This window comes from Nycticebus coucang, chromosome 11 (genome assembly GCF_027406575.1).
Source record: "Nycticebus coucang isolate mNycCou1 chromosome 11, mNycCou1.pri, whole genome shotgun sequence".
NCBI lineage: Eukaryota > Metazoa > Chordata > Mammalia > Primates > Lorisidae > Nycticebus > Nycticebus coucang.
The window spans coordinates 85524012-85596100 of record NC_069790.1 but is presented as its reverse complement, the minus strand read 5'-3'; positions in this window follow the sequence as shown (position 1 = coordinate 85596100).

The following is a 72089-nucleotide window of genomic DNA, read 5'->3' as shown; positions in this document are numbered from 1 at the left end:
AATGCCATTTATTAATTTTCAGTTAGAACTAGGGAAATGATGTGGTCTTGAATACTTCCTTGGTTTGATGAGCCTATGATCTCTCCGTAGTAAAGCTACTATGGGAGGAGCTAAATCATAATCAGGTAGATAGGATTTGAGAGTAGAATCTGAACAAAAAAGAGTTAAATGAATGAAATATGCAATGGTCTCCTTCACACACACTCCTCACAAAGTAAGAGGGCTGCCAGTGGACATGGAAATTCATGAAGATCATAGGCTATTATCACCTCCATCCACCTCCGTTGGAGGGGTAGAGAGCCTTGCCAGGTGGACCAGGAATGTCTGATGGCTGGAGGCTGAGTCTTTCTCTAGCTGGCAGAATGTTTGAATGGGTGCTAATAATAGTTACCCCAGTGACTGTCTTTTTATGTCTATGCTGACCAATTGGCTTTCAGATGGGCATAGTCCTTTTGAAGTAGTGCGTGTGTGTGTACATGTGTGTGCATGTGTTTATACCTGGATTAGAGTTAAGCCCAACTGTGTGGCCCATGAACTTCCCTATCTATTTCTAGTGATCGTATATCTCTTCCCTGATCCGTTACTAGTTGTTTACACAATTTACTTTTCCATGGCTAAGCTCGTTTTCCTTATGTACAAGTTATTTGAGTACAGGGCCAGGTCTGTGTAGTCTAATGCTTATTGAGAAATGTTTTTATACACTTCCATTCATTGAAAAAAAAAAATAGATACCCAGCCTTGAATCACATTTCTTACAATTAGTAAAACTGTTCTACTTTTTCAAGTAATGAAGCCTTTTTGGTAGAGCTAAACAAATTTTCGTGAATAATTTGAGTTTTCTAAAGAACTGTTGAATGGTTTACAGCATCTGTGCTCCACTCCTATTAACCCTATATTACTTATCATGTGAGCTGACATATGGTATCAAGAGAAATAAATTTGAGATTTGTTCCCATGTTTAGACTTCATATTACCTCCAGTCAGTTCGTGGTATTGGTATTATAACATTATTATGAAAACAAACAAAAAACGCGTCTGTCTTTTTATTTCATGTAAAGAAAAATTAAGGTTTAACCAATGAAAATGAATAGTTTTTTTGCAAACTATGCTGCTAGGATTTGTTTGGAATTATCTGTTGGATAATGCCAAGTACTTCTGTTTGAGGTCTTGAGTAGAGGAGTTTGAATTACCTCATGATGTTTGCTTTAAGAGGAGTATCTCTGCTGTCTAAATTCTATTAAAAATCAATTTAGTTTCTAAAAATAGCACTCTAATTTGAAAATTTCTCAAGACATTAGTCAACTCCTTTGCTAATAACTGATTCATAGGGGTGGTATTAGCACTTTAGAAGCTACATTTTTAAAACCACAGTGCTGGCTGGCAGCAGAATGCTTTCTGGCACAGAGTCCTAGACTAGGAGTTTACAGACCTAAATTATAATCCTGAGTGACTGTGTGATTTCAAACAGGTTAATAATCCTTGGATACTGTCTTCTGTAAAAAGTAGAATTGTGCCCTCCCCCAGTCCCCATGGTCATATGTTAAGGACATGATCTTATTTGGAGAGAGAGGTTTAGCAGAAGTAACTGAGTTGTGATGAGGTCATTAGGATGGACCCCAATCCAATATGATGGTAAACTTAAAAGAAGGGAAAATTTGGGGGCAGAAAGGTATATACAGAAAACACCATGTGAACATAACGATGGTAAGCAATCGTTATGTTTCAGGTCAGAAAAGAGTCCTGAATCAGATACTTCCCTTGCAGGCCTCAGAAGGAACCAGCCTTGCCAATACCTTGACTTAGGGCCTCTAGCTTCCAGAATTTTGAGACAATGGTTTCTGTTGTGTTAAGTCACATTATTCTTCTTATGCCCCCTGCCCAGAAAATTAATGCAGCCTCTTTTTCCAAAAATTCAAGATGAGACCTTCCTGTAATAGCCTCCAGACATTCATTGCTTCTTTTCTGCATTATTGAAGTTCTTCTTCCATTCATCTTCCATGTTGTTATAAGCATATTTATGAAATACAGATCTGATCTTGTCAACATCTTACTTACAGCCCTTCAGTGGAACCTGCAAATGCCTTTGCTAGGCCCTTTCAAGTTCGATTCCAAAGCTACCCTTCCATGTAGGCTCTCTACCCTCCAAACACCATTGTCATCCTTGCTCCCATTTCCCTCCTAGATAGTCCTGCTCTATCCTTCAGTTTGTGAAATCAAGACCAAGGACAAAGGAATGAATGAAATAGAACCCTGAACAGAGTTGGAGAAGGTTGAAAGGAAAAAGAGAAAAGATGAAAAATAGGAAGGAGGAGAACAAAATAGTAAAAACTCTTTAATTCACATAGTTTCTACATAGATATTTGTTAATGTTTTAGTCCAAGCAAAATGAATTTGAAGTTTCTCATGTATATTCAACGTTTTTGTTTTGTCTAGTGTTGACAGAATTTTCCCAGACCTCACGTGGTATAAATGATTGCTTTATAAAACATTCTTAAAGTGACCAATTGTAGATTTTTTTTTTTTGTATTTGGAGGAAGATACATTACTGAAGCCTTTCTAGATAACCAGGCAAGACTACTGAGTTTTGCATGGTGTTGACATAGTACACTGTTTAACCCTCTCTTACAGCATGTATCATACAAGTCAAATATAGTCCCTGACTACAGGAGACTGTCAGCTATTTGTCTGTATCATTTCTTTTAATTCACTATATGCAGTGTAGGAATTGACACTTGGTAGATAACAAATCAAAACAAAACTACCTATATTACATGTCTTTGAGCTCTTTGTAGCTTAGTTTCTTCTGAAAATTACATTTGTATCTCCCAGAAATATTTTGGTCAAAATGTGAAATAATATACAGCTATCAACTTATATGTGTTATTTTGGAAATAGACTGTATATATTAATAATTATATACATAATACATTCTTGTAAAAGTTTAAAGACACAACATGGTTTTTGTCCTATATCAGCTAGACATTCCAGAATTTCTTGGAAGAATCCACAACTGCCAATAAACATTAAAGTGCTTGTTACTGCTCACCTATGGAATTGTCCACAAGAGTAGCTCCCCCATTGCAAATCAACATCTGCCCTTTGGGGCTCATATTTGAAACCACAATTGTTTTCTCTTTCTATACCAGCCATAGGAATTTTGCTTTCACAGGTCACCTGTGGATGGCTGCCCAATCTTCTGGATGTTTATCACCACCATTAGCCAGAGCACTGCAAAACAAATTGCCTTGTATCATCCCAGACACACCTCAAAACACATCCAACCCTTCTCCTGTAATCCAATAACCAATATAGACAGAAGTTTGACTTTAACACATGAATATGATAACCAAAGTTTACTTAGGAAGGGAAATAACTTTTGTTAACAGCCCATCAAGTCCTTTATTTAGTTATTTTGTGACAATGCATTCAGGCTTTTGGGAAATCCAATTAACATGTAATTATTTTAGTACGGAAAAGAATATCCGCAGCAAAAAAGACTTCATGCAGGGGTGCAGAACTTGCAACTAGGACCACATGTGGCCTGTCAGGTCCTTAAGGGTGGCTTTTTTACTGAATCCAGAATCCAAATTTTACAGAACACATCCTTTTATTTTTATTAGTATATTTTTGTTTGTGTTTTATATTGACATTTTATTTTTTAAATGAACATATTTAAAATAACAAAGAATGAAATCAGTTTAGGCAGAATGATCCTCCCAGATTGACTGGCACAATTACAACATTAGAAAGCCATAAGGGCTAAATTGATGGCTGGTCACTCATGATTTAGTTCTAACCTCCCCCCACCCCTGACTTTAGCCACTACTGCATGAGGCTGGTTGGTGAGAGTTTATGGGAGTTGAGTAGCCAGTCTGTTATAAGCTTTTGACAACTTTTGATAACAGTGTACTGTGTTTCTATTTGAAGTGGAATTTGTGAATACTTTCATAACTTGACAGTATTTTTTACTTCTGTCTGCTTAACTGCCCATCATGTCAAAGAAGACGAAGAGAATGCTGAAGGAAGAAAACAGATTTTTCAGTGAGGATTGGGAATTGCAATATTATCTTATTTCTGCTAACGATAAAGTAATTTTCTTGCTTTGCAATACTGCAACATCAACATTAAAAAAATTCAATTCTCATCAGCATGATGACACGCATGAGGACCACAGATATTGTAAATTAGAGGGAAAGGCACAAAAAGTTGTATTGCAGAAATTGATGAAAAGCAAAAGCAAAGACAATTCGTTCAAGCATCAGTAAGACCTAGAAATAATTAATGATACCCAAACAACTATAAAGTAGTTTATATATTCAGGAGAAAAGGGAAGCCGTATGGTGATATAGGAAATATGCATTGTTGAAGTTGCAGGATGCTTACTTCCCGAGAACGTTCCAAAATATAACTGCCTCTGTCATGGAGAAACAGAGCTGATGGGCAGCCCGAATCAGCATTAACTTCCCAGAACAACTTCATACAATACTTCAAAAGAAAAACATAAATTATGAAATCATGATGAATCTACCGATACTACTGACGTGGTGCAGATTTTATACTTCATTTGGGTCATAACAGAAGATTTTCCTTGCTACAAAGAGTTACTCACTTTGAACACTACTGGGAACAGAACACAGGGAATAGATATCTTCACAGCTTTCAAGCAAGTGGAGTAAGGATGGACTGAATTTAGTAAATTTGGTGAGTGAATGAGATGCGATGGATAGACAGTGCACCTTCCACAACAGGAACACACAAAGGGATTATTGCACAGATTTAAAAAGTATTAATTGATCCAGATATTCTCATTTCATTATATCTGGCATCAACAAAATCTCTGTGCTAAAGCTACTATTTTAAGTGACACTGTGCAACAAGTTACAAGTATTATTAACCATGTCCGTGCAAGTGCAAGGTAGGACCAGCATTGTCAGTTTTGTAACATACTAAAATTGAAGGGTGAGGTCCTCAGAGTGGATTTGTCTTCTCATTTTAAAGTGCAGTGACAATTGCAGAAACAGGTGTTAGCCCAAGTTTTATCTCTGTGAGAACAGATAATTTTTTTTTTTTTTTTTTTTTTGGATACAGAATCTCACTATGTCACCCTAGGTAGAGTGCCGAGGTGTCACAGTTCACAGCAACCTCAAACTCTTGGGCTTAAGTGATTCTCTTGCCTCCGCCTCCCAAGTAGCTGGGACTACAGGTGCTCACCACGACACCCGGCTATTTTTTTGTTGCAGTTGTCATTGTTGTTTAACAGGCCCAGGCCGGGTTTGAACCTGCCACCCTTGGTGCATATGGCCGGTACCGTAACTACTGTACTACGGGTGCCAAGTTTCAAAAGAAAATTTAAGAAGAGAATTTGTATGAACATTTTTCCCAGTTAGCAAAAAGTTATTGAGGAGCAGGATGATATGTGCAAATCATTTAAAAAATACAAAGCTGTTACAGACTTATTAATTGGCAAATACAATGAAAAGTTACTGACTTTGAGAATCATGACATTGCATTTAAATTTGCATTTCAGCCTCACCTAGTTGATATCATTAAGGTGTCTAAAGAACTACAGGAATTGATTGATCTCTCAGGAGATGATATTTTAAAGTCATTGTTTCATTCTAAGAAAGATCCAATTGAAACATGGAGAAATGCAATAGAATACCCAGGTCTCTGGCAACAAGCCCCTAAAATACTTTCTAGCTTCTCAACTCCTTATTGGTTTGAATCTTTATTCTCCTACCTAACCCAAAGCAAGATGCCCTTAAGGGCATAAATAACTGATACTCGTGTAGAGGATCAACTGAACGTGCAGGCCTCCATTTTGGAACCAAATATTCAAATGCTTTCCAACAAGAAGCAGACACAACAATGTTATTAAAAGGTTAGTCAAGTTTAAAATTAAAAAAATTGTTTTCATTTTTTTAAATTATTAAGTACATAATAGAATTTTCCAACATAATGTACGATTTTATATTACCTAATTTAAATCTTTTGAATGGGGCCTTATTTGATCACAAGTAAATTAAAGTTCCTTTTTAACATGAAATGGTTCCCCACCCCTGACTTCAGGAATAGGCCAAAGTATAGGTTAGAGGCATATGAAGAAATGAGAAAAGGGTGAAGGATATGACTAGAAAAATGAAAAACAAATCCAGCAAGGTCCTAAGTATATTATTTTTGACTAATCAACTGAAAATTGAATCATGGGGTAGGGGTATTATATTGAAACAAACACCCTCTGAACTTTAGTAGCTTAACTATTGGCTTTTTAAACATACTAAAATGTTTTAAAGTTATTCTCCCAAATTCTAGAATAGAACCAAATAGAGCCATTTTGGTGCTTCTGGACCTTCTTATTATAAGTTTTCACATTTTTTCCTGAACTAAGTGTGGAAGATTAAGGTAAGGTAATTTTGCTCCTAGGTCAGCCTTGGCATTCTTCATCCTACCCAGATGTACACGATTACATTTTCTATTATGCAAGCCTTGGGACATATGGTATTTTCATCAAAAACTGAGGAAAGAAAACATCTTTAGGAAAGCTGAAAATACTGCCTACCTTAAGAAACAAGGCTGGAAATGTTTTTCTGCTTGGCTGCCCAGCAGTCGAAGTATAATATGTTTTTAGAGAGTGTTGAGGGATTGGGTTGGAGTGGAGAGCAAGCACACAAACAAATAAACCAAAAATATGTAACTCATGAGATTGGGTTAAATATTAGATTGTTCGTGGCTTGTACCAAAAGGAAAAAAAAAAAAAAAGAAGAAGAAGAAAGGAAGAAATGATTGATGCATGTAGAAACTGATGTACTTTACATCTGTAAAACTCTGGCAAATGACCTTGCCCCTAAAAAGAGCAAGTACTTGCTCATTAACCCTTGATTACCTGGAAAATGAGTTGAAGCCTGGGTAGCAGTTCTCCCATCTGCATTTTGATTGAACCAAAGTTATTCTTAAATTCCATCCTCTGCTAATGGGTTAGGGAATATAAAATGATAGCAACTAGCAGAGTTCACAGTGAAGTTTGAGCTCCACCTTGCCTACCCCATGAGTGCTTTGTGAGCTGAGCACCCAGAATGTAGACTTTGCTCAGATGAAGAATCACTACATCCTCCTAAATAGAGTATGTTGATTGAAACATCTGTACTCAGACTCTGAGGAACTGCAAAGCAGAGAATGTGGTTAGTCAGAGCACTAGATAGTTCAGTGAATGGGAAGGAGGGCAACATTAAGAATATTTTAACCACAGATTCTTTTCGCAGTCCCTCCACCATCTAGGAATATCTTTTATTTTTTTCCCCTTAAAGTGAATTGCAACTAAAAGTTCTATCAATGGAGTATCCATTTAACAAAATTGTCTGGGACCAAAGAGATGATGATCTCATTTTCTGGGAAATAGTCTTCTTTGATAACACATTTTGGAGGACTGACACTGAAGTTGTTCTCCAAGGCGGAGTTAGTGTTATGACATTAAATAGGAAATTCATCTCAATATGAAAGCATTCATGAAATCCAGAATTTTTCCTTTGAAATCAAATATCATCCTTGAAGGAGGCAGTCATTAAAAGTACAACAGGAATGTGGCTGAAGAACTATTGTTGGCAATTGTAATTATGCTCTTATGTTAGCTATGAACACCAAACACATTATTATTTGCATCTATCTATTAAAATCACCTAATTAAAAAAATCTATTTTCAGTACTTTGATGCACAGGCACTGTTTCTAAATAGAGTGTTTGGGTCTTTTAAATGGAAATGTTGTTCTTGTGTGCAGACCACTCCTGAAAAGGTAATTACAAGTCCAGCCCAATACAAATATTAGAAGGCGCCTCTAAGGAATCACTGACTTCAGACTGATATGTTCTCAGAAATAGTTTCCATTTTTTCCATCAAACACTTTTTCCTTTTCTAAAAAGCAAAATGCTAGAAAATAGATATCTATGGCTAGAAAACATTAATATATACATAATATACCAAGCAATGTAAAAGATTGATAACCTATGGGGGGAAAAAAATGCAGGTTTAGAGATAATAATCAACAATAATAAAAGTAACTATAATAACAATATTAGTAATGATAGATAAAGAAATGATTTTCAAAACAAAAGTCAAGATTAGAATCATAAGGGAATTTAAGGGTAAAAAGTTACACTAAAAAAAGCAGCAATGATCCTCTATGTTCATCTCTTCTTCATTTGTATTTCCCATGTTAAATGTGAGTGACAGTTCCCTCTCGAGGGCTTCACCAACATGCTTACACTCTTGGACTCGGAATATAAATGTTTGAGTTATTTTCTTGTTGAGAGCAAGCACGTCCGTGAACGCAGGTCCCCTGCACAGGAAGAGTGTATCTGTTTTGATCTAAACACAATTTTGGCTCATGATTATTATTATTTTTCTATTAAAATTCCCTTTTTTGTTAGTTATTTCTGATAATGTTCTCAATGCCATTCCTCCTAAATAATCCAAAGCAACAAATATGAAACAGCACAAAATACAAAAGCTTAGAGGAAATCCGCTCTGTATAAGTGGTTTGCTTTAAGGAGAAATAATTAAGAATTTGATCATAACATTAAAGGAATAAATTACAAAGTATAATGATTTTCTCAGCATAAAGTGAAATGGAAATTTGGTATTTTTCTGTTAAATTTTACATATCTAGGCAGAAATAGTTGCAAATCTCACTCCTTAATATGTGTACCCAATATCTGGTTTTAGAATGTGTTTGAAATTGTTCTTTTTATCTCGCTTTACTCACGGGTTAAAATATCATCCTAAAACAATTTCACAAGAAGTGTTTCTGGAATATAAATACTTAGATACAGACTCTTGATGTTTTGACTGAGGAACATTCTGCAAGTCAGATGAAAGGCAAAACATCAGTGACATGTGTATACATAGAAAGTATTTCCAAAGCAAACAGATCATTAAAAAAAACTAAGAGCCATTTGCATCAGCTTATTATATTCACCTCTTTTAGTCTCTGTGACATTCTGGCTTCTGTACCAGCAGCATCACCGTTCTTAGTCATCCATCCCTCTGTGGACACACAGCACACACAACGCAGCTCTTTTTCTCTGACAGGTCTGCTTATCCTGTCTCAATTACGTTGGTAGCTTTTTCCTTTTTCTTTTCCTTTGGCCTGCTTGTGTCCTAATGGTGCAAGTTTTCCCCTCTTTTCTTTTACACACCTCACTCTTCCTTCATAATCTCATCACTCCTATCACCAGCTCTAAACTTCTATCTAGAATAGAAGACAGCAACGTTTCCTGGAAAGGGCTGGAGAGTAGACAATTTAGGCTCTGCAGGCCAAACTATCTCAATCATAACTGCTCAAGATTGCTATTGTGTCGGAAAGAAACCAGAGATAACACCGAAATAAGTGAGCATGGCCATGTTTATATGGATACCAAAATGTGAATTTCATGTAGCTTTCACAGGTGGTGATATATATTATGAACTGAGTTGTGTCCCCTCCAAAATTCATATGTTGTAGTCTTAACTGTCAGTACCTCAGAAGTTAACTATATCTGGAAATAAAGTCTTTAAAGAGATAATTACATTACAATGAAGTTATCATTGTGGGCCTTGATCTAATATAACATTGATGTCCTTATAAGAAGGACATTTTCCTCTTCTTCTTTATAAGAAGAGTAAATTAGGACCCAGAGGACTACAAGAAGAAAACCATCTGAGGTCAGGAGGTCAAGATGGCCGTGTATGAGCCAGGGACGGAGGGTTTCAGAAAAAATCAGCCCTTCCAACACCTGGAGCTTCGAGCCCTCAGAACTGTGACAAAATAAACACCTGTTGTTTAAGCCACATGGTCAGTGGTCCTTTGTATGGCAGCCCTCGCCAATAATACCACATATTATTATTCTTTTTTTTTTTTTTTTCCAGTCCTTTAAATGTGATAAGACTGTTCTCAGCTGACAGGCTGTACAAACACAGGCAATGGGCCAGATCGGGTCAGCTAGACCTACTCTGCCGACCCATGATCTGCTGATCATTTACAAGCTGCATTTTAGAAAGCAGACTGCTTAGCTTCTTTCCTTCCTCACATTCCTCAAATTCAACTCAGACTCCTCATATTCACCCTGCCCCAAGTAACTTATCGTAATTCGACTGACTCCTCCTTCTCCTTTTGCATCCCTACCTTGTTTAATAGAACCGCCATGTACTCAGTCACCCAAACCTTAAACCCAGTGCTTATCCCCACTTCCTTCCCCACATCTAATCAGTGACGAATCCTGACTAATTTTACCACTTAATATTTTCTTGTCTGTGTGTCATCTGTCTCTTAGCCTATTGTGACACTGTGCACATTTGTCCTGATTTTCAGTCCTACCTGCTGTAGTCCAGTGTCTTCCTTCCTGCCAGACTTTCTAAAATATAAATCCACTGACATCACTCCTCTCCTCTTATAACTTCTCTGATATTTAAAACCTAATTATCCAAACAAGATGCACATCATTTTCCTTGAGGTCCTGTATCATCGAATTCACTCCCTGTGGAACCCCTTTTTCTACAACCATTCAAATGAAATATCTGTCATTTCCAGTGTCAGATTACCCACCTCTCTGCCTGCCTTTATGCCTTTCTCTTTTCAAAGCTTCCTTTCTCTCACTTCACTTGGTGAACATTTACTCTGTGATAAGAACTATTTTTCATCTTTAGTTCCAGCATGCAGAGCTTAGGAAAAAGTAGGCTCTTAATAATAACAATACTTAAAGATCGGTGATCAAAAGAGAATCAAAAGAGCTGTATGAGAGAAGCGACAGGTATCATACATACATTAGTGCATACTTACATACGTAAGGCTGACATGAGTGTGTGTGTATGTTGTTCATATACATCAGTCTACACACATACATTCTCTGCTTTCTGACCCAGCCATCAGTGGGGTAAGAGATGTGGCAACCTTATGAGCTGGGTTGAAGAACAGTTGGGTTGCAAAAAAGTTTGGGTCTAAAAGTCCCTTAGCAAAGAATACATCTTGGAGCTTCCATCCCTGCTCACTGCCTCCTCTGTAGCTTTGTTTAGGATGCACTGACTTTTGGTACCAATCACACAATCCCCATGTGTCCTTCAAGGCTCCATTCAGAGTTGTCTTTCTTCGGGGAGCCTATTCCCCTATTTCAGCAATTACCAACTATTGCCTTCTCTCCTATAATATTGAATATACCACTGTTCAGCACTAACTTTTAAAATTGCTTTCCAATTCTGAGGCTTGTGTTCCTTTGCCTTGTACAATACTTCATTAATGATCATCTCAGCACATAGCCCAACCCCAAGTGCCATGTAGGCAAGTAAAGGGCCTGGGTCAGAAAGAGCCTGTTGTTGGAGTGTCTCTGACAGTTCTGAGTCTATATTGTATCGCACACTTGAATTTTAATGTTTTGGGGTTATTAAACTTTTTGAGAATTCAGAAGATAATACACTTTCTCAAAAAACAAAAAAAGCATGTATACGCACATGCCCCCTACACAATTTTCCAGGTAATTTTAAGGATTCATTAACCCCAATGTACAAGCCTGAAAGTCCCTTTCCATATAGAAAAAGTATTACATTTTTACAAAGTGTTATATTTTTAAAACTTAGCACAGAACCTAGCTGCTCAATAAATCTTATCTGAAATAAATGGAACAAAAATCAAGCCTTTTCTAGACTACATCAAGTATATTTGTATTCCACGCAATACTTAACACAGTGTCTTGGCCATATAAGTAATTTAATAAATATTTGTTGAATCAAATTGAATTCTGCTTTCTTTGTATCTCAGAGAAACACCAATTACAGTGATATAGTTAGACGGGGCTAAATAAATATTTAGAATGACTCTTTCAACACTTAATTTTATTGTTTTAACATTCTACAGACTGAAATCCACTAAATTAACTATATTGGTGTTAATAGATACACTCTTTTAATCTTTTTTTATGAAGTGTTTAAATTTTAAAGCATTTGGGTTATAAAGAAACAAAGTAAAACTCACTTTCCCTTTTATAAATGTCACTACATTCTATTTTGAGAATAATGCGAATAAGGACCAGGTCTGAGAATTCTAAAATAAAGCATTTCTACCAGTGAAGGGAAGGTATGAGGCACCTTTTTCTTCCACAATCAACCCAAATGTCTCACCACTTTAAAAGGATTCTCTTCTGCTTGGGTAGCAATCCTGTTCTTTGCAGTTTTTGGAATAATGAACAACCCTCTTCATAATGACAGAAGTTTGAGCCTTAAAAATAAAATAAATAATTAAAAAGGAGAAGGGAGAGCTGAGTGATTGGAACGACACCAAATTTTTATTTTCAATGGCATTTGTAGCAGCTAGAAGTGACACAATTTGTGTCAGTCTGGGAACTCGAGGTAACCAAACACAAATTGCAATTGACCAAATTAAGGTCAGAAGAATTGTAATTAGTTCATTAAATAAATGATGGGGAGAATTTCTGAATCTGGAGGTGAAATATGAAACAACAAACCATCTATTCAAGACAAAACAAGACGAAATAGATAAAATGAGAATAAAAATCTAACTTTCTCTTCAAAGAAAGCAAAGACAAGATAATGGAAGGAGACATTTAAAAAGGAAGATTCAATTAGCGAGGAAAGGGAAATGAGGAGAATTCCAAGTGGGATTCTCTGGGAAGGAAAAGAATGTGATGAGAGTTTAGATCATGATCTATAAATAGCCTTTTATTTTATGAATCCTTTATGTGGTACAGAGGCTCCATGGCGAGTCTCTCTCATCCTTAATCTGTACAGTCTCATGGCACATCCTTTTTAAGGCAATCTGCGCTAGTAAGCACAAAGAACTGGGTCTGGAAAATGACTCGGGCTTCTCTCTTTCAAAAACCCAGAAGAAAATTGATGAGGAGAGAATCTGGGAACATTGCACAAATTGTCAGGAGGGCACAGAGGGAGGAATAAGTCTTAGGAGACTATGAAATAATTCAGAGAAAAAGTATGTTCTGTTTCCTCTAACTTACCAAGGAGAGGGATAATTTTAATCACCATCCTATAATGAACCTTCCTCCAAATAACACAGGCAACCACTTTTGCCGTAGTCATTCTTCTTCACAGACCTGTCAGGCCACAGGTTTTGTTTGTCTGCTGTCGCCCGTTGTCCTCATTTTCAACTCCGTAAGGTGGTAGTGGTGGTGGGAGGGGGCGGGGATGGAAAAGCAGGGAGCCGGAGAGGCCGGAGATTTCACAATGGATTCCTTGAGGTTTTCTGCTGTATTATCAAGATTCCTTCCCATCACATTTCCAAACACTTGAATCAAAGAGGCAGTCTTTGAAATCCTATATCAAACATAAAATTCTCCTCCAGTTCTTTTTAGCAGGGCAAAAAATCAGCAAATGTCACCCTTTCTCTAGAATATTTTTTATTATTGGCCATTATGACTTTAATTTTTAGGAAACTATGTTATTTTTAAGGAGGAATTCAAATAGCTTCTGAGACCCCTGAGATAGGCACGGGCTGTGCACATCTGTATTCTTAGTCTTCTTCACAAGCTGGCTGGGAGAACCAGAGGGACAGAGAGAAAAGCCCTCATGCATAGTTTAATAGGAATGGTCTACAGATCCCCCCTCCTGCCATATTTCAAGAAATTTAAAAATCTATGCTGACTTTTTTTTTTTTTTAATTTAAGCAAAGTAAACCAATCACATCTATCTTTAGTCACTTATCCATTCTTTCTAGGCAATAGACTATACAGAGCTTAAGGAAAAGTTTTGTACTGAAAAAATTTTTTTCAAAATACATAATCCATACTCTCTATTAACTTTTAAAACTTTTTTTGTGGTTTCAAGTTCTTTTTGAGCTTTCCAAGACATTCATGGAAACGACCACTTAAGAACATAATGTGCGCCAATAGAAAAGGTTGTATTTCTCTGAGAAATATTTGCCTTCCTACCATAGAGATTCAATAGCATCTGCTTTTGGTTTAAATTTCTTTTGCTGACCACAAAAAAATTGTGTTTTGTACATTTTCATCTTTGGCGTTTTTGTCATATTTTATGCGCTCTCTATGGGGAATCTCATTCTGTCCATAACTTAAAATGTTTCCTTTGTATCAGACAGCTCCCAAATCTATACTTCTAGCCCAGAATTCACTTTTGAACTTTAAAACCATACAGCATGTCCACTTGCCTGTTAAACACTTTCGTAAAGGTCATTATTCTTTGATAACCTAATCCACTCCAGCTCATTCTCCCAGTTTCCACCTCTCAACTAAGGTGTCACCATTAACCTGGTGTCATTTTCAATATCTTCCTGTCTTTCACAATTTACTTTTATCTCTGCCTGACATAGTGTCATCCAATGATTTATCAAAAACTGTTAATTTTTCCTCTGAAATGTCTCTGGAAATCATTCCATTTTTGCCATTCCCATGGCTAGCTTCTATTACAGCATCTTATCCTCTCTTACCTAGGCTATTACAAGCACATCCTAAACAGTCTGTTATTTCAATCAAATATGTATATGCTTCCATATTGTTCTCTCTGCAGTGAAAATCCAATAATACTCTGCCCTTCAGTAAAATGTTCTGGCGTATCTCTGTAGCATTAGTTCTTTTTGGATCTGTCCCTCATCTACCTACACAACCTCATCTCTTGCGACTCATCGCTTCATTCAACCCTACTGTATATCATTCCTTATCAAATAAAACACCTGTGTATTTTAATAGCTCTTATTAACAGTTACTTAGTTTGCATTATATACATAAGCCACAATAGATTTTAGTAGCCCTTTATTAATAAATAGTTCAAATTTTGCCGTTGTGAATAATGCCACAAAGACAGTTTGTGTGCACATGGCCTTATATATTAGTACACTATGTGATTATCTCCCTAAGATAAATTCTGTGCCCCAAGTCCACAGGATGGATGAAAACAGGGTCAGGTAATACCTATGTATGCAGAAGGCTGCATTAAAGGAGATTAACTCTGAGGTTTCTGAATCTTTTAAAATAGGTGAGAAGCATGCTTGCTCTTTGTCCTGGAGATTGACATTATCTTTATTTTATTGGACAGTAAACATGCCTACCCTTTGCTCTGTAGGAAGAGTCTATTTATCTTCCAAGTAGGTAAGCAAGGTCACATTTTTTTGCAGATGGAAACATTATCTCTATCTTTCAATGCAGGGCTCTAGTCAGACTACTTAAAAAGATAGTCTGGAACAAAAATCAGTCAATGTCTCACTTTTCAAGACAAGCAGAAATGCAAGACCCATGAATAATTGTTTCCCAACAATATCCACTCTTTGTTTCTAAACTGTCTTGGCTTCTGGTAAATTTTCCCATGAGCACATGACTCTATCAGCCATTCTGATTGATCTGACCGACAGAGGCTAGAACCAAAATCTTTTCAATATGTCTCATGCAGAATTAAATCAAGTCCAATAACAAACAGGAGAATTTGGCCAACCTGTGTGCTGACCTCGATCATCCTCAGAGTCCTTCACTCAACCAGCCTAAACCATCATGCCCTATCTCTTATCTTAGAAAGTCAGGTGGCTTTCTCTTCCAGTCTCCATTTGACCTGTCCACTAAACTAGAGGCATTAATCTCGTGTAAGGGCGCATAGAGAAAATCTAGAGCAATTTCTGCCATCTATAACTATCCTGGCCAATGGAGTCATTAATCATTTCAGCTAATGTCAGGGATAAATTTCATCCATCTTTTCTAATCAGATTTCCATCATAGGGATAACTACCTGGAGGAAACATGTAAGTGACAAAGCAGTTACCTCTGAGAAAGCTTCCCCCAGGTAACCAAGAGCAGTCTCACTTTTGGAGAGATCGCTATTATTGTTTGAGAGCAAAATGATCTAGTGTTAGTGGTTCTTTAAATTCTCAAACACCTTCTCATGACTACCCCATAAATGCAAATCATTATATTTTGGGGAATAGGCAAGGTAATGCCTAATCTCAACACAAGGAGTACAGTTGTAGGTATGCACATTGCGCTTATGAAAAAAATGTGTTGTGACAACTTTGGGGCCCAATCAGTGTCACCTAAACCAATTGGGAGCACAGTTTTACAGTAATAAAATAAAAAAACACTGGCCTTCCACTGACTGATATCTCTTAGGATTCTCAATTCTGCTTGAATTATTTAACCCAGTTCTCAGGCAATCCTTCCTACCTGTTCCATTTATTCACAGCACTAGTCAGGTGACACTTATCTGCCCCAGGGAATGACTTACTGACTGCTACAGGAACGGGAAGGAAAAGACACCCGAAGGTTGATGGATATTTTGCATGGGATGTGGATGGGTCTCTATTTTTTATAGAGATGGGGGTCTCACTTTTTGCACAGGGTATCCACGTGCCTTGGTCTCCCAAAGGGTCACCTGTTCTTCTCAACAGATTACTTAGGGAGGATCTAGGAAAGAGCAACTGAATTGTGATCATGTCCATCTGTAGGCTGTGGCAGACCAAGGTCTGTTACATTCAAGATGATTTTCACTGCTTGAGAGAGCCACATTAGGGCATTTACCTTCATGTAGGAAGCTCCAAGATGATTCTAAAAGACAGGATTTTTTTTTTTTTTTTTTGAGACAGAGTCTCAAGCTGTTGCCCTGGGTAGAGTGCTATGGCATCATAGCTCACAGCAACCTCCAACTCTTGGGCTCAAGTGATCCTCTTGTCTCAGTTTTTCTATTTTTTATAGAGATGGGGGTCTCTCTTTTTGCACAGGGTATCCACGTGCCTTGGTCTCCCAAAGTGCTAGGATTATAGGCATGAGCCACTGCACCTGGCCAAAAACAGAAATTATTAATGCTGCCTCATCCTCATCCCATCTAGGTTCTGAAGTGTTCCTTCCCAGTGGGCAGAGATGTTGTCTTCCTTTTACCACTAGGAAATCCGTAGATAGCTATACAATCACCTTTTTTTCCCCAAACATCCCTTTTTCATATCTTGACCTTTCATAAAAAAGGGCCAAGTGAAAGAAGAACACAGACATTTTTATAAAACTTTCAAAAACCTATTTTGTCTCCCACTTTCACCCATGTTGGCTACCGTGGGAGTACTCTTCAAGCAGTGTACTCAATCATATGGTCCTTATCCTTACAATCTAGGTTCATATCCACAAGATAAACCAGGTTCTCACCAGAAGTATGTTTGAATTCATTAGGTCCCCTTCTGGACCAGCAGTTGTGCCAACCAGGCCATCTGGGATGGATTTCATGACATAAAAAGATTTATCTTGTCCAGGAATGATTATATAGAATCCCAAATTTTCAAAATAGGTCTATATACCTTCTTCCCTCTCCTTTTGTGTTGATCATTACTCAGGAAGTAACCAAAGAAAGATGATTAATTCCTGTAGAAATTTGTGTTCAATGATCAACTGTCCAACCACGGTATGTGGACCAGAGTAGGTGAGGGAAGAAGAGTCAGAAAGATTTTGAAATTAATGTTTTATGAGGGCGTTTCAACACTCAGCAATACTAGATGATTGTGAACAGTAGGATACATGGAGGATCATCAAAAACCTTAACTATCAATCCCTTCTTTAGTGGCTGTTGTGATAAACCATGCATATTTGTCAAGCTGCAAATGGACTAGAAAACTGAAAACTTTACATCTACTAATGGCTAGAGTTGGCTGGTTGGAATGGAACAATTTTAATCTAAAAATGTTGTCAATGATGGTGAAGCACCATAGGTAACTCTGAAAGGGGGTCAGTCCACTGTCAGATGAAGCCAAAATGTCAGGAAGACGGAGGGGTCTCTCCAATGCAAGAGGGCCTTCTCCCTATCTCGGTAAGAAAAATGCATCCACTTTTGGCAGGAGTCACACGTACGGCATCAGTCATAGCTTCTATAGCAGAAACATAGACACCTTTACTTTGTACCCAGCCTAGAATGGTAAGTACATTGCCTCAATTGGTACCATGATGGATTCAGGAAGCAACAGCTACTTAGGAGACGAGTGAGCAATAACTAGGGAACAATTTCTGCATCTGTCTGTCAATGTACTTCCCAGTATTTGGCCTACAACAATCTCCCAAAGGCCTTCTCATTAATAGGCAATAAGATGGAGGACCATTTACAATCAGGAAGGCTATCCAATTGGGTAAATACATTTTCTAGTGATTGCTACAGATTTTTCCCAGATATTATTAATTGCCTCATAAGGCCCTACTCTTTCCATCTCCAAAAATCCTGTCTTTGTCAATATCCCATATTCATCACCAATCTGTCAAGAACTGTGAAGGGTCTGAGATTTCACACTACTTGGGAGTGAACAAGTTAACCTGCCACCGCTTTACGGATGATTGCAATAGACATGAGATTTTTTCTTTGTCAGAGTCAAGGAACTTCATTATTCATGGCATGAGAATCAGCATATTTTGTGCTGTGTCTCTGAGCCCGAAATTTCACAGGAGAAACCAAAGAAAACCAGATGATAGCTTCACATGCAGTAGGCTGTGCTGTGGGCAATGAACTCAGAGCTTGGGAAGCCAAATCTTTTATAATGGACAGTAAGCCTGCCTGATTATTTTCCCTGGAGGGAGACAATATTTTTATTATACCGGACAGTAAGTAAATCTGCCTTTTCTGTGGAGGGAACCACCATCTTTATCTTCTAAGGCTGTTTTCTATACAAACCTCTTTAAAAAGATAGCCTGGTACAAAGAATGCAGCTGGTACAACATGAGGAAATGTGAAAGACGCATGGAGATTTTCTCTCATCTCTTTTTTCCTCTCTATACTCCACCATCACCCACGACCAGGTGCTTGATTTCAGGATTCAGGATGTTTAGATCTATGTCACCTCAGTATAGTAAATGTAATACTTAGATCATAAACATTTCCTTTCAGTATTCGTATTACTTTGGGACTTATGCCAGTTCAAACATTAAGGCTTTCAAAGCAACGTATATTGCACAACATGAATCTTTACCCCCCTTTCTAGTTTTCCTACTGTTCTTTTATTCCATTTCTTACCCTCTTTATGGAAGATTTTGCTTACTTGATAGACTATATTCCTAAAACTATAAGTGCTGTTTTAATAAAGGAAATTGATTTTAATTTATTTTATTAAGCATTCTGCTCAATATATTCATTATATGACCAAGGAGAATTTTTACTTTCTCTGGACAGCAGTTTAAAGACCTAGAAATACAGCCCATACTCAAAAAGATGGAGAGAAGACAAAAGATTTATGCTCTATACAGGATTTAGTATTTGCTATTTCCCCCCAAATCAGAGAAGTGCATTATGGAATGAAGTTGAAGAGGAAAGATTCTGCTTCCTATTTAATTTAGTTGATTACATTTTTACAGAAAAGATAGAATTTCAATTTAGTAACTCTAAGATATGTTATTTCGGTCCCTTAACTTAATGGCTTTAGTCAGGGACTATGTACGATATTTATGCAAAAGGGACAATGGAAAACCTGAGTTTTGGTAAAAAAAATCAGAGTGATAGTCAGGATACCTAAGGTAGAATGTATTAATGGCTCAAATTAATTCATTCCATGGTAATGCACTTAAAATGGATCCAGCTCAGTCAAAGGAAAACATAAGCCTGGAATATACTATATATACATATACAATGATGCCTGGTCTCAAAAATATTCTTTGCAAAATAAAGAATTGAGGGCAAATCTCTCCTCATAATCCTAAAGGTGTATTATAATTAAGAGAATTAAACAAACAAATCCTAGCTAGCTAATAGCAACTATGTGCCGTTTGTCAGACTACCCAGGAGTAGGTTATCCATTCACAGAGCACAAAGATTCTTAATTAATCTTTTTACAGTTTTCTTCTTAATAAAGTATAGCCATTTCTGAGATGCATATATGACTTTAGAAATATTTAAAGAACACTTCTTTAATGGTGAAAAAAATCTCAGCATTTACTGACAGCGAGCTAGGAAAAAATTACATTTTGGATGATAGAATTTACTTTCTTTTCCAGAATGCAAGAGTTGTGAAAGGTGAGGACTATGACATGGCCTTTAAAGATACACAGACATAAAGTCATGCCATTACTTCTAATTTTAATTGTTCTAATGGGTCATAATTTTCCAGATCCCTGTCAAGAAAGGGAAAATGGTAAACTGAGTTCTCATGGACAAATCTCAACACCAGGATTCTCCTGCCTTCATGTAGAAGCCATGGGATCATCACAGAGTCTACCTGAATCCAGTGGAGAAAACGATTCAAGTCTATGTCTGGATTGTACAGGGGATCCCATCTGTCAGTCTTTTGAGACACTTTCTGTTCTTTCTGGCCTTAATTGTTCTCTATTTGCAGAGAGACCACTGGCAAGAGTGTGGTTGTCACAGCAAGCCAGGAACTGGAGGAGTATCCACATGTTTGTGTATGCTTTCTCACCTGGCTTTCTGCTTAGCACTAATAACAAGAAAAGGTGGTATCGGCCTGTTAATAATTAATAGCACCCAGTGCAAATGAAGCACTTCTGTCATAGGCCTTCATCAGTAAGGTCGTGGCACAATAGGGGCTGCAGGTTCTGTAAGCACGGGTGGTATTTGCATATGTCAGAACAGACCTTGCATGCTAACAGCACAAACACTTCACATCTGCTTCTGTTTACTCCCATGCTAACACCCCAAAGTGCAGAAGTCCCGTGTTAATTGCTCAGTTACATACTGACTGTTGATGTGTCCTCCACAGAGCTTTCCATAAGTGCACTGTTGCAAATAAACTGCTAATGACTTTGCTTATTCCAGCCTCCCATTTAAAGGAAATCTACAACATACACACGGATTAATGATTCCTCTATTTAGCAATGTGTCTTGTGACTGGGTTTGCATAGAGGCAGAATCAATTAAGTAGCAATTATCTGCAAAGTGGAAAAAAAGACAGAAGAGATAAATAAGTAATGAGTGTGACGCTAAAATCTCTGAGAACAACTAGAATTGAACTCTGAGGCAAGGACACCGACTAGTGAACATTTTTTCTTTCCGTCTTATATTTGACACCCATAATAACTGGAAAAAGAAGAAACATTTAATTTTGTGAGTGATTTTTTAAATATTTGATTTTCAAGGTAACCACTATTTTGAAAAAGCCAAGAAACAAGAGGAACAAGAGCTACACCTATATACCATTAAGAAGACAGCCTCCAAAAAAATGGCCTTATAAATGTCTATTTTATGAACAAACCCTGACTAAAACATATCAGATTTCCTTTATGTCTCACTAACAAAGGGTAGCAAAGGGTGTTAATTTATCCTTTTATTCTTGTCAAACTGTGGCCATTATTAGTACCTGCTAAGACTGATCTGGAAAACTGCCTTATAAAAGAAAAAGTCTGGAGGAGTTTGGGGATATGCAAAGTGTTCAAATTGGTAGGATTGATAAGAAATCGCATAAGGTCTATTTTTGTTTACTGATCTTTGCTGGTTCAGAGAAGAAGGGACCATGACATCTATGTAGGGAAACTGGGAGGAGAAGACTGTGGCCAGTTGGCTCTGGTCCCTGTCAACAGATCAGTTTTGACTCAGATCTGTCTCTGCAGCAATGGGCTGGGCCAAGTGTGTATTAGAGCAGGTAGTCAAATGGTTTACGTTTTCTCTAATCAACACCAGTGGTTCCTTTGATAGCTTTTTTCACAGGGGTCAATGACTACCAGAGGCCAAAATTTTTTTCTTATTTAATTTACAGTGATTATATTTTACAAATTCTTTTTCAAGACCTATGGTTTGACAAATATATAGAGAGAAAGATATTTAGAACTGTAAACTACATTGGCTAGAATAAGATTAGACTGCTATGACAAAGAACATCAATGAAACAGAAGTCCGCAGAACAATAAAGTGTATTTTTGCTGTAATACCACACTCCAAAGTGAAGCTTCCAGCTGCTGGGTGGCTTTACTCCCTGTGGTAAGACAGGGACTGCCATGGGTCGTATCGCTCAGGTTTTTCTAACCAAGCAACAGAATCCTATCATTTTCCTTATTGTCAGCATATATCTGTCATACACTTGTCATATCTGATTATTTAATTTGACATGAATTAGAGGGCAGAAAAGAAATAAAAATATTTTTTTGTGAAAAAAAAAAGAAAAGAAAATGTGCTATAAGGCTTAGCTTCTGCACCTTCAGATCTGCCAAGACACGGATGCTGAGGCCATCCTACCCTTAGGGCGCTCCAGCCAGCTACTAATGGCAGGGGTGCCACAGCCACGCCAGGTCTGCCTGAAGCAGGGCTCTTACACTGGAAATTTTGTTCAGGGATTCCACACTGGCTGGGCTGAGACCTGTCAAGGACGCTCTGCAATCTGGAGCTCACAGGGCCCTGTCCTTGCTCCCTCCTTCCACTTGTAGGTATTGGATCTGCACTGCAGCTCCAAGCCTCTTCCCACACCTTCCTCCTGCCTCTCCCCCTTATTTTTTGATGTTTCCCCAACATATGCTGTACACCAAGGCTCATTTAGATGCATTTTTCTTGCAATGAAAAAGTCTTTATACAACTTCAAGTACTCATTCCTTCCTCTGAAATTCTTTGGGCCAAAGTGTTTCTGAATTCAGAATATAGTGCATCTACCTTATATTATAGACTAACCTGTCTGGACTGTCACACAGTGGCTATGTGGTGAAACCCAAACACACAAAGTAAAGTGATTAAAGATTATACATGTGCACGATCTCACATAATTATGGATTGCATTTCCCCCAAGAAAAAAACTAGATTAGGTTGGAAGTTGTTTCAACATAAATTACAAAGAAAAGCTTTTTGATTTTTCAGAACGTAATGGATCTCACAACAGTGAATCAGAGATAATGAACCTATTTATCTTTTGCATTATAGTTAGCAGCTAATTTTACTATCAGACTCAATTTCTTCTTCCTTATATTATCAATCTATTAGATTCTAATCCAGTGGTTTTCAAATATTAACCCCAGTAAGAATATCCTGGGTGGCAGTTTCCAGCCGTCAAATATTCATTCAGCATTTTTAGTGTTGGGCCTAAGAGTTTGCATTTGTTATAAGCTGGGCAACCTGCACTCCTACCTGTGGTTCTGATGCTAACGGACTTAGAATTGGCACTTTGAAAACACTAACCCATTCTGAGTTCACTTTTCACTATAGGAAATACTGACATCCTTAGTTCCTTTTGTTTGTGAGCATGAGAGCCAGTTAACTAGTTTCTTCTCAGGTCCTCCCTTCCTGACTCTGCTTCTTTTGCAGCAACCTCATACAGCCTTTCCCTCGCCAGTGTAATATTAACTTCACCAATAACACTTTAGGGATGTTTATCTTGGAATGGCAGGAGTTAGCTTTTTAACCTGAAATAGAGCTAAATACTGCCCACTTATCTTTGAGTACCTGTCTCGCCAGAGTATCAGCTTTGAGCTTATAGAACTGGGCAGGGAGTCTCCTCATTCCCATTATAGTTGGAGTTACAGATAGAAAAACTATAGATAAACTCTAATGGGTAAATGGACCCACAACAAGCAGAGCAGACTGGCTGGCACATAATGAATTTGTAAGTGTACTCCCCGCTTCGCACTGCTTTTAGTTTGGTTCTCTTGCAGGGCCAATTTCATTCAGAATGAGCAAAAAACGTTATAGTTCTAATGTTTCCTTTTTCTTTCCAATAATATTACCGATTTCTGTTTTAAGCTGAGTGCTTCCTGAAACTGGAGACTAATCTAGACTACAAGGGAATATATTAAGAGGAGAGGTCAAAGGAAAAAAAAAAAAAGAAAAACAATGTCCATAAAAGAGACCAAGTGTTTATCTGGTTAATATGCTTCCTAAAAACAAATATTTGCTCCCCTCTAAGTAGGAATTTAAACTCTTCTGATAGAAATAGCTTAAAATGGTCAGATAGTAACAAGGGGAACATGAGAATAAGTTCAAAAGCACCCTTTAGAATTACATAAACACTATGAATTATGTAGGTTTGTAACAAACTGGGGTGTTATGAAATTTTGCCTTTGTTTACGCTAGAATTGGACACTAAGTGTGGTACATATATCTGGAGAGGTAATTTTAAGAAAAAAGTTAAGAAAAAATGCATCATCTTTATGCTGAAATTAATAGAAACATTAAGGTTTAGAAAACAAAGTTGGTGTGTTTTAATTTGTAAAATGCAAGCCTGTTAAGAAATATAAACATAAATGCCTCTTTACATTAAGACTTCATATCCTACAAGGCTCTGAACTCTTTGTTAGAGATTCAGGGAGAGATGGTGGGAAAGTTTAGGACACACTGCACTGGATTGTGACACGTGTGGTGAGGTATTTCCTGTAAAATGCCTAAACGTGCCCACTTTGTTATTCTAGCGCCTGCCCTTGAATTCTCCACCTCAACTTGCAAACATATGGAGTTGAAAGCTGTATGAAAATTGTGTGTTTTAGTTGTGCTACCAAGGATATGCAACAGGATGTTAAAACTGAACTATTTCTAACTGTGTTTTGGCTAAAGCCCCAAGACAATATTTGCCAACCATTCCACATTCTAAAGTTAGACCACCTACATAGGACTTGCAAAGAAGCAGAGGAAATGGAGAAGGAACCCACAATGCCCCCTCTTCCCTGCAGGTAACAACCTACAGCAGGCCGGCTCCGGCAGAGGAGAAGCCCTAACTTGAAGTTTGCTGTGACGTGGACAGGACATGTTAATTGTTGAACTGAGACTTTGTTTTTGTGACCAGATATAATCAGAGGATTTTTAAAATTCACCATGAGGAACCAAAATGTCATAAGACTTTCTCTTGATTTCACCTTCGTAGCAGAGAAAATAACCATGTTTTCGTAGGGTGTGAATAGGCAGTGGAGGGGGAATAAAAAAATCAAGATTTCTTATGGTTTGGTTTGATTTTGTGTTCATTTTTACAATATATCTATCAGTTGCAGATGAATCAAGAATAAAGAAGCTGGCTCGGTGCCTGTGGCTTACTGGCGCTGGTGGGTTCAAACCCAGCCTGGGCCTGCCAAACAACAATGACAACTACAACCAAAAAAATAGCCAGGCCTTGTGGTGGGCACCTGTAGTCCCAGCTACTTGGGAGGGTGAGGCCAGAGAATCTCTTAAGCCAAGAGTTTGAGGTTGCTGTGAGCTGTGATGCCACAGCACTCTACCTAGGGTAACAGCTAAAACTGTCTTGAAACAAAGAAAAAAGAAAAAAAAAGATTAAAGAAGCTTTATAAGGAAATATTTGGACATTTCTAACATTTTTTTTTTCTTTTTTGCTCTCTCTTTTAAGGGGCTATGATGTTTATGTTGATGGGCTGTAAGCTTCTACCAGAACAAGACTTTTCCTTTTTTTTTTTACAACACACTATTTACCTCTGCTATGTGTCTTAAAAATCTTTCCTTATTCAATACTGTTCTTGGTGTTCATTTTGTTCATATTTTACTTAATAAAAGGTAATGGAATAACATTGTATATCATCTTTTATAGGGTCTATATTCTCCCATTTGATGATGCAGAAATGACTGTCTAATTTCACAGGAAGTGCCTGCCATCCACAAAGGGCTAAAACCTAAGGCTGAAGACAAATGAAAAAAATTACCTTGTAATATAAAAAAAGAGATAAATAAATAAATTATGTTTGAAACTACCCAAAGATATTTAGCACTTGGACTGTAAATTTTTGCCTACTTATCAGTTTAAGTAACCCCTTCGTGTCTTCCTGTTTAAGTGAGTTTCTTATATACATAATGTGGTAGGATCTTTTTTTTTCTATCCAAACTGACAACCTCTAGGTTTTAATTAGTTTTTAGATTGTAGTTAATGCAATTAACAATATTGTTAGGTTAAATCTATTTTAGTGTTCTTCATTTTCTATTTGTCTCAGCTATTTTTTGTTTTTCTTTTCCTCGTTTTATTAGATTGATTATTTTGTATGATTCCATTGTATCTCCACTATTAATCCATTAGCACTCTCTTCCTTGTCTCTCACGGTGCTTGTCTCCCTTTTCCTCTCTTCTAGTGGTTTCTCTAGGGTTTACTATATACAGCTTCAATTTATCCCAGTCTACTTCTAAATAATATCATAATATTCCATGGAATGTGTAAGGACCTTGTGAGCATATAATTCCATTTCTTCTTTACCATCCGTTTTGTTATTATTGTCATGTGTTTTACATCTATACTGTCATAAACTCCAAAGAATGATTCTACTAGTTTTGTTTAGACAAACATACATAAAAAAACATTAATAATAAAAACATATTTAATATTTGTTCATATATTAAACATTCTGATTATTCTTCATTTTTGTATATTGAAATCTCAACCTAGAATTGTATTCCTTTTGCTTAAAAGTTCATAACATTTCTCCTAGTCCATTTTTTCATTAGAGTATTTTGAAAAGTTTTAATTTTATCTTCATTTTTGAATGATTTATTCATTGGGTATAGATTCTAGATGGACAATATTTTTGTTTGTTTATTTGTTTGAGTTTTGCTTTTATTACTTAAAGATATTGGCTCATCTTCTTCGGACAGCAGTTTTTTTGGGGGGTGGGAAGAGAAGTCTATCATAATTATTACCTTTTTCCTTCTGTCTGTACTATGTCTTTGCTCTCTGCCAGTCTTCCAGCTTCTCTACTTTTGGTTCCCAGCAGTTTTGACTGTGACTGTCTCCAGTAGTAGATTTCTACTCACTTGTGTTTAGCAGAGGGATTAGGATGCCAGGAAGTTTTTCTCAATGCTCCTTCTCTACATTCAGCTTTCATAGGGCGCATAAGCTCTACATGTCTATGTCACCTGTTTACCTCCTTCCTTTTTATCCTCCCAAATGTATAGATTGTTACTCAAGCAACAAATGTAAGGCTCTATAAGGAAAGAGGAGGTTTTGCTTGTCCTCCCTCTTCAATGTCACACAGAGACAGTGCACTGGAGCCTCAAAAGTGGGCATTTGCAATATTCCAGTTCCTCCTCCAACAGCAGACAAGTTTTCCCTCCAAAACAGCATGGACTCTGGAGAGAAGGCAGCTTGCCTTCCTTATCTGTCCTAATATGCCTTCTGTCAGTGGGAGACTTGGCATGCGTGCTTCCTACCTCTCCCCAGGAGACTTGGACATCTCCTTTGTGTCAGTCCTGGATCCCGGGCACAAATTTATTTCTTGCTTCTCTACCAGCAACAGCTGGTTTTTCCCAGGTTCAGTCGAGAGTGGTAGAAGAGAGGTTTTCTGTCCTTTTTCCCTCAGTGGCAGCTGATATTTTCCTGGAATGGGAAGCCAAGAAACTTTCTTCCTCTCGCTGAACAGCAGACCACTGGCTCTTTAATTAGTGCAGATCATTTCTAACTACATTTCATTGGCCTGAAACTGGTCAGTTGGTCACATCTAACATCACAATAGGGAGAGCTGGGAAATGTATTCTTCTTATATACACTGAAGGCAAATTAAACAGTATGGTAAACACATAGCATTATCTCTGCCTTCTCATGGGAGACTGAATTGGGAGTTCCTCATAGCATTCAATTTTCTTGGCTTTATAACCATGACTCTTGATCATATGGTCTCTGTCTACATCTTCAGCTTTATTTTCTCACACATCCCAGACATATCCTGTGGTGCAAGATAATTGTTTACTTGAAATGCATGCTTTCTCTGGAGCATTCTTTTAGCATGTACTCCTCTTCCTTTCTTCACTGAGTTTCCCTTTTTATACATAATAACTCTAGGAAATCTTCTCCAGCCTTTCTTCTATGATCCTATAAAATGCTACATTTTTCTATTCTTTTTTTTTTTTTTTTTTTTTTTGTGGTTTTATGGCCGAGGCTGGGTTTGAACCCGCCACCTCCAGCATGTGGGACTGGCGCCCTACTCCTTGAGCCACAGGCACCACCCTACATTTTTCTATTCTAACAGTTATCAAGCTATACTATAATTGATTGTAAATACATTGATATGCTAATTGTAGTATAGAAGTCAAGACCTCGTTAGACAAAGAAACCACTCCAGTTATTTAAACAGGGGGATTTAACATAAATAATTGATAACTTGATATAAATTTGTTGTTAACTAGGTAATCTATAGTTGACATTCTAAACTCTAGAGTGTCAGTGATCTAGCAACCTCAGGAACAGTTCCTAAAGGGGGAAAAGGCAAATTGTTGAAATCATTATGATTTAGCAGAGAGATTCCATAGAGTTGAAACTCAGACACAGAGGAGAGTGTCTGTGAGCCAGGGACTCAGACCTCCAAGAAGTGAGTTCCAGAGTACTGCTGTATATGTGTGTCACGGAGGCAGTGAGTTTCAGTTGGACACGGTGCCATTTTTCTCAATGAGCAGCTACTCTGGAGCCTAGCTGATGGGGATTAGTCAGCAGAAAGTGAGGTCTGTCTCTTTAATACTTCCATAAATTTCAAAAATAAGGCAAAGATAGGGTGGTAAGAAAAGCACTCTCTCAAATTCCAAGTGGCACTCCTTGTACACAGGGAGCTCGTCCTCAGGTGCCCAGTGAAGAAGCTGGGCTGCTCATTGGCACACAGTGTTCTAGTAGAGATGACCACACCTGAGTCATTGTTGGTCCCTGACTCACGAGATCATCCATATTCTTAAGAATAGGGGCTTATAAAAAAAAAAAAGTAGGCTTGGCGCCTATGGCTCAAGTGGCTCAGGCGCCAGCCACATACACCTGAGCTGGTGGGTTCGAATCCAGCCCGGGCCTGCCCAACAACAATGATGGCTGCAACCAAAAACAAACAAAAAAATAGCCAGGCATTGTGGTGGGCGCCTGTAGTCCCAAATACTTGGGAGGCTGAGGCAGGGGAATTGCTTGAGCCCGGGAGTTGGAGGTTGCTGTGAGCTGTGATGCCATGGCACTCTACCCAGGACCACAGCTTGAGGCTGTGTCTTAAAAAAAAAAAAAAGTAGACTGGGGAGTTTCCTTTAAATGTAGTAGTCAACACAATTAAAGCAGTCCATTGGAAAGACTAATGTAACAGTGCTGTGTGGGAAGTGGAGGAGGAGGGACAGTCTGGAAGCCCAGTGAGACAATTAAGCCTATCCTGATCACGGTTGTGACAAATGGAAAGACAGAGATATAAATATCATCCAAGAGGGAAAAAAGAAAGAAATAAGATTATAACAAATGAAACTAATTCATACTATGTCATAGCCCATTGTTGCTACACCCATCTCCTTCGCTGGATTCTGAGCAATGTATGTAGAATGACATTTTCTCACTTGTTATTTTCATGGCAGGGTAGAGGGAGACAGACTCTAAAAGAAAGGCTATAACATTATTAAAAAACCAAGAGAGCAATATTTCCCTTAGAAAAGCTTAGTGGGAAGAATACTACTAGTGGGGATTTAGATGAGGCCTGCAGAGCAAATGTGAGTATGTTAGCAGCTGCTGGACAGTAACCTGAGCAGCACTGGCACCCTCCACCTAAGGCAATTGGCAGAGTCGTTAGGTTTGATGCCATTAGCACCTGGCACACAGTAATAGCAGAGTCCTAAAAGGCTGCACAGCACACCAAGAGGGGCATATATTTCTGCACACTGCCCATAATGACTGCTAAGGAGAATGTACCTGCAAAATCCATAATGCTGTTACAGAAGGGACCACCCAGGGGACAGGGCAATTATATAATGTGGTAAGGATGATGGTAATAGTGCAGCATCTGAACTTTGCTAAAAAGTTCCTTCCATCAACCAGTGGTCTTGCTACATGTTACACAAACCAACTGTAAAGTAGGTACTATTATCATTATGCTCACCTTATAGATTATAGAATTTGGCAATTTTATCTGTATCAACATCACACAGAAATAAACAAAAGACCCAGGTTTGCTGTCTCAGAAGCCTACCCTGTGAACTACCAGGTTTTGCAGAGAATCTCATGGCCAATAATGGCTTTGCTTGCCCCAATTCCTGCTGCTGTTGCCCATTGTTTTCTCTCCCAGGCTCACACAGGCTGGAAATGTAAGGATGCATCGGGCTTAATAAAATACAGATTCCAAATATTTTTGCAACTGTCCTGGAAAAGAGTGTTTTTACTTTGTCAGAAAAAAAAATAATCAGAAGTATTTTAGAATCTAGTAAATTATTAGACAAAATGAAAACAGGTTGTCATTGTGTGGTTTTACATGTAGACACGTGTTCCATACAAGTTAGGAAGTGTAAAATACTTGAAAAGAACCACACTGGTACTTGAAAAGGAAGTGAATGCAAGTTAGACAATAGCTTTGGCCTCTTTCTTTTGACTTCATAATCACTCGTGACCATGCGTGACATTAGGCTGTCAAATACAAGCTAATACTCTCCAGTGTCTGATCACAAGCTGTAGACCTTTATTTTAAACATGGCATTGAATATATCAGCGCTTATCATCATCTGTCAAGGAAAAATGGCAAAGTGAGGATTAAGGAGGTCCTTAATGATATGGTTTAATATTGATAGTATTTTTTACAGCCTCAGATATTCTATCTACAACATTATACATTCTACAAAGGTGTTACCATAAGACCGCAAAGAAGCATGATAGAACTGGGAAGGATTCTGAATAGTGATAGGGAAATTATCATTGATTATTCTGTAAGTGGCACTCAAAGCTAAGAACCAAAAAAATCACTTTGGTCATCACTTAACAAAAACAGAACACCTTTCTTAATTGGAAATCATTTTCATTCCCCACAAGTGGACTTCATACTACTTAAGAATCGTACAAATTCTTCCCTATAGTTTTGGAAACTTGGTCTGGGATGGTCATGAGAACAATAACAGAAATTGGTGTTCTCTCTTTCCTTCTCTCCCTTTCTCCCTCCTTCCCTCCCTTCCTTCCTTCCTTCCTTTTAATTTTCTTCCTTTCCATCTTTCCCAATCCTTGCTCCTTACAGGTGATTGTGTGACTTTGGACAAATTTCTTACCTCTGGTTTTATTTTCTTGTCATTAAAGTTGAGATGGTTGGATTTGTGCTTTATTTCTATGACCTCTTCTACCATTCTGCAATATCCCTTTTCATTTTCCAACCTGCAAAAATGAAATTGATCTTTAAAAACAGCAGAGGAGTAAGAAACAGAAAACAGAGGACATATTGTAGCTCTCTAGTTCATGAAAATATTGGATTGTTAAGCAATATTTTCTTAAAATATAGAATATTTTATATGAACTATAAAATATATCCTACAATAAGTAAGGTGAGAGAAGCCTTTTGTTTTTGCAATGTCGAACTAAAAATGCATTCCTGGGATAAATCTCGCTTGGTAATGATGAATAATTATTTTCATACACTGCTGGATTTGGCTGGTAATATTGAAGCACTGAGTCTGTTTCAACATGGAATAATGGCTGTGGTTTTCCTTTTCTTGTGAGATCTTTTAGAATGAGTTGGGAAGTGTTCTTTTCAATTTTCTGGAAGAGTGTTTGTATAATTGGTAATTTTTTTCCACCTTAAATGTTTGCTGGAATTCATCAATAGAACCATCTGATCTGGAGTTTTAGTCTGTGTTTTAAGAAAGAATTAAGTTTCTTTAATAGATAGATATAGGGCTATCCAGGTTACATATGCCTTTGAAATGAGCTTTGCTAGTTTATATCTTTAAAGGAATTTGTTCATTTCACCAAAGCTGTTTAATTTATTCATAAAAAGTTATTTATAATAATTTTATTACATAAATATCTAGAGATTCTGTAATGATGTTCTCTCTCTCTTTAATGATTTTTTTTTTAAATAAAGTTTTATTGAAACACAGCCAAGTACTTTTTTTTTTTTTTTCACACTTTTTGGCCAGGGCTGGGTTTGAATCCACCACCTCTGGCATATGGGGCCTGTGCCCTACTCCTTTGAGCCACAGGTGCTACCCTCTTTAATGATATTTGTAATGTGCAATTTCACTTTTATTCTTGATTAGCTTGGATAGAAGTTTATCAATTTTATTGATTGTCTTAAAGGGACAGCTTTGGTTTTTAGCAACTCCTCTATTGTTTTCTGTTTTATACTGCATTTATTTCTGCTCTGGTCTTTATTATAGTTTTTTCTTTTGCACACTTTGGTTTGACTTTCATCTTTTTTGCAGTTCTTAAGATAAAAGCTGAGGATATGAATTTGAGGCCTTTCTTCTTTACTAGCATGTGTTTCGTGCTATGAACACTTTACTTCTATTACGTACTGTTTATAGCAGCATCTCAAAAATTGTTTATATTTTTTTAGCTCAAAATACTTTCTAAAATTTTTTTTTATTTCTTCCTTGTCTAATAGGTTAATCAGGAGTATATTATTTAGTTTCCACATATTTTGGAGATTTTAAAGATATCTTTCTGATAATGACTGTTCTCTGACTTTTTTTCCTTTTTTAAGACAGACTCCCACTTTGTCACCCTCAGTAGAGCGCTACGGCCTCATAGCTCACAGCAACCTTAAAACTCTCGGGCTTAAGCAATCCTCAGCCTCCTGGCTAGCTGGGGCTACAGGCATCCACCACAAACCCAGCTATTTTTAGAGACTGGATCTCACTCTTGCTCAAGCTGGTCTCGATCTCCAGAGCTCAAGCAATACACATGCCTCGGCCTCCCAGAATGCTTGGGCCACTTCACCCATCCTGTTCTCTGACTATTGTGATCAGAGAATACACTTAGTATGGTTTAAATCATTTTACATTTTTGAAACTTGTTTTATAATCCATGTTATGGTCCATCTTGCTAAATTTTCTATGTGAACTTAAAAAAAAATGTGTTACTTTAAATGTCAACTTAAAAAATTCTGTTGCTGTGGGATAAAATGTACCACAAAAATCAGACGAAGGTTAAATTGGTTGATGGGGTCATTCAAGTCTTCTATATCTATGTGGGTTTTCTGTCTTTTTGCTCTGTTAATTATTCATTGAGAGTATGATATTTAAATCTCTGTCCTTAGTTGCAGATCACTCTATGTCATCTTGAGGTTCTGTCAGTTGTTTCCTTAATTCATAAATTTTTTGAACACTGTCATTAAGTATGTAGATGCATAAATACTTATGATTATTTTGTGTTCTTCATGCTTTGCCCTTTTATCATTATGAAATGACTTTATTTTCATTATCTTTTTTCTCTGAAATCTATTATAGCTTGATTTAAACTGTTAGCATTTTTTATACATTTATTTTTATTTTATTAAAAATGTCTTTATATTTAAAATGCATTTCTTATCAGCAATATATTTTTGGGTCTTGCTTTTTTTAGTCAGTTTAACTGCCTCTCTCTCTCTCTTTTTTTTTTTTCAGTTTTTTTTTTGGCCAGGGTTGGGTTTGAACCCCCCACCTCCTGTATATGGGGCTGGTGCCCTCTCCTTTGATCCAAAGGCGCCGCCCTACTGCCTCTATCTCATCACAAGAGTGAGTAAATTATTTTCATTTTACTGGTTATTGTTATCATCGGGTTTAAGTCTGTTATCTTGCCATTTTCTTTCTAATGTTCCATCTATTCTTTGTTCCTCTTTTCCTCTTTCTCTGCCTTCTTTTGGATTAACAGAGTATTTTCTGTGATTCTATTTTATCTCTTTGGGTAGCCTTTGTTTTGTTACTTTGGTAATTGCATTAATGTTTAATAGTAAACATCTTTAACTTATCACAGTTAACTTTCAAGTGATCTATCACTGCACATGCCTGGGTAGTACAGAAACTTTATAATTGTATATCCCATTTCTCTCCTAGTCTTGTACTTTTGTTGTCATATAGTTTATTTTTATATATGTTATGTACCTCATGCAATAATGTTATTCTTTTTGTTTAAGGAGTCAATAATATTTTAAAGAAACTTAAGTAAGAAGAAAAAATGTCTATTCCAAAATTTCAGCCTTGTACTTCCTATTGGGGAATCTGCTAAAACTGTGAATAGTCTCCCTAGAAAAATAACATGCAAGTCCAAAATATAGCCCAAATATTTGCAGATGATTATAAGATGGGGGCTTTCTAAAACTTGATGGCTATTTACAGATCCTTGTTTTACAAGGCAACGTTTTCACATTTTACTGATGCAGCGAGGGCATCAGTAACTCTGGAAATGGAGGTGGTATGTCACATTATGCTGGTATAATTCTGAAGGCTTTGGAGCAACCTAAGAAAATAATGAAATGTTATGTAACAAAAACAATATGCACAATTTTATAATCACTGTGATTGTAGCTATATATTTAAACAACTGTGCTATTTATGATGTTTTTGGCAATAACTAATAGAATACCTGTCTGAAAAGAACGTGCTTCTTATCTTCTCACTTCACTAAGTACCTACCTCAAAAAAGGTTTAGGATTTCATTGTTGGCTGTACAAGGTCAGTGCTATGTCAGCTTCTCTTGGTTATCACCTCATGGTCAAAAGATGGCTGAATATTTCTCCCCTCAAATCCTCCTCACACAGCCCTACTTTTAATCAGAATACCTCTCAGCTATCATTGGCCAAGGCTGATGCAAGAAAATCTGGATAAATGAACATTTGGTATTTTCAACCTCTTTTGTGGAAGATGGTTTCATCTAGGAAGAAAGGAAGGTTGGAAGACACATAAGAATCTTTGGTGCAATAAACATATTAAAACAATCTAAAGATAAATTCATCCAGACAATAATACTCAGTACATTATGAGTGATTTGGAATATTTTTTCTACATCTTCCAAATTTTAAAAACTATTATCAAAAGACTTTGATGAATAACTTATGCGACTGAAACATAGTTGTCTAGAACAACTCTAATTCTATTTTTCTCTCTTAAGATAATGAATGAGATCAGCCCAATTGTCTTCTTTTCAATTACTCTTTTTCTGAAATGACAAAAGCATTTATTTCTTGCATTAGAATATTTAAATGAATTAACCACTAGTGACCCATTTCTTCCTTACCCATGTTTAGTTCCCTACTCATCTTAATAACATCTGTTTTGGGATAAAAACATGAAATTATCAGTGTAATTAAATTATTTTTCAAGTGGAATTTCTATTTTTCTTCTACTTATGTATCTTCATGAGCACTCTACATGTATTAATTTATCAATTTTAAAATTTTTGCTCTGGTGTTAATAAATTCTAATATACAGATGAACCGTCAAATGTTATGGCATTTAGGATGTTTACCTGGATAAAGGTAAATATAATCATGTGGAATTTAATCAATTAATTATTGTTAAAAATTTGACTTGTGAAAACATTTAGTGAAAGTTCTACTTATTTTTGAAACATTTAAGGATTTTTACCTCATTCACATGCCTTGGTATCAACTCAGTGAATTTTTTTTTAATTTTTACATGTACATGTATTTAATTAGGCTTCCATTTTTTTGCCTTCACAAAATTAAAAAGATTTAAAATTTAATAACAATAACAATGTTTCAGATAAGGACTAGAAATAAAAACCTTGTAAAGAACAAATGAACATAATGTTCAACTCAGTGAATTTTTATAGAGGGAGGAGGCCAATGTAGACACTTTCTAGGATATTCACTTAAGGTAAGAACAGCATTGGTATTTTAAACAAGGTTCTTAGGTAACGCAGTAAAGTAAGGAGTTTTGTAGATATGACAACAGATGGATTATTGTTCTTAGTTTCCCTATAGCTCAACTGTGTCTTGTTTATCTTTACCACTTCTGTGATCAACCAAATATATAATTTTAAGGTTATCTATTGGGAGATATTGTTTTAGTTTAGTATTTTCCACATAGCAGACATAGGATGGATAATTTTAAGTCACATATTGTAATTAAAGTACCCTGTTTCCCTGAAAATAAGACAGTGTCTTATTTTAAGGTGTGCTCCCAAAGATGCACTAGGTCTTATTTTCAGGGGACGTCTTATCTTTCCTAAGTAGGTCTTATTTTCGGAAGATGTCTTATTTTCGGGGAAACAGGGTATATAGTGTAATTAAAATGTATAGTATAGAGTGTATACAGTGTATAATGTATTGCAAAACAAGTTTTAAAGTTTTCTTCTTTTTTATTTTTTTGAGACAAGAGTCTCATTTTGTTACCCTCGGTAGAGTGCAGTGGCATCATAGCTCACAGCTGTAATTAAAGTTTCAATTTTTTCTACTTATTAGTGAAGATAGGAGGAAAAGGAAACATAATATAAGCTACTCTATTGATGTAAATGTGTGAAATTAATTGTGGGATTAATACAGATATTTAGTTCATACCCAATTCTTGGCACTTTTTGTAACTCTATTTCCTTATTTTTACTGTATAATGTTTTAGTGCTATAAATTTGTTTATGTCTTCATTCAGACAATTTTTTCAGACCTATTCCTGAATCCAGATAATTCAGATAATTTTTTTAAAAATAAATAAAACAACAGAAAAATTAATTACGGAAAATGAAGATTCCCAGCTTTTAATGAGCTGTCATAAAAACACACCTAGTATTTGGGGTGAAAAAAAGGCCATACAAGTGGCCTCCATGTTAATTCCTTTTGAAAATCATGCTGCATTTGGTTTAAAGCAATACCAATATTTTCTATCCAGACTTCCTAATATGCATCCTTGTTTTATACCTTTGTAAGATGGATATTAGAAATAATGTGAAAACATATAACACCATCCTTCCTACATACCCTGCAAAGTTGAGATTGGCATAAAGTGGGGTTAGCATGTACTATACTCAAGTGAATTCATTACTGTCAGGACAAGATAAAATAAGAATATTCATCTGTAATACTGAATGTTGATCCTGAAATTATAGTATGATAGCAAGACCCTGCTATACTATAATCTCCAACTGAATAGTGCACATATATAATAAAGCAATGATTGTATATTTTAATCCTAAACTATGCATTCCATCTCCTAAATAATATACTTTTTTCTCACTTCCTCCTTATATTCAAATTAGAGAATCTAAGCTTCCTGTGACTGATGTCCTAACATGATAAAAATAATCAGGATAAGGGAATTTAACATGCCACCAATCTTTCCTAATTCATTTAGGATCATAGTCTGCATCAGGGATTATTCCAGCCATCTGATATTCAAAGCTAAATAAAAAGCCTTTTCTAATCTCAAAGACCTCAGTGTCTATAAGAAGGACAGAAATGTAAGTGATGTATGTCCATCATATATTCCCAGCATCTAGTACAGAACCTGGCTTACTGAGGGCAACTTCATAATAACAGTGCTACTAATTGTAGCAGTAATAACAATTATGTCTGGCAGTGAAATTTTATTATACACCAGAAACATTTTTCAGAAATTTATTCATTTATTACTTTTACAAAAGCACTATTGTAGATGTGTTATTTGCCCATTTTCTTTATAACAAAACTAAAGCCCAGTTGCTCACTGTGTCAAGGTATTAATTTGGAATCGTGTCTAGCTCTGCCCATTGATATCAGCAGAAAAAACTTCAAGAATGTGCTAACCCCTGAAAAAAGAACACAAATTCACAGGTGAAAATGTAATCCAGTGGATAGGCAAAGGGAACAGTTGTAAGAGGCAGGAAAGATATAGAAGTGTAAAGCGTGAGCATTTCAGTCAACTGCAAGTTTAGGGTCTAGACAGAGAACAAAGCTGAAGTCGCAGGGGCAGATAGATGGCCAACCCAGGAAGGAAAATATTCCCTGCAACACTAAGGGTTTCAATGGAATGAAGAGAAGAGTTTAGATGCCGGACACATTTAAAAGTTAAAGATGGTTCAACTACAACTCAGACTTTACCCTACAAACTCAAACAATGAACCTAATTGTATGTACTCTCATAATAATAAAAACATAAGGATGACAGGATTTATTGGCTTAAGAGGAGAGAGAAAGTGAAAAGTCTCAGGAATTCCAGGTTTCTGGCTTGGGCAAGGAAATGAGTGAGTCATGCAAAAGGGGAAGGAGGGTTAAGGGGGGAGATGGAAATCTCAGTTTGACACCTGATGATTCTGAGTTGTCTACTAAGTATTTAGGTAGATGGCTTGTGCATCAATGTATATAAGATATATTCATTCAGCTTGGAGACAGAATTCTTAGCAAGCACCAGAACATATATATATATGTTCAGCTTTCTCTGCTAAGGTAGAGGGAAAACATAAAATTCACTATTGTGTATGCTGTTGGCCAAATGCATGGAAAAAATTAGAAGTACCTTAGGGGGACGTGCAGAGTGAGAAGACAAGAGACTAAGTAGAGTAAGAAGAGAAAGACAAAAGAAACCAGGCAGCAGAATAGAAGGAGAAAAGAGTTCTTGAGGACACAAGAGAAATTAGGGTTCTGGAAGGCAACAGGACATCTTTCCTCCCATGGCTGTGCCACAACTAAATTGTCCCTTGGTATGAAAATATACAACCATATGAGAAAGATAAACATCTCTATTGTAACAAGACTTTTAAAAAATTGTGTTCCCGTTTTACCCTAAAATTCATTTTTTCATCTAATTCATTAGTCTAAATCTACTGAGGGTTGGTTAATCCACTGAGGGTTTAAATTTACTGAGACTACATCTATAAGCATTTGATTGTTTCCTTTCGGGTAACTAACTTATTAGGTATGCATTTAAATAAGTAGAATTTATTTTTATTTATTTCACAACTCGATGTTCTGAAAAAAATAAACAGTACAATATCCAGATGTTTCTGTACACAGCATAAGATTTTGTCACATCTATTGTTCAAAAATATTTTACTCTTTATTTTCAATAAATGAATAAAACAGAAGGCTTTTAGGGTAATGTTCGTCACAATTGGCTCATTTGATTTTAGAACAACTATTTTAAATATTACCTTAACATGGCCTTCGTAAAACTAAACTAATGCTGAAAGAATGGAGTATATTTAGGGCTAAATGCTCCCAATCCCTACTTTCAAATAATGCAAATCAAGTACCCTATTTACAAAAATTTAAATCTCACAATTCCTTTAGGAAAAATTTAAAAACTTAAGTACAATAAAATGGTGTTGTATATTTTCTTATACGACCAGCAAGCCATTTTAAATTTAGGTATCTGACAGGGAAATGTTGCATGATTGTGGCAGGATTAATTTTTGCTCTGTCAGAACTGACCCAGTGCGGTAGTTATTTTGAGCGCTAGAAATACAGAGGTGTATGGTTGCCAAATATGAAGTGCCATCTAGCGGCCATAGGGAGTTAAGACAGAAAAATTAGAGTATTCAGATTATTTTCTCTCTCTCTCTTTTTTTGTATTAGTGAGTTATATTTATTGTTTTGTGAATTATACAATCCAACTTTCCCAGATTTTGAATCACACAAATTTTCATTCCTTACAAGTAAAATATCCTCTGGACTGTTGCTATCTGTGTTAAAACCTTGATTGGTTTAATTTTCCAACATTGTGTCAAGAGATTTTCTTACCTGATTTTAGTGGAAAGGATATTACCAATTTTAATTAAAATGAGTGATGAAAACAGTTTATTGTTTTTCAAAAGGCTAAAATTTATATTTTACTTTTATTCCACAAATTAGAGTTATTTATAAAGCAGAGGTGCCTTTCCATGCTGGACTAATGCTCAAGTAGAAGCATTGGAGTGGCATTAATAATTACCATATTTAATCATTTTAAATGTAGAAAATTAATAGCTTTTGATTTATATAGGAGATAGGTGTGAAGTTTCATGAAAATCTTTAAAAGTTTGGAATCTTAAGTAGAACAAATTTGAATCTAGAGAGAAGTGTGCACAGATCCAGTTCTGGTGCTTACTAAAAATTCTGTCTCCAGGAACTTGTTGGAAATAACCAATTAACATATTATAGTATATAATAATGTTGTGATGCATTATTTGATAATTGATACTTATTCTGATAAAATAAAAATCTACAAGGAAATAGTAAATAAGATTATAACTTATTTTATCAGATTAAAGTAAAAACTGAGGAACATTTACATTAACCTTATCTTGAAATCTTGAATTTATGTGCATTTACTACAGAATTCTCTTCTACCTTGGAAAAATACCATTTCAGTGTAGCAATTCTGGTGAGCATATGAGAAATGAAATAGAGAATATACTATGTATGTAAAATCTATGGGTAAAGGTTATATTCAGTCAATAAATATTTATTAAATATCTACAATTTGGAAGGAGTAAGAGATATATCTGTGAACAAGACAGGCAATGTCATCACCTTTAAGAGGACTGTATTTTAGGAGTAATATTTGGGAGAGATATTTGATAAACAAGTAAAAATAATAAATTTTCAGTTAAAAATAAATTCATGGCGGATTGGAGAATGAGAGACTACTGAAATGCCAAATAAAAAAATAATTAAAGGAGTCTTTAATAATTTACTTGGTGATTTGAAAAGGTTGGAAACTACTCTTATGGCCATTTCTGTAAGCACCTGCAGATTTATATTCAGGCAGTAGTGTGATGTAGTAACTTTTCTATTATGGCCCAGGCCATTAAAATGGTCAACACCTGTCTCTGAGTTTTAAAAATCAAACACTCATCACTGTAACTCTATGCTTCACTAATTAAAGGTCTGAAGAGATTTGTGTAACCAGGTTTTTGAAATATTTAACTCAATAGTACAAAATATGAAATTATTTTATTTTTTACTAATGACTGCCCCCAACAAGGCCTATGTTAAATCTTTTTATTTTTTTTTAATTCCTGCTTACATAAATTGCTTCTGTAAGGTGAAAGTCAACATTATAGTTGTGTACTTCCCCTAGGAAGTGGGCCATATATCCCTGTAATGTGCCCCTGGGTGGGAACCTACCCATCCCTTTCCCCTCTCCCCCAATTTGAATTTGATTTTGTTTTCTTCTCTGTTAACTCTTATTTTTTTGATGAGTAGCATATTTCCTAGGAATTTCCAAACATATTTCCAAAGCTTTCTAGTCATTTGCAGTTGTTAAAATCTACAATTTGAATACAAGATTAACTACTGTTAAAGCAGGATGATTCAAGTTCAGTTATCTTCAGCTGCATTCATTTAATAACTAGGAAACGCCTGGTCCTTGCCAGGCCAAATAATGGAAGTGGCAGTTTTGATGGTTTCTGGCATGTGGGGCATAACTAATACTAAATTCAGGCAGCACAATCCTGATTTAAATACTAAAACTTGCAAAATTAAGGGAGGATAGTGGTAGTTAAATATTATTTTGGAGATTAGTATGTATGACACATGAAATTATTGCTTAATTTATGATCAAAGTGGACTTTGACTCCCCAACATTCCAAAGCCTTATGAATTCTCAGCATAACCCAGGAAACTTATCAGGGAGTAAATAGCATGATTTTAATTTTAAGTTGCAGACCTACTAGCTGTTTTCCAGGTTAAAAAATTCAAGATATCTAAGGAGGAGAGGAACTGAAAAATGTTGAGTAGAAAGAAGACATTGTTGGATTCAGCTAAACAGCTTGGTAAAGTGTGTTTCTAACTTACTAGTAGTTGGTTATGTTAAACACCACTGGTTGTGTGGATGCCACTTTGGGCAACATTTCACACCACTTAACATCATTTATCAAACACCTAATATGTGTGTTATAAAAGTACCACTTCCTTATTTTTCTAACACAATCAAAAGGTAACGAATAGAAAAAATCACTTTTTGAAAGGGTATGTTTTTTTTTTCTTCATGCCTATTACACATATGAAACATCTGTACTGATACCATGCCTAGTGAGATCTCTTGGTTCCTTACAGAAAGTCATTCCATAAACACAAATTTATGTTATTTTTACTTTTTTTTTTTTGTAGAGACAGAGTCTCACTTTATTGCCCTTGGGAGAGTGCCGTGGCGTCACACAGCTCACAGCAACCTGTAACTTCTGGGCTTAGGCGATTCTCTTGTCTCAGCCTCCTGAGTAGCTGGGACCACAGGCGCCCAGCATAATACCCAGCTATTTTTTTGTTGCATTTCGGCCAAGGCCGGGTTTGAACCCGCCACCCTCGGTATATGGGGCCGGCATCCTACCTACTGAGCCACAGGCGCCACCAAATTTATGTTATTTTTATATAGTAGGTGTTGGATAATAAAAACCCCACATGATTTAGTAAAGTTGCATAGTTCTTTTATTTTTTTTTAGCACAATTGTCTGTTCTTGTAGTTTTTGGATGGGGCTGGGTTTGAACCCACCACCTCCAGTATATGGGGCTGGCGCCCTACTCCTTGAGCCACAAGCGCCACCTTAGCACAATTGTCTTTAAAATAACATAAGATGCCATTGTGAGAATAATGCTTTATTGAATCAGAGCCCCCCAATATGTGTAAATATATATTTAGAACTCCATATAATATTTGATTAATGACAGTATAAATTTTTTTTTTTTTTTTTGTAGAGACAGAGTCTCACTTTATGGCCCTCAGTAGAGTGCTATGGCCTCACACAGCTCACAGCAACTTCCAACTCCTGGGCTTAAGCGATTCTCTTGCCTCAGCCTCCCGAGCAGCTGGGACTACAGGCGCCTGCCACAACGCCCACTATTTTTCGGTTGCAGTTTGGCCGGGGGTGGGTTTTAACCCGCCACCCTCGGTATATGGAGCCGGTGCCTTACCCACTGAGCCACAGGCGCCGCCCTGACAGTATAAATTTTAATAGAGTTTTATTCATGTAAGAAATGTTGGCTCTACTTATTAGTGTTCACATTTTTTTCTTTTGGGATAAAAGCAACAACAATAACAACAAAAACAACAAAACAAAATTGGATGTGGATAAGACTGCTTATGGAGGTTTTGCTGGTAAAATATTTAAATTTCCATTCTTATCATTCTACACCACTGGATCAGGTGCGGAGACATGTTGTTTCCTGTGTTCTGAGATGTCTTTTCTCATTTAGGAATAGAGCAATAAAAAGGGCACATAAATGATATTTACAAATATGCTATTAACAGTACTCATTTTGATGCTGTGGCTTCAATCTTTCTAAAGTGGAATATACATCTCAAAATATTCTTAGAATTTGATAAATCCAATAACTTTTGCCTGAGACAAAATAAGAGAAAAGTAAAATTATTGGAGATATTTATGATAAGGGGGAAGTAAAAGAAGTTCAGTAGAATCATTTAAATGAAAAGCACTATAAATTAAACATAGGAGAAATGGCTGCTAGGAATGGAAAAGGATACGACAGAAAGTGCATGAGTAGCAGGTGAAGAAAGGCAGGAGGTACTGAAGAAAGACTTCTTTTTAAAGTTTCTGTGCAATTGCCCTTGACCCTCTATAATTCAGGGGGACTAGACAGAAAATATTTTAAGGTTAGCTTTAAAAAGGTTTAAGTACATTGGTTTTTGCCTTTTAAAACTCACATTGGAACATCTGTTTAAAAATAGTAGACTGGCTTCTTGAGTTTATCTCCTATCTCTCAAAGCCAAAAGCAAAAATGAAGTTAGGGAGAAGAGGTAAAACATGGGTAAAAGCTTCAATAGATTTTTGAAAGGCAGAAACCAGAAGGAGAGTTGGTAACTAACCTAAGGTGGAACTGAGGCAGGCAGGAAGTACGGAAGGAGGGGAGAGAGCAACAAAAAGCAAGAAAATGTGCCTTGAGGACCCCTGAAAAACAAAGGGATTAGACGCACCAACTATAACAAACGGTGGGAAGTAAGGTTGGTGGTCGTATCCAGAACTATTACATCGAGACGCTCACGGTGACTCCTCTCATTCTTAAAGGGCACTCTCCTTCCTCATGCAATGAATGAAAGATCCATGCAAGGCACATCTTTAGACACTGCAGAACCATGTAAAGGTGTTTTAAATAAAGTGAAGATGCCCCAAAGTGAAAGACACGAGGCAGGTCACAGGCAATAACTGGAAACCAGAATGTAGTTGGAAGTATCTTAAACATAATTCTAAAAATTAGGAAAAAGTGAAAAAAAAATTTCCTTTGAGGCCAAATAGTTTTCAATTGAGAGCACCTGGAGGCGGAACTATTAGTCAAACATGAGAGTAGAACAAAGATACTTTCTAATGTGCAGAGGCACAAAATATACATTTTGAAAGAGTTTTTTCCTTAGCAACCTGGTAAAGATAAGTGTTGGCAAAACAAAAGAGTAAACTGAGAATAGGGAAAATTCAGGATTTATATAGAATGGGTGATCCAACCCAGAAAATGGATAGGAAAGCTGTAAGATGATAGTTCCATTCCAGGTCCAGAGAGGGTCAATGCAAAGTCTACAATCTTTGTACATCACCTGTCATTCAAATTACGGACAAGCCCTGAGATTATTAAGCAAATGAACAAATATACTTTTTATGGAAAAGAAATTGTAGTCCATTACTTCACTCAGCTTAACACTGAACAGAAGTTCACAGTCTCAACAAGGTAAATACTGACCATTGTTTAACCAAATATACTGAGAGCAAGGGAGGAAAGGAGGGGGTGGGGAGAGTTAAGAGAGTTAACTGATTAACCATCCATAAATCAGGAAATTCAGAAGATACTGTATAATATTGGTGGAATAAATAAAATAAAACTCTTATAATTTATTATTTAGGAATATTTAAGTTAATTCCAGAAGAAACTGCTACGAAAGTTGAAAGCTTCTATTGTTAAGGAATAGGGTAGTGGTGATAGTAATGAAAGAGTTGGGTAGGGAAGTGTAGTATTCCTAAATATAAGCAACTAGGTCATTGCTAAATTGTTAACTCTGTGTGCATCAGTTTGATCAAAAATAACTTTCTTTATGCAATTGTAACGACTGACATGAGTATCTCCATGTAGAAGTTATTTAACCACAGATTCAATGGAATATTACTTGTATGTTAAAATTTTTCTAGTTCAGAGAGTGTATAACCACATAAAGCAAGTGAACAAACACCTCAGTTGTCAAGATATGAAGCAAGATGTGCAGTGGTTCATGTTTTTGCAATTCCCTTCCTCTACCTGGGAAGGTTCCACAAGGTAGAACTGGTCTATTTTTAGACATAACTTTACCTACAAAGGAGTTACTTCAAAAGACTTGTGAATTGGCTTCTGGGATTTTTATCTATGCTTCTTCTTACAGGAAGAAAACAAAGAAGCTAGTGTGAAAAAAATTAAAGTAATATTTAAAGATACATTACTCCTCAGACTTCCTAGAAGCCCTCAAAGCGTGCATTCTTAAAGATCTTACATATCTCTGATCTCATTGAGTGTTTACTGAGCATGTGGACAAAGTGCTCCTTGAGAAGCTAGGCTTAAGATATGATCCTTCTCTCAGCCACTTTAAAGTCGAGTTCAGTTAGCTTATGGTCAAGAAATGCATTCCATTTCCTCGAGGTTATCCAATTTGTTGGCATGAAGTTGTTCTTGTTCACAGTGGTCCCTTGTGAGCATCTTTATTACAGACGCATCTGTTGTAACATCTCCGCTTTCTTTTTTGATTTTATTTATTCACGTTTTCTCCCATTTTTTCCTCGTTAATTTAGCTAAGGATCTGATAAATTTCTAGAAAGACAGAATCTACCAAGATTAAATAAAAAAGAAATAAAAAGCTGAATAGACTAATAGAAAAAAGAAAGAAAGAAATTGAAGTAGTAATTTAAGACCTTTCAATGAAGAAAAGCCCAAGATCAGATGGCTTCATGGCTAGATTCTACCAAACATTCCAAGAAACATTAATATAAATCTTCTTTAAACTTGTCCAATACATGAAAGTAGAGGGGATCCTTCCAAACTCATTTTAGGAGGCTAGAATCACCCTAACACCAAAACCAGAGAAAAACAAGGAAGAATGGAAACTGTTGGTCAGTATCTCTGATAAGCATAGGTGCAAAAACCCTCAATTAAATACCAGCAAACAAAATTCAACAACACATCAAAAATAATATATAATATGACCAAGTGGGATTTATTCCTGGCATGAAAGTTTGGGTTAACATAAGCAAATCAGTGTGATTATACCACATTAATAAAATAAAAGATTAAAACCATATGCTCATTAATAGATGCAGAAAAAGTATTTAACAGAGTTCAACATCATTTCATAGCAAAAATGTCTCAATAAATTAGGTAAATAAAATGTGCTCAAAATAATAAAGGCCGCCTATGATAATCAATGACGGAAACTTTTTCTTTTTTAAATTTCAGAATGTTACTGTAGTACAAATGTTAATGGCTAAATAATTGCTTTTGTACAGTTATAAGGTTATAAGTAGTTGACTTCCATTGAGTTTTGCTTCTATTTTTGCACATGAGCATTGATCAATGGGTTTCCATTTAATACTGAGAATATGTGGTTGTTTTTCCATTCTTGCAAAACTTCATTTAAGAGCATTGTCTCAGTTCCATTCAGGTTGTTATGAAAGGTATTAGTTCTCCATTTTTTTTTCCTTATGAATGAGTAGTACTCCATGACATACACATACCACATTTTATTAAAACTTTTTCTCTAAGTCCTGATTTTTTTTTTTTTTTTTTTTTTGGTCCAGGGCTGGATTTGAACCAGCCACCCTCTGGCATATGGGGCCAGTGCCTTACTCCTTTGAGCCAGAGGTGCCACCCTCTAAGTTCTGGTATAAAGCAAAAGTGCTGATCCCTGTCACTTCTATTCCATACAGTATTGCAAGTACTAGTAAAAGCAGTAATGTAGAACAAAACTAAAAGCCATACAAATTGGAAAGAAAGAAGTTAAATAATGTCTATTTGTAGACAGCACAATCAATTCTACATGTGGAAAATCCTAAAGACGCCATAAAACACTATTAGAACTAATAAATGAATTCAGTAAAGTTGCAGTATACAAAATCAACACATGGAAGTCAGTTGTATTTCTTTACATCAATAGTGATCCATCTGAAAAAGATATCAAGTAAACAACTTCATTTACAATGGCATCAAAAAGAATAAAATGTTTAGAAATAAATTACACTGAAAACTATAGAAAATCGATGACAGAAATTGAAGAAGACAGAAACAAATGGAAAGACAAATCCCGTGTTCATGGATTGAAAAAATTAGCATTGTTTAAGTGTCCATACTACTCAAAGTGAGCTATAGATTCAAGGCAATTCCTATCAAAATTCCAAGGCATTTTTCATGGAAATAGAAAACCACCAAACATTCTGAGCAGCTAAAGCAATCTTGAGAAAGAAAAACAATGTTGTAGGCATCACACTTCCTGATTTCACATTAGATTACAAAGCTATCATCATTACAGAAGAATGGTTCTGACACTCTCAGTTGAAACCTGCGTTGTTCAAGAATCATCTGTACTTCTACCCTTGTGAGATGTGTGTAAATCTTTTTTAAAGCATTTCTGTCCAGTTTTACAACCAAGGAATATCTTTCTCAAGGACCTGGCAACCATCTGTTTGAAATGTAAACAGTGAGGGGAAATAGTACCCCTGTCTCCCAGTATCTGTGGGAGCGTGGAAGTCTGACCTGGGCGCCTTGCTCCAAGTTCAAAACTAACTCCTATAATAAAGTCAGAAGTTGATTTCCTTTATCTAAACCCAATTATTCAGTGCAGTGTGGATGAACTTAAGGGACAGAGGGTGCTGTCAAGTCTTCCTTGAGGACTAGCTATTGTTCGTCTTGAGAACTTATATGAAATAGGTTTATCTGTTTGACTATTTAAAAGAGTAAGATTTCTTTCTGTCTTTGCAATCTCTCACAGGATTGCCTGTGACGACATCTTATTCTGATTTAATGCTTATTCAATAAAAAATGTTTTATTTCTCTCCTACCTTTGTGGAGAGGTTTTCTGGTTAGGTAAGTTTTGTTTTTAATTATATTTCTACAAGAGTACACAAATATTTTATAAATATGTCTGTTAATATGAATCTAAATTCTTCCCACAGCGGAGTTAGAATTTCCCAGGGTCTAAGAATTTGTGTGTGTGTTATTTTAATGTTCCCTGGCGACCCTGATGAACAGACTAAGACACTGGACTAATTTATTATTTGTATTAACTTATATAAACATCTACTAACTTTAGACATGTGACATATTTTGTGCCCAACAAAAAGATAAATTCCTAAAGATTAGGGGTCTCTACTTTGTTTGAATTTTGACTTCTATATGGGATCACATAGCAGCCGCACTGGGCATGTGATAGTGACTCAGTAAATCCTGCTTTGCTGGCATTTGAAAGGGAAAAAATTCTATAACATCCCTCAGAAATTTATTTCAATTTCTCTCCTTTTATTCATCTTTGCTTATCCTAAATTCCTGATACTTTCCTTAAAGTCCTAGTATCCCTTCTGAGCATACCATGTAGCATACTATATCGTAAACTAATTTTCAAAACTTAAACTCTGGGCCAGGCATGATGGCTCACCCGTGTAATCCTAGCACTCTGCGAGACCAAGGCAGGTGAATTGTTTGAGCTCAGGAGTTCAAGACCAGCCCGAGTGAGAGGGAGACCTCATCTCTACTAAAAATAGAAAAACTAGATCAGCATCTGTAATACCAGCTACTCAGGAGGCTAAGGCAGGAGGATCACTTGAGCCCAGGAGTTTGAGGTTGCTTTGAGCTATGATGATGCCATGGCCCTCTAGCCACAGCAACAGAGTGAGTGAGACTCAATCTCAAAAACAAACAAACAAAAACCACCACCAACAACAACTTAACTCTGCTTGGAATTACTATCTTTCAGATTTTTCTAGTTTGTTCCCATTTGATTATCATAAGAAAACAAAGAAAAGCAAAGCATTGGAATTGCTTTTCCTAATTTTCTTGTAGTTGTGAAATACGGCACCTTTTATCAAAACACTCGTTCATTAATGTAGTAGCATAATTTATGAGATTCATGAGCATTATACTCATTTTATGGGCGATTAAATTTATTTTGCTCAATAATCTCTGTTGAAATATAAATAATAAAGAAATAAGGTATTTAAAATATGCATTTATGATTATATTTACATGAGTTATCTAACATTGTCAAATTTATAGAATCAGAGAGTAGACTAGTACTTGGGAGGAGGAAAAAATGAGAAGATGCTAATTAAGGGGCAGAAAGCCTCAATTATGCCAGGTGAGTAAGTCCTAGAGAGCTGTTGCGTAGCATTATCTATATAGTTCACATCTGTGTTATATTAGTATGCTTAAACATTTGTTATAATAGGGTAAATTCCATGTTAAGTGTTATCACCACAATAAAGGAAAATAAAATAAATACAAGTAAAGATAAAAAATGCATTTAAACTAACCAAAAGTTTTGAACTGCCAAATAACTACATCAATATTCAAGTTTATTCTAAGTTTTTTTGTCTCTTCATAAAATAAGCTTTATTACAGCAAAGTTTTCCAAATTAATGTCTATGTGCCTGGTTTTATTATTAACAATATGTATTTATTATTTTGCCCCCATTTTTTAAGAGATGGGTAATTAAATGTTATAAGGAGGATTGAAGTGTCACAATCATTTATTGATGGGAAATAATCTACATTATGTAATTTTTGTCAGTTTCTCTCTAAGATTTCCTGGGTTGAACTCATCAGAATTACTCATTGTTAAAGTAGTGCCTCAGGGTTTAGTTCTTGGACTCTGTTTTTTTTTTTTTCCAGTTATTTAAAACCAAGGTTCATTTGGATGAAATGTTAATTATCAAACTTGTGTTGATACCATCTGTGCATGTGTGTTCTATAAACTCAGCATGCTTTGCAACTTCCAAAAGAATCCTCAAACACAGCATTACCAAGTTGAATATTATCTAATTAACCAACAAGGCCTGACAGACTGGGAGGTTATCATGGAATAATCACAGCCCTCAGGTGCTGAGAGGAGCAGGGTGCAGCTAAGTGTCTCTAATTCCCCAAGGGTGTGATTAGCGCATGATAACAATGCTCCCTTGAGTTGTTTTATTGCTTTTATAAAAAGGCTTTATTGTGGAGAAAATGTTTATTTTTATGCAGGAGGGAGATGGAGTTGACAGTTGAGACTGTGGAGTGAGTAGTGGTTACTTGTGTCTTGTGGTACACGCCATGACAAAGCTGCTCATTTAGAATGCAATCTGGATGTTTTGACGACCTCGGTACTTTTGCAATAAAGCCCAACTTCCATATAGGACAGTTGTAAAATTGTGTTTTCAAATTAATGATGTGGGTTCTCTAAAATTAGAAAATGACCCATTTTGTAGAATAACTGCATGTGGAAAGCTGACCAATGATTAAGTGCAGAAAAATAATTTGGGTATTCAAATGAACGGCCTTTGATTTCTTCATTGAAGACATCAGTTGGTTTAGGAAATACAAATGAATAACAGTGTGTGCATGTAGGGGGGGTACAATGTCCCCTTTGTCCCCAGCACGTTTCCTGAATTATTAACTCACAATAAGACAGATTAATAAGATAAAGAGATTACAAATCTACTTACCCTGCTCTTGGAGAGCATTACAGACTGACGACCCAATATCCCAATGGAGTCCAAAAGTTTGCACACTCTCATTATTAGGGGAGAGGAGATGATGGATGTAGGTACTTAATGGTTTCTAGGGAGGATAAATAGATTCTTGGAAGAAAACAGATTGACTTGTATGTACATGATTCTTCTTTTAAAATGAACCTGAGAGACAGGTATTATGTTTAAAATGGGTTGGGGCAGGTCTGATTATGTTCCTTTTATCTTTTTTTTTTTTTTTACTGTGGGTGATTCATCGAGAATACAAAGAAACAGGTTACACTGACTGTATTTGTTAGGTAATGTCCCTCTGGTTGCATCTAGATCTTCTTTCTTGCTATATTGAGATTATAGGGAGAGGAAGGAAAGATAATTGTTCTTCTTCTTGATGGATCATCTTGTTTTTATGAAGATAGAAGGATAGCCCCTTCCAATGCCTGTTGACCTCAATGGGACTTTGGTTCAAAAGACTCCTTACACCAAGGAGTTATATTTTGCTGTGAAATTCCGTGAGCTTTTTCGCCAGTGAAATTGTGAGCTAGACATCAGAAAGCTTTACCTCTCTTTGATATCTCTCTCTTTTCTCTCCATAAATCCAACCTCACATCCACCCATCAAAGTTAGCTTTATAAGCGTCCATCTGACAGACAGTTCCATCTAACACTGAGCAGCTTCTCAGGTTATTAGAGCAAAATCCCAGCTCTTTATCATGACCTGGAAAGCTTCAAAAGAGCTTGTTCCGAAGAATTCTCAGACTTTACCTCTACCTCTGTTATGCTGGTCCAGCTCTTCCAGCCTTTCTCCTCTTCCTGGAAAGGCCACAATTTTCTCAGGAACTCTACTTTGGCTGTGTTCTCTGACTGAAATACTCTTTCCTCAGGTCTTCATCCAGCTGCCTTCTAGTTTCCACTTGAACATCACCACCTTCCAGAGGCCTTTCCTCGCTACTCTCCCAAAACGAACACCTCACACGTATTCTGCCCTATCATCCTGTGGCAGTTTCTTTATAGCACATATTAGATATTGAAATTATATTATAAATTGGACCATCTGTATTCACTGAGTAGAATGTAAGTTCATGAGGGCAGGAACTGTCCCTTTTGTTCACAAGCAGAATGTCAGCTTCTAGAATAGTGCTTCACATATAATAAACAGTAATATGAATCTATTTTTCATTAATACATACCCAGTGTTACCACAGTATATGTTTCTACTTGCTTATTTGCTGTCTAGCCTTCTTCCTTGTTCCTAACAGAACTGACCAAGGTTTCAATTTTCATGTTTCTGCCTTCAGCTAACCTGGGAAAGCTGGGCACCAATACCAGCTTTATGCAATGACTCCCTTTGGCCAATGTCAAGCAATGGGCATGTGACCCCATTTGAGTCAATTAGCTCTGAGGAATTTGACAGAGATTCCTAAGAAAGCTTTTTCTCACTTTTCTATAAGATTTTTGAGAACTGCTTTCTCTGTTCATCTGATCATTCTCATGGAACTCACATTTTATAATATGAAAGTGAGAAGAAACTACTTCAGGAGTGTTTATGTCATTTATCAGATTTTGTATCTTCACAGTGAGAATTGGGAAATTGGATTTTCATGAAAGTATAAATTTATTGTAATATTACTTTGTGGATTCTCTGTTTCAAAGAAGCAAGAGGTGATTGGACCCGGAAGGCCATCCCACACGTGCAAACAAAACCAGGAAAATCAGATCATAAAAAGAATGATTGCACAGGCACTTTTGATCTATGCAAACACTGCTTAACCGTGCTTTATATTCCACTCTGCAAATCTTTAATGAGTTTATTGACAATATTTTGAGCTCCCATTTTTATTAGCAGAGTAGATTACTAAATAAGCTATTTAAAGGTACAAAATAAACAATGTTCACTGCTTTCATGTACCAGAAGTAAATATGAAATTCTCCAGAACTTTTGAGTCTAAAAGTCAATATTAATGGGGGAAAGTTTAGGCGCCAAGAGGCCGGATATCTGAAAACTAAACATGATATGAATGTTAGTAAAATAAATTAGAATTGAAAGAAGAATGCGTTTTGAGAAGTAAACACAAATTCAATCTTAGAGAACCAAGTATTTCATTTTTAAATATAGAAAAACACATATAGTAAGTGATGCAAAAAAAGGCTGGGCAAACTGTATAAGAGTATCTTTACTTGTATATAACTCCTTCCCACTTAAAATTTCTATGCTTCCTTTCTTTACACTAATAAATGATATATAGAGTATTTACTAATAAAATCAGGCAGCTTTGAATAATGGAGACAGCAGCTAATATTTAGAGGGTACCTGATGTATGCCAGTTGTGGCTTTTCTAGGGTTTTATATACATTTGCTCAATTTAATCATCTTGACAATCTTAGGAAAAGAGGAAACCGCACAGCAGAGGACAGTGGCTTGGCATCTGGATGGGAAGGAATAAGAATTTACACTAAGTGGCTGGATCCAAAGTCTATTTGCATAACCAAATCATGTTAAACCAAAAGTTTAACAAAGACTGTGTTTAGCCAACAAAAAAGAGTATAAATGTGTCTTTGGATGTGATCCCCTCACTATGTATCTGGCCTCATTCAGAAAACGTTAAATTCACTATTACCTTTGTCCTGATGCAGAGACTATTGAACTCTGGTAACTTATACTATATATGATAGATCATCCACAGTTGACCTCGCCTTCCTATATTGGCCACCTCCTTAAGTGGACCTAATTTTCATAGACTGGACATGCATCACATGTTCATATCAGCACGGTAGGCCTAGTTCCTTATGTTGAACACTTCTGTATGTTGACCAGTTCATTCCAGTTCCTCAAGGGGATTAATTTACAGAGGTTGTACTGTAATAAAGTACAGCTGTCACTAATGTTATTTATTTATTTATTTATTTTTGAGATAGAGTCTCACTCTGTTGCCTGGGTAAAGTGCTGTGGTGTCATAGCTCACAACAACATCAAACTCTTGCGCTCAAGTGATCCTTTTTACCTCAGCCTCCCATGTAGCTGGGACTATAGGCATGCATCATCACACCTGGTTAATTTTTCTATTTTTAGTAGAGACAGGGTCTTGGTCTTCCTAAGGCTGGTCTCAAAACTCCTGAGTGTGGGCAATTCTCCTGCCTTGGCCTACCAGAGTGCTAGGATTACAAGCATGAGCTACCATGCCTGGCCAGATGTTACTTATTCTTAATTAAGTTGAAAAAAAACATAGTTGTCAGTTCAGCATGGTGGAGGTGTTCAGTTAAATAGATATGGGCATTCTTGAAAACAATTTTCACCATTTCTTAGGTCCTGTTAATATTCTACTTAATTCACAAAATTGTCTTGAGCCCTTCTGATGTTTCCAATTACTTTTGTTAAACTAAGTAAAGACAGGAAGTCTGCACCACAAAAATATGTTTCCATGGAAACCAGTTTAAATTGAATGTAAGCAGAAGACGTTGACCTCATATGATGCAGTGAGAAGGGCATACCACTTCTGTGATATCATTCCCCTAAATCCTATAACCTCTATCTAATCATGAGGAAATAGAAGACAAACCCAGTATTGAATGATGTTCTATAAAATACTGGCTTCTTACTCTCAAAAGTGTCAAGGCCATTAAAGGTAATAAAAAAATGAAAAAGATATCACAGATTAGAGTACACTAAATATACTTTGGTCCTATGAGATGGTAATTGAAGGGGAAGCTGGGTGAAGATTATATGTGTATGATACTATATATGTAATATTTCTATAAATCTAAAGTTATTTCAAAAGAAAAGTTGAAATAGATGGATAGAAAAAAATAATAAATATATCCACACCACCTTGCTCCAAAAAAGTAGAGGTTGAGGCTATTTCTACACAAAGATTCAAAATGATATCTGTGACTTGACTCACACACAAAGATAGTTATTAAAGGAATACTTATTACAGGCTGAGTGTGGTGGCTTGTAATCCTAGCAATATAGGAGGCTGAGATGAATGGATTGCTTGAGCTCACATGTTCAAGACCAGCCTGGGGGTGGGGGGACAACTAGACCCCTATCTCTATTAAAAATAAAAAAACTGAGGCAAGAGGATTGCTTGAGTCCAAGAATTGGAGGTTCCTATGAGCCTTGATGCCACGGCACTCTACCCAGGGCAACAGCTTGAGACAGTCTCAACAACAACAACAAAGAAGAAATACCTGTTACTATGGTAAGGATAATCTGTTCCTTGTCAAATGATCAAAAGTCACTACTGGCTGCCTTGCATGTTGGACTCAGACAATTCATTTGGTAATCTCATTCTTGCCTGGCCTTTTGTAGAAATTGTACCGACATGGTCGGAATGCAAATGTCCCTAATTGTTAGTACATGGTTATTAACAGTTGATTTGTTTAAGTCCTAAGCACATGTATAATCCTTTATGACTCAGTAAAACAAGTTGCTTTGAAGAACAAAGTTAGGGTGTGTTTTTATTTGCTTTTCTGTTTTGTACTTCATTTTAATGACAATAATCTACTTTTTGTTATTCTTCTTAGGGATCTAATAATGCTATACCAGGATCCATCATAAAGCAGTTATAAAATCAGATATGTTAATTCATAGGACTTACACAGGGTGACCACTAAAATACGTATCTCTCTCTTTCCTTTCTTCAACAAAAATTGACCACCTAACTGCACACTTCTCCTAAATTACCTTAACTTCTCTCTACCTCCACCGCAGACCCATCCCTATCTATGTTCTTTCTCTAAGAAATTATGTGCTGTAGATACACTAAGAATACAATTTTTACCTTTGATTTAGATTTTAATATTCATTTTCCTTATATTTATTTTCTTCTTACTCTACTTATATAAAAATATTGCCTAATCACTTAATACCTAAAAAATATAATGTTAAACATTTATTATAAGGGAATAATGATTCCATTTCCAAATCCCATCAAGTCTCATTTCTGAAATGCTGTCGCTAAGAAACTCTTGCCTGCATTATTGTTAAGTGACCCTTTTTTCTTCATGGTTAGTCACAATTTACATCTGTTTTCTGAAAATTGCATAAAATAATGTGAAAATGCTTTAATGCATTTCAAAGAAAAATATTTTCTTTTAATGACTCCTAATGAACCCCTGTTTTATGTAGGATGTGAAAAGTTGCCAAGATATGTAAAACAATTAGAATGACAAAAGGCATGAGCTTTAAAAAGCCATTTCACTCTCGTGATAGGTGTGAAAATCCAGAGTAAGTCCTCAGGGAAAAATTAATTTTAATAAGCATTTCTTCTTGCATAAAGTCTGTGTAAATCAAAGCACAAAGTACTATGTCTGAATAGATCAGAAATAATACCAGAGTTTGATCCTGTAGAAGAAATCCATTTCATCATCAACCTGTTACTCTACACTGGCACTGTAGAGACAATTAGTTTTGTACTAGATTAATTATATGCTATCTCCTAGAAGTACAATACTAGGTATAAAGCAAAAAAAAAAAAGAAATCTTAAATAAATCCTTTTGATGTGAGTTTATTTACTAGAATTTATCAGAGAACATTGTTTTTGCTATAAGCCAAGGGATAGTTGAGACTATCCTTTGGAACTCTTACCTTCATAAAGAGATTGGTCATATTTTAAAAGGATTTTGATTTTAATTCTTTAAATATAAACAAAATATTCAATGGAAACTTAATGACCTAATTCCAGGTAAACATTGTTGATTAATAAAAGTTCAAAATAAAGCTGTAATACACAACTCTTTCCATATTATGATTTCCAGAATATTTGTTTTAACTGGGTACATCATTTCTAACAACTTTATTCTGTACCTTTTTTCTATATTTAATTTCCAGAAGAACAAAATGATGGATGCCCTTTTTACAATAAATCACTGAATGTGAAACCATTGAGGCAAAATAGAAGAAAATGTTTCAATAATGCCACCGACATTATTGATACCTGTGAGAGGAATCAGACTTATTTGAGCAAAATCATGACATTACTAATTATTAACACTAAGACTTTGGGTAAACAACTTACCTTCAGTTCCCTTAACTCTGAATGTAGAATAATTATAAATAGTTTTACTTTATTGGATGATTTTTTGATTTCATAACATGCTTTGGCAGATAGTTAAATATGTGTGTTGATAGCAGCTATGAAACAGTTAAATCTCAAGATCTTAAGAGGGTGGGTGACAAGGATTTTACTGTGGTTATATAATGAGTCAAGTACCATGGCATTCATGAAATGGGATATCTTATCTCATCTTGGATCTCAAATAGAATGTTCTCTTTCTACCAAAAGTCATGCCATGTAGCTCTTGCCAGGGTGGCAGCACGTCAGTGTGAACACAGGATAACATTACCCTTAAGGGCAGGTGGGGGTGGGTGGAGGAGGCAGTCCCTGGAATGGGGCATGAAGGGCTACTGAAGCTTTCCTAATGTTCTGCTTCCTGATCTTGATGATGATTGCATAAGTGTGTTCATAATGTGAAAATTCATTGAGCTATGCATTTGTAATTGACACATTTTTCTGTGTATGTTGCAATTCACCAAAAAGTTTACAGTTTGTCCTCCCACAGCTATCCATTATTCCTTGCATGCTTTGCTCTCCCATTTTATGATAATTTATTTACCATCTACTTTTCCTCATTAGCCTGTAAGTTTTACATAATTCGTATTGGATATTTTGTCTGTTATATGTACTATTCTATTTCTATCATCTGAAAAAACAATCTCTGGCATGTAATGGATCTTTAAAACATATTTATAAATAAATAAATAGGATATAAAATTAGCTAAAGGGAAAATGGGAAAGATATAATGCTTATATTCTGATATGAACATTAATTGATAGAGAATTAAGAGATATATTCACAAAGTTATCTAACAATGTTTTATTCTACATATTATTATTTAATTTATTCACCTAAAAGAATTAAGAGAATATTTAATTATGGGCAAATTCATACACTAAACATAATTAAGTAAATAGAAAATGCCCCTTTCAAAAGAAAATTTTGGCATTTGTGCATAGAACACTTGCTTAAGATTAACTTTTTCTCCTATATAACTCTTGCAAACAGCTGCCCAGACAAGGCATGCCAAGTTTCTGATAAGTTTCAGTTTCTGGCCAAGTAGGTAGTAGGGTAAGACCTAGATTGAAATAACCTGCATTTATTAGAAAGGAAGAAAGGAAAAAAGTTTCAAAACATTTATTTCCGACCCAATAACCCAGAGAAACAAAAGCATAATGAATGAGAAGTGAAGAGATGGAGAGGGATAAAACTAAGAGCAGAAATGAATGCCATTGAAAATAGAGAAATGATTAAAAAAAATCAATAAAACTGATCTGGTATATGAAGAGATCAATACAACAGACAATACTCTTGCAAGGGTGAGAATGGAAAAATAGAGAAAAGGCATAAAACACCAAATCAGAAAGGATACAGGATATTACTGCTTGATCCTGAAGATGAAGACATTTATAGCTGAATAAAAGACTACTAGGAACAAGTCTAAAACATGAATTTGACAACTTAGATGAAAAGGACTAGTTCTTCAAACTCATCCAATTTGAAATAAATACTTTTTTCTTGGTATTTATAAATACTAAGAAAATTGAATTTGTAATTAAAATATACCCTGACAGAAATCTTTAAGGTCCAGAATGGAGTTCTGCAGATTGGAAAATTCTTTTAAAATTTAAAGAATTAGGATAAATTACATATAATCTCCTCCAGAAAACAGAATAGGAAAAAATATTCCCAATTTATTTTATGAATCTAGAATTACTCTGATATCAAAGCCAAAACAATACATTAAAGGGAACTACAGGTCAATATCTCTGCAAAAGAAAGACAAATAAAATTCTTAAAACAAAATACTATGAAATGGGATATAGCAATATTTAAAAATTATAATCTTGATCAAGAGTAATTTATTGATAGAGAGAAGACTGGTTTAACAATACGAAATTAATCACTATAATCCATGTGCAGATACTAAAAAAAGAAAACTCATATGATCATATCAACACATGCAGAAAAACTAACAAAATCCTCCACCATTGATGTCAAAAGCTTTCAAGAAGTTATGACCAGAGGAACATTTTTCAACTTGACAAAGAGCATCTACAAAATTCTACAGCTAACATTTTACTTAATGGTGAAAAACTGAATTCTTTCCCATTAAGGTAGACTATCAAGAAAAGGATGGCCCCTCTCATGACTATTATTAAACATAATGCTGGAATGTCTGTGCATTAGGGCAAGCAAATTAAATACAAGGTGTATAGATTAGAAAGGAAGATATAAAACAGTTTCTACTTTCAGATGACCTGATTAAAATCCTGTAGAAAATGTAGAAAATCCCAAGGAATCTTTAAAAAAATTATTTTTATAATAGTAATTTTACTTATTTTTTGTTTTCTAATTTTTAGAAGATTTTTTTAAATTTCAGATTAATGAGCATACAAATGCTTAGGTTACAATGTTTGCATATGTTAGGTAAAGTCCATGTTGTAGTCATGTCCTATACCCCAGAGGTGTGCTATATACCCTTACATTGTACCCATTAGGTGGGATCACACCAAACCCCGTCTGTCTTCCTCTCCTCCCCTCCTTCCTTCTCCCTTCTCTCAACTTGAATTGAGTATCCAATATAAAAACAATTTCTAAAAACAACAGTGAGTGAAGTCAAAGGACATTACATACCATACAAAATCAGTTATGTTTGTACTACTTTCAATGAGCACATAAACAACAATATTAAAAACATACCATTTATAATTGCTAACAAGTAAAATATTTAAGTATAAAGCTAAGAAAATCTATTCAGGGCTGTGTGCTGAAAGGGACACAACACCGCTAAAAAAAATAAAGTTTTATCTGGATCTATTGAGAGATATACCACCTCTGTAGATCGGAAGACTCCACATTGTAATGATGTCAATTTTCTTCAAATTGATATATAAGTTTAATGCAATTCTTATAAAAACCCAGCAATATATTTTGTAGATATAGATAAGATTGTTTTAAAATTATTACAGAAAGGCAAAGGAATTAAACCAGCTAAAACAATTTCGATAAAAAGAATACAGTGGGAGGATTTCAAGACATTATATGGCTACATAATGAAAACTGTGTGGTATTAATGGAGGAATAAACACACAATTAATGTAACAGAACAAACACTCTAAAACTAGACCTGTATAAATTTGCTCGATTATTTTTGTTAAAGATGCAAAAGCTATTACATGAAGAAAAGATATCCTTTTGAAAAAAATGGTGTAACAATTTGCAATATAGTTCTGACAACTCAAACATAGTTCAAATCTCACAGGAAAGGGTACAATCCTCCTCAAAACTTCCCTCATTTCAGACACCAGCCACAGAATCCACTGCTCCCAGACTGCCTGCAATTTTGATCAACTAGATACAAATTCATTCAGGCATTTCCATTACCCCTGTGGGTTTGATAATTTACTAGAGCAGCAGTTCTCAACCTGTGGGTCACGACCCCACAGGAACTGTATTAAAGGGCCGCAACATAAGGAAGGTTGAGAACCATTGTGCTAGAGCAACTCATAGAACTCAGAAAAGTGCTATATTTAATGATTACAGTTTTATTACAAAGGATACAAATCAGGACAAGCCAAATGGGGAGGCAAAGAAGGACAAAGTCTAGCAGAGTCCCAAATGTGGCACTTCAGTGTCCCCAGGACGTGACTCCTCCTAGCACAAGGATGTATCTCACCCACCAACCAGGATGCTTACGGACCTTTGTGTTTCTAGGGAATTTACACAATAAAGGCATGATTCATTACATCATTGGTCATATAGTTGAACTCGATCCCCTGTCCCCCTCTTCCCTGGGAGGTTTAGAGGTTAGACTACTATTATATGACCCAAGGCCCCAACTCTTGAATCACATGGTTGGTTTTTCCAGCGTGAGTTGTCCCCATCCTGACACTATCTAGGGACCCTCTATAAGGCACCTCACTAGCATAAACTATCAGGATCAATAATGAATAGCAAAGATTCCTGTCATTCAGAAAATTTCAAATATTTATAAAATACCTCCCAGAAGCTAGCGACAAAAGCCAGGCAAATTCCTTATTATACAATACAATATATACTGGAGATCCACAGGTACAAACAAGAACTGCCACCTATGTCTCAACCTTATAGAAGAATTACTTCAAAACAGAACACAGACTTAATTGTAAATCTTGGCACTATAAAACTCTGAGAAAATAAGTACAGGAAGAAATCTTTGGAAGCTAGGGCTAGGGCATAAATTCTTAGACTTCACACCAAAAGTACCATCCATTAAATGAAAAACTGATAAATTTGACTTCATTACCTAAAAATGTTTATTCTGGAAAAGAACTTATTGGAAGAACAAAATGATAAGTTATGAGTGGGCAAAAATATTTTCAAGCCACATATTTTAGGGAGGACTTGTACCTAAATACAGAACTTCAAAAAAATGCTACCCAAGGTGATTTATAGCTTCAATGTGATCCCCATCAAAATACCAACATTATATTTCATATATCTAGAAAAAAATAATTCTATTCTTCATTTGGAACCCAAAATCAGTCCACATAGCCAAAGTAAACTTAGGCAAAAGAACAAATCTGGAGGCATCACTTTACCAAACTTCAAACTATACCACAATGCTATAGGAACAAAAATGGCATGGTATTAGCACAAAAATTAAGACATAGACCTAAGAAGCAGAACAGAAAACCCAGAAATAAAACTCTCCATGTACAGGCAAATGATCTTTGACAATAAGACGACAATATACACTGCAGAAAAATAAATGGTATTCAATAAATAATGCTAAGAAAATTGGCTAGCCACATGCAGAGGAATGAAATAGGATTCATATCTCTCACTAGTCACAAAAATTAATTCAAGATGGATAAAAAACTTAAATGATGGGTAATACTGTAAGAATTCTAAAAGAAAATGTTGGAATAACTCTTCTAGATGTTGTCCTATGCGAATAATTTGTGAAGAAGATCCCAATGGCCATAACAGAAGTAAATAAATACACTAGAACCTCTGTAAGTTGACCACCCAAGAGATGGTAACAAACTGTCAACACACAGAGGGGTCAACATAAGAAACAAGCCCAATGGTACTGATACACACATGTGGTGCTTGTCCAGTCTGTGAAAATGAGGTGGTCAATGTAGGGAGGTGGTCAACTATGGAAGTTCCACTGTAAATGGGAGTTAATTAAATCAAAGCCTCTGCACAACTAAGGAAATAAACAACCTACAGAATAGGAGTAAATATTTGCAAGCTATGCATCTGATAAAGAGCTAATAACCAGAATCCACAAAGAACTCAAGCAAATTAGCAAGGAAAAATGAACAACCCCTTCAAGAAATGGTGAAAAGACATGAACAGAACCTTTTCAAAAGAAAGCAGACATATGGATGGTAAACACAGGCAATAATGCTCAGCATTACTAATTACAGGGAAATGCAAACTAAAACCACAATGAGATATCACCTTATCTTGGTTCGAACGGCTTTTATTAAAAAGTACAAAAACAATAGATGTTGGCATGTATGCAGGGAGAAGGAAACGCCTATATACTATTGATAGGACTGCAAATTAGTATAACCTCTGTGGAAAATGGTGTGGAGATTTCTCAAAGAACTACAGGTAGACAGACTTACCATTTGATCCAGCAATCCCACTACTGGAATAGAAATCATTTTATCAAAAAACACCTATACTCAAATGCTTATTATGGAACAAGTCACTATTGCAAAAATGCAGAAACAACCTAAGTGTGCATCAAGCCATGAGTGGATAAACAAATGTGGTATATGTATACTGTGGTGTGGGAATACTACTCTGCCAGGAATAAGGAAGAAGTAAGTTCTTCTGCAATAATTTGGATGGAAATGGAGACCATTATCCTGAGTGAAGAATCTAAAGAATGGAAAAACAGACACTGCATGTACTTGTTATGAAATTATTATGAACCAATGAGAACACAGGTGCACAGAGGGAAGTAAAACACATGGAAATCAAAAGCGGGGAAGAGGAAGGAGAGGGGGTCGGCGAAAACCTGCCTAATGGGTGCAGTTAACACTGTCTGGGGAATAGGCACACTTATAAACCTGACTCAAGCATAACAAAATTGATATGTGGAATCGAAACTATTTGTACCCCCATAATATTTTAAAAGAATAAGTCAATAGTAAAAAAACATATAATTAGAAAAATGCTCAAAAGATATAAAGAAACATTTCAGCATGGAAGACATATGGGAATAGAATGAAAATAAGCACATGCAAGTATGTTCACCTTTATCAGCTATTTGGAAAATGCAAATTAAAACCAGAATGGGACGTCACTACATACTTATCAGACTAGCTAAGGCAAAGACTAGCGTAAGCGTTAAATACAGGCAAGGGTGTGGAGAAACTGGGTTACTCCTATATTGCTAGAAGAAATGTAAAATGATCTAGCTAAATGTAAAACTATCTAGGAATAGTTTGGCAGCTGGTTGAGATTATTTCATGATAAAGCAAGCATTGCCTTGTCACAGAGGTCACAGCTCAAACTTAGGCATCAGTTGGGCAATGTATATGTCATGTAAGCAACGGGCGGACTAGTGTATCCAGCACCTCAGGAGGGAATAAAGGCAAAGGTGAAGTCATTACTACTTTTTCTCAATTCCAGGTAAGATTCTCTCAATCCCAGAGATTTCAGGAAATCTTAGATAACCTCACATAACAGATAAGCAAACTTTTTTTTTTTTTAATTGTTGGGGATTCATTGAGGGTACAATAAGCCAGGTTACACTGATTGCAATTGTGTGTGTGTCACACTTTATGGGGGCAAGACGAGATAGGAGTAATTTTAAAAATAAATATTCAAAAAAGATACAGGTAGAACCTAAGAGCAAAATAGAGAACCTTTGGTAAAGTCTTAGCAATTATTACTTGATCCTGTGGAAAAGGCTCCAGGGTGTTGCAGAAACTCAGGAGTCCTCAAACTGCGGCCCGCGGGCCACCTGAGGCGGTGTGAATTGTATTTGTTTCCATTTTGTTTCTTACTTCAAAATAAGATATGTGCAGTGTGCATAGGAATTTGTTCACAGTTTTTTTTTTTTTTTAAACTATAGTCTGGCCCTCCGATGGTCTGAGGGACAGTGAATTGGCCCCCTGTTGAAAAAGTTTGAGGACGCCTGCGTAGTAGGTCAAAGGAACCAACAGGGGAAATGCTAAATTGCTTTGCTCTCACCTGTCCTAAATTGCTATTCTCCAAGCCCCACAAGAGAAAACAGCTATTAATAAGATTTTTCCATTATTTTCAATATAGCTTAAATATATATATATATATTTGGCTATGTTTGTCAAGCTAAATAAGCTATTTCTTATTAGCTTCTTATTATGTGATAAGAAGCATATGGAAAATGTTTTAACTCCTTCAGTAAAATTTAATAATCATTCAACAATCCCAATTGTTGCAGTTTATAAATTGTTCTAAAGATGACACCCATAGGAAAAAAGAATAATAATTTAGAAAATAGCTTAGTTTAGTTTTTGACTATAGCATTTATAGCCATTTAGTGTTTAAATAATAGAAAATATTTATTATGCACTAAATAAATCTTCATTAACATGAAAATACTCTTATCTCTCGTGTAGCTGCATATCAAATTTATTTAGGCAAACACACAACCACAAATTCAGTTAATCCAATTGATGGATAGCTAGACTACACATCAAATATTAATTATAGTTGCTAAAATCCTAGTCAATAAAATAATCCTTCGGGCAGTATAGATAATTTATGTGGACATAACTGAGGGAGAACCTCAATTTTTTATTGTCATAAGCTGGGGGAAAAGCTGCTTTGGCATTGATAATAATCAAGGGCAGACAGCTTGAGGATAACAGTTCCTGGAGAGAAAAGAACGTATTCAGGTGGTGAACGTATTCGTACCAGGTGGTGGGCAGACTATATCAACACGGAAGATAAACTATGGGAACTACCAGACGGGAGAATCAGGGCTAGAGAAAAAAATCCGATAGTTACCTAAATAAACGGAGGTAAGTGTGAGTTCCTGCCTATTAGATTGGGCAGGAAAGGTGATGAAATTTGCAAATGTAGATGATGATGGATTTGCAGATAATCATGAGTAGACGCAGTGGCATATACTGTTTCTAAATTAATTGTGAAAAAAATGAAAAAAAGCTGATCTATTATAGTATTAAATCCTGCAACCCAGAGTCCATATTTGCTAATTAAATTATTTGAATGTTTCTTTTTCTTTTGAGAAACATACAAATTAATGATGAAATGACTATTAATACGGAGAAGTAAAAGGCAAAGTAAAAAGACCAAACTATCAACTGAATCTCTGAAAAATAAAAAATATGACCAGGGGTTGCAAGAATAGTCATTTATCATGTCAGCTCAATTCTAATAGTTATATCCGTGAGATAGAATGTTAAGGTCACCATTTGATACAGAAGAAATTGGAAACCACCAGTGAGAGCAAATGTTCAAGAGGTCAGTGCACATTAGATTTAAAGGTCTTTAACAAATGTGTGCAGATCGCACGTAGAAGGTGATGTAATAACATCTCCTGTGAGGTTACATTAATAAAGAGAGTCAACCTCAAGTTGAGAAGCAAAACTTTGCAGTGATATTTCAGACGCTGCAATGCCAGTCCATCTGTAAGAAATTCACCATGTTATTAACTATATTTCTTTGCAACTGTTTCTGCTGCTTATTTGGCTTAAAGGTTTTCAGGTGGATGTGGGCTCTTTCTTTCTGGGTAGGCTAATCTTTTGCATGTTATTGAGTCTAATTTAACAGTTTTCCAAAATGGTGCTACTTCAGAAAATGGGTTCATGTTCTGGATGGGTGTCTGAAGGGGAAATCCTGTTTCACACAATTGGTTTTGATTATATGAATATTTTTATAACAAAGTTTGGATATACAATCGACCCTTGAACAACATAGGTTTGAACTGGTCTGAGTCCATTTATTAACATTTTTTTTCAACCAAATGCAAATAGAAAATACAAGATTTGAGGGATATGCAACCCTAAACTATGGAAGGCTGAGTTTTGTATACACGGATTCACAGGATATATTGGTAGACTTGCATATGTGTGGATTTTGGTATATGTGAGCACCCTTGAAACAATCCTCTGAATACACTGAAGGAGGACTGTAAATCCTAATATTTTAGGGATTCAGTGACTTCAGTGAATTTTCATTTTAAAAGCTTCAGATGATTGTATTTTATGTATTTTAAAAGTTGGTCATTTATAACACAGGAAATTTTAATTGAATTCTTTTCAACAAATGTCGAATGAATACTTACAGGGTCAAAACTTTGAGTAAGATCTTCAGAGACACCAACAAGAATGAGAAAAACGTGCTTCTTTCAGCTCAGTGCCCATAGCTCAGTGGATAGAGCCCTGGTCACAGACACTAGGGCTGGCGGGTTGGAACCCAGCCCGGGCCTGCCAAACAAGAATGACTACAACACCACCACCAACAAAAACTGCCGGGCATTTGGCTGGTGCTTATAGTCCCAGCTACTTGGGAGTCTAAGACAAGAGAATCGCTTAAGCCCAAGAATTTAAAGTAGCTGTGAGCTGTAATGCCACAGCACTCTACCGAGGGTGACATAATGAGATTCTGTCTCAAAAAAAAAAAAAAAATTGCTTCTTTCAAAATGCAAATCATCTCCAAAGGCAAAAAGATGACATAATACAGAAATACTTACCTGCAAGGTAAAATTGCGATGTTTGACTTTCTAGCACTATTTTATATGTTTTATGATTTCCTATTGTTTTTTTCCTCTGGTATCATTAAATGCTTTGATTGAAATTATAAAATAACATTTAATTAAACATAAATGTCTAGGTGTCTGACAAGGAGATATTATACAGGAAAGTCAAAATAGTGAATAATTGAAGAACTATATACATTTGGCTCTAGAATTGTCTTTGTTCTCATACTATATAAACAGTACTCTTGTACCTGCCTCAGGAATGTGCGAAACAACAAACCAAATAATAAAGCCCTGTGGTGATACCTAAGCCCCAAGACCACAAGACAAGTTGCCTGCTGATTATTGTAATAATAAAGACAGCAACCACTTTGATATAAATAGTAGAGTAATAGTTTATGATCAACTTCGTGCTTTAAAACTTCTGAGTTGTAAGACATCAGCTAAAACTATTTTAGTTTCAACTGTTTGAGCCATAGCTGGCACGGTAAGAGGAAGTAGTAAAAGATAGCCAGGGAATAGTGATAGTATATCCATAATTAAATTACAGTAACATAAATAGAAAAATAATTTTTCAGAACTTGTTTGATGAGCAATTTTTTCCATGCAAATAAGTTAGTCATCTTGCAATACAATACTAGAAACTAGCAAAAGATTCTGAATACTTTCTAAAAACATTTATTTATAATGCCATTACAGAAACAATAAATTAAACTTCTAAGATTTGCTCGGCATGTTTTGTAGTTTTGAGAATGCCTTGCTTCAGGTGGAGACATGTAATATTAACTGAATATAAACAAAAATATTGTTTGAACCTTGTTCAATATTTTATATCGAAATTAAATTTACATGCTTAATTAGATCATTTTTATGGCTGTTATATAATGAGCAAATAACCATTTTAGAAAAACCTTAATTTTTTAGTTTTATTTTATTTTTAGTTGACAAATAATTATTGTATATATTTATGGGATATAATAATAATAATATGATGTTTCCATACATACATGTATACATTGTGGAATGACTTAAGCTAATTAGCATATTCATCACCTCAAATGTTTACTATTTGTGTTAAGAAATGTTTTAAATCCTCTCTTTTAGCTATTTTGAAATGTAAAATACATAGCTATCATCACTGTTGCATAATAGAACATCGGAACTTTTTTCTTCTATCTAACTGAAATTTTAAACTTGTTCAACAACATCTCTCTTTCCTCCATCCACACCAACCTACCCTTTGGCAACCACCATTCTCCTCCACTTCTTTGAGGCTGATTATTTTAAATTCCACATATAAGCAAGATGATACTGTATTTGTCTTTCTGTGCCTGGTTTATTTCATTTATAATGTCCTTTATGTTCATCCATTTTATCGCAAATGATAATTTGTTTTGTTTGAGACTGAATAGTATTTCATCGTGTTTGTGTGCGTGGGTATATATATATATATATATATATATATATATATACATATATCACATCACATTTTAAAATCTATTCATTTATTGATAGATACTTAGGTTATTTCTATATCTTGGCTATTGTGATTAAGACCACAGTAAACATAGGAATGTAGACATCTCTTCGACATACTAATTTTAATTCCTTTGATTATACCTAATGGTGGATTACTAGATCATATGGTAATTCCCTCTTTTTTTTTTTCAGGAAACTCCATATTGTTTTCCAATATGGCTGTATTAATTTACAGTATCACTAGAAACATATAAAGGTTTCCTTTCCTCTTCATCCTGCCCAACATGTTATTTTTCATCTTTTTATAATAGCTATCCTAACAGGTATAGGGTTAATACCTTATTGTGGCCTTAATTTGTATTTCTCTAATAATTAGAGACATTGCATTTTTTCACATATTTGTTGGCCATTTGCATATCCCTTTTTTTGAGAAATGTCTATTCAAGTTCTTTCCCTATTTTTAAATAGGGTTATTTCCTTTCTAGCTATTGAGTAGTTTGGGTTCCTTTTATATTTTAAATATCATCTCTTTTCTGGTGTATGATTTGCATATATTTTCTCCCAGTCTGTGTGCTGTCTTTCCACTCTATTATTTCCTTTGCTGTGCAGAAGCTTTTTTTAGGTTGATGAAATCCCATTTGTCTATTTTTGCTTCTGTTGCCTGTGCTTTTGGGGTCATATCCAAGCAAACATTGCCTAGACTAATGTCTGCAGATTTCTCCTTATGTTTTCTTTTATGGTTTCATTCTGAGTTTATTTTAGGATAAGGGTGAGATAAGCCCCCGTTTTCATTCTTGTGGGTTTGGCTTCCTAGTCCTCTCAGCACCATTTGTTGAAGAGCTGTCCTTTCCCCATTGTGTGTCCTTGAGACCAGAAAGAAATCAATTTTACTATTAGTCTAAATGATACATGCATATTTTAACAAGGGGAAAATATAATTTAAAAATTCTCTATAATAGGTTAATTACTAGGAAATTATTCTGAGTTTTTATTTATTGCAGAAGTAATCTTCTGTAAGGATAGAGCCTATAGGAATTGACTCGATAATTTTGAGCTGGAAGTTGAATGTTCTTTTGAGGGAAATGGCAGTGATCAAATGATATATCCAGATTCCCAATAAAATAAGAAAGAATACAAATGAAGGTAAATTAAAATAACATTTAAATGTTTTTGTGGACAGCATTCAAATTTTAATCATATCATTCAATTAGAGAAATAGCCACAAATAAAACAGGATGAGATTCAAAGGAGAAATATACCAAAAAAAAAAAAAAATCAAAAGAAATAAACTGTAGGAATACAGATGAAAATACCATAATAATATACTAAAATCCAGACAACTTCTGTCAATCACTAGTCAATAATTTAACAAGCTCTAATCACAAGGGAAAACAAAAGAAGGTACAAAGTTATTTAAGTGAAACTTTGTGTTTAATACTTCCAAATTGATTGGGCTTTGTTTACTTGTTCATTCATGCACTACGCCAGATAATAGGGTTCCAGAAATGGATAAGACCAATGTGGTGCTTCTACTTAGAGAGCTTAGAGTCGACAGACAAACAGTCAATATATGAGTAATCAAGTGAATACTTACATAGTGAAAAATACTGATGGGTGCTGGAAAGGTAACAAGCAAGGTGTTGTGATGGAGAATAAGAAGGGTAGTAAGGAAAGGCCTCTCTGAGGAGATGGTGTTTAAATGAGTAAGGCTAGAAATTTGAAAGTCTGAACAAAGGGTGCATCTAGGTAAGAGAAGTACAAGGGGTAAAGCCCTGGGACAGAAAGTAGATTGGTCCCTGGAAGTAGGAAGCGTTGCTGTAGCAGAGTACGTATCTAACCAGAGAAGAAGAAAGAAGGAAGGTTTTTATACAAGTTCTATTTTACAGGGAAAGACATATGAACCTACATGTGAATAAATTATTATTAAAACAGGTAAAACACATACTAACTGTCTAGCCTCTTCCTTCTTAGTCCAGACCTAATTTCTCCTGTACGGATACGATAGTCATTTCCTATGCCAAGGAAGGAGTTTAGACAATGAAAGTGTCCCAGTAGTGTTTTTGTACATTTGGGGATTTTTGTGTTCTACCATACCTGGAACATGTAGCGTTCCTGAAATTTATATTTGGTGGAGTCATTGAAAGACCTGAGGCTTGTTCTGCCCAACTTCTTTGGACTGCAAAAAATTTCAAAATTGTAATTCAGTTTCACATCCCTGGGGATGAATTATCAGTTTGAGGGGCCTCATCTTATTAGGTTTTCAGGAAGTAGCCTGGGGTCCAGTAATCATATTTCTTATTTGCACTAAAATTTCTACTTGACCACTGTTCTAGTTGTCTTATTTTTCTTAGGTATTATGCCTGTGGGACTTGATTGATGTCCTACTTCAAGCTGATTTTAGAAACAGTAATTTGTTACATTTTTAGAAACTAGGTGAATCTGCAAAATTGGGCCACAGCAGAGTAAAACAAATGATTTATCAAACTAAAACCAAAATAAAAAAAGAGAGTGAGAATGGAATGAGAAAGAGAGAGGGGGAGAGACCCAATAAATTAGGATCAGTACTTTTTCCTCTTATGTCCTTCGCTCAATTATCTCTTTTCAGTAAGAGTTCCTTTTTGTTTGTTTTGTTTTTGTTTTTTTAATAGAAACTCTTGAAGAGCAGGGACTTTAATTTCCACTTGGTTATCAACATAGTGATAACTTGAAGTCTTACTGTAGAATTGTCTTTGGGGTGATGGTACAGGACTGCCATATAGATGAGCCTTCCCCCTTAAATTCCTTTCAATACATCAGGAAAAAAAGCATTTTTTAAAAATAGAGTGAGCTTCAGACAGATCTAATGCTGTTGATTTCTACATTTTGTTTGTTTGTTTGCAGAGGTTTCATTGTGTTCTTAACAAGTTGAATGCCACCAAAAATCCTGGGCACTACATTTCAAAGGAAAACCTTCAGAATCCCAGAGGTTTCTGAGATGGCTATGGGTAGTTAAGACATCCAAGTGTCTCCTAAAGCTATTAGGGAGGGCACTGTGTTTACCAGCAGCGGGACACAGAGCATGCAGCCATGGCTGCTGACTGTACAGGTTTCCCACATAAAGTAGCACGTGTGGACATTTGGGTGCTGACTCCAGCTGAATTGGTTAATGACTAGTATCATCTAAATGAGGTAGCAAGCTGAAAGACTCATAATCTCTCCCCATGCGCAGATTTTAATTAAATAATTATAATGTCCTTGTTGTAATTATTTATCAGTAACTGCTCCTGAGTATTGCCTCTTTCGCCTTCATCTGTTCCGTCAGCTCAGCTGAACAATGAAACATTCCCTTGCAAAGATGAGGGGAAATGAATGATGATTATTCACCACTAAATAGCACTTGAAGAATTGTGTCAGCAGGGCAAGAATTCTAGGCTCTTCACTTATAACTTTGTACTTTTAGGAGAGGAAGCAAGTCCCAGTTTCCTCATCTTTAATATGATACGGTTACACTTGACATAGATGCAGTTTCTTTTCTAATATTCAGATACTGAAATCTCTGAGAATATTAAGGAGTATGACCAGAAGACCTAGTTTCTCAGTACCTAGAAATTAGCAATTAACATTCTAACAATTATATCCTTAAAAGAATGACATTTTAAAAATATGTTATTTTCTGTTTGGGGATTGTAGACTCTATAGCCTATTATATGATGCATCATAAGATGTTAGAAATGTCCATTTTTAGCAGGTTTAGGAAATAAAGGTAAAAGCTCAGTGCTTTTAGGTTTTCTTTAAACCTCTTCTCCCTTCGATGCATGTAATTTAGGGAGGTGGAAAAAAAAAAAAACCAGATACAGAAAACGAAAATGACTAAGTTTTCTATTACCACATGTCAGAAGAAGCCGGTGGAGCTCATCTGTGAGTCCACATGGAGGCACAGAGGAAACTACAGACAGAGTCAGATCAAATGAAAGAAAGCAAGATCTCTGCAGTAGCCTTTTTCTCTAAGAACTTTACTTTAGTCAATAAGCATTACCTTTCTTTATGTCTTCTGTGGGTTCAGAGAGAAGGAAATGGCTTTAAGAGTAATATTTAATAATTAATTTTAAAAGAAAATGTATTGTGATTATGAGCAGGGTTTATAAAGCACCATTATGAAACATTGATCTTTAAACCTGTCCCCTCTGCTGCATCTTCCCTTCCCTGCCTATTATCTAAGATATTAACAAAATGTACCTTCAGATGGTGCCCTTTCAGGTGGCTTTGCATTTAGTGTAGAAATCTTAAAGATGAAAATACCCCATGTTTGGTCATGTTTTTTTTTTTTTATCTACATATTAATTCAATTAGTGAGGAAAGTGTTAGTATTTCTCTGACCGATTTTGTGTACGTAATTTTCTATTTTATAGTTTTTATTTTTTTTATTGTTAAATCATAGCTGTGTACATTAGTGCAATCAAGGGTACAATGTGCTGGTTTCATATACAATCTGAAATATTCTCATCAAACTGTTCATTGTAGCCTTCATGGCATTTTCTTAGTTATTGTATGAAGACATTTGTATTCTGCCTTTAGTAAGTTTCGCCTGTACCCATTCTAAGATGCACCGTAGGTGTGGCCCCACGCATTACCCTCCCTCCACCTTAACCTCCCCCGGCCCTTCCCCTTCCTTGGCCCTTTCCCCATAGTCTTGTGCTATAGTTGGGTTATAGCCTTCATGTGAAAGCTATAAATTAGCTTCATAG